This window comes from Cheilinus undulatus, linkage group 21, assembly GCF_018320785.1.
Source record: "Cheilinus undulatus linkage group 21, ASM1832078v1, whole genome shotgun sequence".
In the NCBI taxonomy this organism is placed as follows: Eukaryota; Metazoa; Chordata; class Actinopteri; order Labriformes; family Labridae; genus Cheilinus; species Cheilinus undulatus.
In genome coordinates this window covers 21,952,769-22,024,857 of record NC_054885.1, presented here as the reverse complement: position 1 = coordinate 22,024,857, position 72,089 = coordinate 21,952,769, and the positions used below count along the sequence as shown (strand labels likewise).

Sequence of the window (72,089 nt, the reverse complement as noted above, 5' to 3'; positions counted from 1 at the left end):
GACAGATATTCTGAGCTGATTCAGTCTATTTTACAAGCAGTGTTGAATTTTTTATTTTGTGCTGAAGGTTGTCTGTTCAGAGCTCCTGTGCAAACGCCAAATGGATCCAGAAAATGAAACATATTTGCCTGAATGACTGCTATCACTCAGCCTACCATCAGAGCTCCTAGCCAACTGCAGAGTGCAGCCTGCTGTCGGCTCTCCATCTCCAATTGAAGCCAGAAATTCACAGTACAGTGAAGCATCGTCAGATAAGCCAAAGGACAGTATGCTATTGATCCACGAGGCTGACACCTGTTATCCACTTAGAGTTTCCATACTTTACTCTGTCAGACTGAAGTGTCAATACTCCATCTCTGTCAGATATTATCACTGTGCCATTTCCAGCGTGCAGAGGAGGCAAACTGTTTACCTTTTTTAATGTTAAACTTCCAATACTGATTTTACATCATGCCAAACAGGGATGAGGTGTGAAGCTGTTTTTTTCTGTTAAAGTTGGAGGGAGTTTACATTAACACTTAACTTAACTAGTTATCATCACAGCAAAGTGGCTTTACTTTATGGTTTATTGAAGCTACCTGAGGTAGCTGCCTCTGATGGATTTATTCTTACCTGCTCCTTAAATGCCAGGGCAAGGAGTCTCTTGCTCTATGATTCTGACTGCAGCTTTGCAGTTTTTCATGTAGTCTGCTGTCAATCTCTGTATTAGTGGCACTGACAGTGTGTCATAAATACAAAGGCATCACAGCTAAGTTATATTTTTCCAAATAGGAAATAGCAGGTAAACAGCAACAAGTCATTGTTTTTACCCCCTGCTATTGAAATAAATGGTTAGGTTTGCACTTGGGTCTTAAATTTGTTGATTATCTCACAATCACCTGAAAATAAATTCTCTGTCCATGCATATTTTTCGACTGTCTGTAAACATGCCAGAGTTAGAGTTTCCAGATGCATTCCTTGACCAGATGTTTCATGATGATGCCAACTACACTGAGGAAATCCTTTCTTCCAATGTTCTTCCAATCTCTCTCCGAGTGTTTTTTCAAAGGCTCTGCCCTTTCCCAAACGCTGCCTATGGAGGGTTTTCCAGATGAATCTGTGAAACAAATCCATCTGGCGTGTCAGGTTATTTAACAATGCTTTCAAAGGCACTATCTGCATATGTTTCCACACCTTTTCAAAATTACCTCATAACTGAAGTGCTCAGAGAAAAATAAAATTTTTGAATACAAACACAGGCAGTCAAAGTCATTTTCAGGAAGTGCTCTTTTCACTCATGGTGCAAAAGTGTTGACCGTCAAAAACAACAATAATCCTTCAGAAAGACGAACAAAAGAATCCCAGGAGTGATCTCTGCACAACATTCAACATCTAAACTCACCTGATCACATTTAAACAAATCTAAACACATAGAAAAACTCTGTCCCAGGGCATCATGGGAAAATTCTGCCTGCATATCCCCAGATTTGTATCCGACCAATCTGATCTATCATCACTGCCATGTCTTCAGTTAGCAGTTCATCTACTCCTGATGTTAGAAAAGCCATTTATCTTTAATTTGAGATACCCACAATGCATCAAGAGCATTAGTCATGGATAATGTAGCATTTTGTAGATTTGAAACACAGAATGAAAATGAGTAAAAGTAACGAAGTCAAGCTTAGTTAGGTGGATAAACTTTGGAAGACTGGCTTACATTACCTAAATTATTCTTGTTTAGGAAAAAATTCACAACGTCTTGTATTCTTAACAAAAGTAACTGACTACAAAATTAGATGTATTTATGGATTTTTTATTGTTGATATCACAGACTCAATTAAGTTAAATTTACTTTTGCCCTGATTCATTTTTCTCAGTGTCCAGTGTCTTAAAGTTGGCCTATCAGAGACAGTCAACTACTTTCTTCTGTATTAAAGCTTAATGTTGTGTTCACGCCAATGCGAATGAGCGCCGTATGTGAAATACGCCACCAGGGGATCTCCATGCTGATTGGACTTAGTGGCACATGGGGGGATTTGCCTGAGTTAATATTTTTTTCAAATTTCGCGAATTAGCTAATGAAGTGAAGTGTGTTGAATGGGGTGCAAAGTTGTGTGTTTCGTGCAAATTCTTGCAACAATGTAAATTAGCAGGTTTGGATAGGTAACAGACCTTGATAGAACACCTTGCACATTATGTTGAGCCGTTATGCAGTTATTTGGGAAAACAAACGCCTTCCCATGCAAACTGGCCTTGTTGCATTAATCCTCTAATGATGAGGACGACAACAGCCTGGCATCAATAGAGCAAATATTAACTTGTCTGCAAGAGCTTATGGAAAGTAGAAAACTTTTAAACTCAAAAATAACATCAACTCATTGACAAACTATTCATTTCTTTGTGCTTTCCAGACCAAAAAAAAGTTAAGGAAAGGCATCAATTATCATAGCTTTTACTTGGTGTAATAAGCTGTGTTACATAAGTTACATAACTCAAATGCACAAGTCAATTAGTTTTTTGCTTGAGAGGAAAGTAAACAGTCCAAGACTATCAACTGTGTCATTTTAATAAGGTCAGGATAATTTATTTATAACAAATTAAGAAAAAGCAGTGTATGACTGGCAGTTACTCTAGGCATTGTTTTGTAATAGCGGAGTTTTATGTGCACACCAATTTTGCTGGCTGAAATGTCAGGGTATGACAAAGGTTATTCAGATTTGAATAACTTTAAATTTGATTTTGTTTTATTATTTCCACAACAGAATTGGTGTATTATTCAAGTAATGCAGACTCCAGGGGTGACATCTAATACAGTGGCTATACAAAGTATTCACCCCCTTAAATGTTTAATAATCATGGTCAATATAATTTGGCTTTTTATGACCAAAAAAAAAAAAAACAATATATAAAAAAAATACAAAAAGTGAAAACACATTTTAACAAAATAATGCAGATGAAATAAAAAACATGTCCTGTAAAATAAGTGACCCCCTTTAAAGTGACTGAAGTCCATTCAACTGGTGCTAGTGCCTGAGTGCAGTGAATGTGTCTTAAATGACTGTGGTATAAAGACACCTTTGTCGAGGTCCAGTCACTGGTAAATCAGTATTCCTGGCTACCATTACACCATGAAGACAAAGAACCACTCCAAGCAACTCAGAGAAAATGTTATTGACAAGTAAAAGTCTTGGGTTGGATATAAATACATTTCCAAGGCACTGAACAACTCCCAGAGTTCAGTTAAATCCATCATCAAAAAATGGAGGAAATATGGCACGTGTGTAAATCTGCCTTGATCAGGCCGTCCTCCCAAACTGAGTGACCATGCAGGAAGGAGACTAATGAGAGACACCTTTGACTACTCTGAAGGAGTTACAAGCTTCAGCTGCAAAGATGGGAGAGACTCTGTTAACAACCACTGCTGCCTGGGTTCTTCACCAGTGAAAGCTTTATAGGAGAGTGTCAAAGAGAAAGCCATTGTTAAAGAAAAATCAAATTAAATCTGGACGAGAGTTTGCCAAAAGGCACGTGGGAGACTCCATGGTCAAGTGGGAGAAAGTTATTTGGTCTGATGAGATCAAAATTATTCTTTTTGACCATCACATACCGGAATTCAGACACTGAACATCATTACAAACACACCATCCCCACTGTGAAGCATGGTGGTGGCAGCATCATGCTGTGGGGATGCTTCTCAGCTGCTGGCCTTGGAAGGTAGAAGGTGAAATAAATCTTATTCAGTATGCAAGAGAACTATGGATTGGGGGAACATTTATTTTCCAGCAAGACAATGACCTAAAGCATTTAGCAAAAACTACACACTAATGGTTTAAAGAGGTGAATGTTCTAGAGCGGCAGAGTCAAGAGCATGAGCACTGTCGCAGAGAAAGAAAGTAAAATTGCAGTGTCCAGATGTGCAAGCCTGATTGAGATCCACACAGACCCAGTGCTGTGATTGCAGCCACAAGTCTATCCAATGAACACTGATCTGAAGGGTAAGAATATTTATGCTACACTTTGGCATGAAAGAAATTTTTTTTTGTAGTTTTTGTCATCAAAAAAGCCTAATAATTGATTTAAAAAGTCAATAAAAGGGTAAAACACACAAGTGCGTGAATACTTTTTCTAGGCACTGTATAGCACTGCATTCAGGTTCATTCTGTCCATGAACATCAGGGACTTTGATAGAAAGTGTTCTCTGTTACATCTCTTAGATTTCTATTAAACAGTGTCATGCTCTTTGCTGACAGTGCTAGCAGGTTGTATTGCTGAAATACTTGAGGCATGTTGTCTCGTGGTAGTAACCAGGAAAATTGTTTTTCATACCTCAAACTTGGGTGTCACAGACAAAACAAAAACTGCTCAGGCTTCACATCAAATTCACGACAGCCAAGCTGGTGAGCGTGGACTGTTGACAGCTAACAGGCACCACAGAGCAGCTGTCTCCCAGGTGAACTCATTTCAATTACAGGAGTGGATCTCTCCCAGCTGGATTTCACTCTGTCTCAGCCGTCAACCCCGTAGTGACAAAACGGCTGGACGTGCCACCATCAGAATGCCAAGGAAACACTTTCAAAGCCAGGTAAATGACTATCTCTCTACATCTGTGCCAAAGTCATGCCATGGAAACACTTTCTCACCAGCGTCTCTCCTCAGAGAGCCAATGAACCTGGCAGCCAAAGGCGCCTTGCTGATAGGAATGGAGTGTCTCTATGGTAACAGCAGAGGAAAAGGAACTAGTAAATACAGGTAAATGGGATTCAACAAAGACCCACCCCCGTGTTATATAGTGTTCACCTAAATGCAGCAAAACAGTAGTAGAATCTGCACACAGTTCATGCTGATAAGTGGAACAGTCACAACAGGTCTTGCAACTCTGACACGACCCCTTCATTCAGGTGCAAATAAAACACCTTCTCCAAAATGACTCATGGATAATATATTCATATCCTTTCTTCATTCCTTTCTTGTAATAATTCAGACAAAGGGGGATAAGACACTGTCTCAGGTCAACACAAAGGCAAGGTTCATGATGAGTTCTGTAGCAGTTAGTCAGACGCAGCTTCAAAGTGATGCTTCCAGGATCAATCTGTGCAATTTCACAGCAGCACACCTTTCTAAGGCATTACTTCTTTGTTGTTAAGTACTTTCATCAGTGTCTGTCTGAGCACAAAAACTTACCACTTTAGAGATTTGTCTTGTGTTTCAATTTCAGGTGGAGAAAGAAAAAGATAAAGACAAGGAGCTAATTGATTTTTCCCTCTGCCATTTCACTAAAATCATCCTGACTTGAAAAAACAAACAAAAAAAAAAAACAACAAAAAAACAAGAGAATTACATAAGTGATGACAACGGGTGGAAATCCCACAGCTTCTCAACTCAATTCACTATTCTCCCTTTAAGATACATGTCCAAAACATTTTCCCTCAGCTATCAACAAACCGCTACACTGACTGTTACGTATGATGTTTTGTATATCTGTCTACTGTCTGCTTACTTTAGCAAGTATCATCAGCTGGGTTTCCATTACAATTTTTCGCAAAATAAAAGCAATATTTCTTAAAGTTCGACTACGGATAATTGCGCTTTGAATGTGTTTCCATTGAAGGGAGTTTTGGGCATGAGCCTCGTAATTCTCGTAAAATCTCAGACTCCACTGCAAGTAAGCTGGACACGCAAAACCTGTTGCGTGTTGGTAGGGGGATGATTGCATCTACAGCGATTGCCTTGACAATTTTGAACAAAAGACAAAGGCAGCGGATGATACTACAGAGGCAAAGTCAGTATGTATGGCAAGAGCCAAGGGTATAAGTACGATGTTAAAAAAAAGCCTCAGTCTCCTCTTCTGTCCACACATATCGCGCCATGTTGTCTCAGAATGAACTGGTCATGTGACACCGTATGTTATGTCATGTGACCAGGGGTGGACTGGGACAAAAATTCAGCCCTGGTATTTTCTGTCCAGACCAGCCCACTACATTATCAGCGGACACCACGTAGCAGTCCACAAATCTCGCAGCGTCTTCTCTCATGCGAACTACAAAGGAGAGTCATATTTCTTGATAGCAGTAAATAAATAAAGCATGTAACTATGAACTCAAGGACTTAAACTGAAAGCTATAGCAATCAATCAATCTTTATTCATTATAGTGTCAAACATCAGAAGTCATGTTATGACTAGGTGTGAGACGAGACTAATGGGAAGAACCCTTAGTTAAAGTGTAACTGAGCCCCCAGGTTTTGGCTGAAGTGCCTCTGCACTCAAAGTTCAAAATATGCCCCATTGTGGGCGGGCTGGGAGGAGGAGCTAAGACCTGCCTGTCACTCTCTGCAGACTCCACCTGCACCGCCAACCACAACCCCCTTCCACACACAAACCAAACAAGCACACATTTAGCTAACGCCAAACCCGCTTATCAAGCTAATAATGAGCGACAAATTTCTCACATCACTATTAACATTTGCACAACAGCTGGTGCATTTCTAAAACAATTAGCTAGTACAAACTGCAAAACCTCGTTGATAACCTGCAAAAGCAGGTCACATGCTCAAAATGGAGAGGTCATTTCTCAAAAGCAAGTATTCATGTCAATGAGAGTGTGCGTTTCATAAAAAAGTCCTGACACCATCATTTATGAACAAGATAGTCAAATGGCTTCGTCATGTTTTCATTATGACACTTTACTAGTGTTTCCAATGTAGAAAAAAGTCAGATCTTTGTGACACTACCTGAAAATGCTCAAGACAGCACTATTTGCACAGCCATTTGAAAACTACAGTAAAAGTTACAAATTACTGCATTTAATGAGGTAACTGAGTACAAGACACTGAAAACATACTATTCACATTTCTACTGCATAATGCTCTTTGCAATTTTAATTTCCTCACAGCATTGTGCAAAAGAAAAATACAACCTTTGGATAGAGCTGTACACAAACAATATTATAGTCTATCGGAACCTCTCAATTTCGGCAACATTGTCTGGGGAAAAAAAAAAGGTGATAAAGAAATGTATAAAATTTGCTTGACAGATTTTGACAACTAGTTGAACAGTTTTGTATGTAATGACTCAAGCAACCAAATGAGGACTATTAGTTTTATAGGGAATGACTATTCAGCATTCTTAAGTAAAGTTCATTTTGACTGACATGACATAAGCAAATGATAATGTTACAAAACAGCAGAGAATTGTATGAAAGCAATTAATGCATGCCCAAAAGCATTTGCAATTTGTTAGAGGGAATGACAAACTGCTGCTATGATGTGCACAAATGACTCAATGTTGTGGAGGTTGAATTAACAGTTACGAGACTTTTAATTCTGATCGGAGAAATGCACCAAAACAACTGGGAAAAAAATGTTTTAGAGCTTTAAAATAGCCTGAGCACTTTTGTTGAAACCGCACATTGGACAATTTCTGACGGTAACAATCCTTTCCTATGTAATATGTATACCTTTATAAACATTTTCTGTGCAGCCATTATACTTTCAAGGTGTTTGACCCTTAATAATTCAAAATCATCAGGCAAAAATAATGCTTTAGTCTTTGCATCCAAAACAGTTCATGTTTTTTCCTGTTTTATGTAACTGGATACTTTACTGAATGGTTGTAAATGTATTTTCTCCATTAACAAGAGTAAGAACAGGCTAAATACTACACTCTGTTCTCAAAAAGCTTCATGGGCCACTTTGCAGGTAAAGTATTGCATGAAGAAATGACTGCTTGACTTTATCAATAAAGGTAACATCGCATTCAGTGTAAAAACGTTTTTTCCTTTGTTTGTTTTGGACATGTCTCAAAAATGAAGCCTAGCCAGCCCCAGGCTAACGTTACTTACCATGTCTGCCTCCACTTGTTCATCATCGCCGATCACAGAATTTATCACCACCGGCTCCCGCTGCTGAGTCTGAACCCCCTCCTAGCTCGTCTCCCAGCGCAGCAGCACCCGCTGCTGCTGGGGTGGTGACAACAGCACCAAATAGGTCTGTCAATTTTGCACACTTAGCAGCCTCAACCTCAAGAGATTTTAGCTTTTTGGTTCGCTGTTTCTCAGTGCCACCTGGGCGTTTTTTCTCCCTGTCCGTTTTGATTTTTCTTGGCTAGTTAGCAAAGTTAGCGAACAGGTTGTCCGTCCCGCCCATGAGGTCCCGCCCCAGCCTGGCTCGTGTAGTGATTGACAGCACTCTCAGGGCTCTCTGAGCCTGTCAGCCCATGACTGATTGACAATGACAAACAATGGACCAATAATATGTGTCGATGGCCGCTGGCAACACACTGCTAGCTTTCTGTAGCCAATGATAAGTGGCTCGCAGGCCCAACTGCAGGGAATTTAGAAAATGAAGAAACTTGCACAACCTCACATAGGCCATCTGATAGGCTATGTCAAAAAAAAAAAAAAAAAAAAAAAAAAAAAAGTAGCAGACCGGACTGGCCCACATTTGGTTGACAGCCCATTGGGACGATGCCCGGTATGCCAGATAGCCAGTCCACCCCTGCCTGTGACATGTAAATGAAAAAAAAAGTGTTTCCATAGCACTTTTACTATATATTTCTATATCAAAACGTCTGGAAAAACCTCCTTATGAGAGTTTGAAAATGTTTTTGCGATATTTGAGAGGTTTTTCAAAATTCAGGTGTATCCATTACCATTTTTTCATTGCGCTATTTAGATTGAAAGGTAATGGAAATGCAGCTACAGTGTGATACGATAAAATAACGTGGTGGTACACAACCGTACCATACAATATCATACCAAGCAATACGAATCATATGCTTATGGTATGATGGGATTACGCGTTATTGAAAAGTATGATACATTATTATGTGATTTATTATTATAATACAGTGCATGTTACATGATCCATAATAATCCAAGGATCATGACGGTAAAAGTCCCTTTCAATTATGCTTGGGGGATGGCAGTTCATGGGTAACTCATATTACAATAAGGTTTAGGTACACCATACCAACATTTGGCATCGTACAAAATGATTCAATAAGGTAAGATGCAATGTGCAGTGATGCAATATGTGCTTAACAATATGGTGCAATACAACATCATATGACTGTTATGATACAATTCTCCAAAATACACAATACCGTACGATGACATATGACACCATATGATATTATATGATATGATACATAATGTACTGTACCTTTCCATACGATATGATATAACACACACACACACACACACACACACACATATATATATATATATAGGGTTTTGTCTGTTATGAGGCTGCCAATATTAGATTAGCAAATATTGTGTATAAAACCATGATAAATTAGTTATAAAGTAGTTTATACAAAGTTTTTTAATAAGAAAAGCACAAACCTTTTTTAAGGTTTTATCAGTGAAACGATTAAAATCTATGTTGATTTTTGATGGCAGTGTGTTACTTTTCCTTCCCTCTTGGGTCCTGCGGGGGCTCCGCTTTACTTAGGTATTTGTAGGGAGGCAACGGGGAAAAATTTTGGGGAAAAACTGCCATACCATGTCATGCCATACGATACCGTGCTATACCATACCACATACCATACCATACCAAACCATTCAAAACCATACCATACCATACCATACCATACCATATGACACCATCCCAAAATATGCCATGCCGTGCCATACCATACCATACCACACCATACCAAACCATACCATACCAAACCATACTGTTCCAAACAGTACCATATGACACCATGCTAAACCATGTCATGCCATACCATACCATACCATACCATACCATATGACACCATGCCAAACCATGCCATACCACACCATAACATTCTATACCATACCATATGACACCATCCCAAAATATGCCATGCCATACCATACCACACCATACCATATCATACCATACCACACCATGCCATTCCAAACCATACCATATGACACCATCCCAAACCATGCCATACCATAAAATAACATTCCAAACCACACCATATGACACCATGCCAAACCATACCACACCACACCACACCATGCCATACCAAACCATACCACACCACACCACACCACACCATACCATACCATACCATATCATACCATACCATACCATACTATTCCAAACCGTACTATATGACACAATGCCAAACCATACATACCATACCATACCATTTGATATCATACCATATGACACCATCCAAAACCATGCCATGCCATACCATACCATACCATTCCAAACCATACCATATGACACCATACCACACCATAACATACAATACCATACCATTCCAAAGCATACCAAATGACACCATCCCAAACCATGCCAAACCATGCCATGCCATACCATACCACACACCATACCATACCACACCATACCATACCATATCATACCATATCATACCATACCATACCATACTACACCATACCATACCATAACATACCATACCATCCCAAACCATGCCATGTCATACCATACCATACCATTCCAAACCATACCATATTACACTATGCCATTCCATGCCATACCATACCACATACTATATCATACCATACCATACCATATGACACCATGCCAAACCATGCCATACCATATCACATACCACACCATACCATACCATATCATACCATACCATTACATTACACCTTTGTTCAGTGTATTTAAATGTTAAGACAGTAAAAAACATGACACCACAAACAATTAAAGGTAGTTTTTTTTCACAGTCACGTTGGGATAATTGCAGGCTTTTGCCACAATGATGCATTTATAAATGTGTCAAAAAAAAGATAAAAATACCTCTGTAAAGATAATGTGTAGCATGACAGAGACAAAGTGTATTCACTGAAATTTACGCAGAAACCATCAGTTTCACCTCTTCCCACCTCACCCTTTTACTTTCACTGCTGACTACATCTAATGGTAGACTAAACCAAACAAGTCCATCTGAATTTGACCTCCAAACTTTCAAAGATTTAATTTCAGCGAATGGACCAAAGGTGAAAAATGCTCACATTGAAAGTGAAAGTAATTGGCATTACTATCATTACCTTAGACAGAATCAAGAGTCTCATTAGCAGCCATCATTGTTTTTATGTGACTTGCCCTGAGGGTTACACAGTATTATCTAAATGAATTACTCTGCCACTTCTTTAACTAGCTTTACAGTGTATCGGTTGGATGAAGTGCCCCCATCATTGTGATCTATAGTGACGGTAGGCACCTGCAGATAACACATAATTTATAATCCAGCCACTGAACACACTACATTCAGACATCTATTCCCTAAAGCTCCAAGTGTCTGTGTTGTCAGGGCACATGACAGCCGCTTCGGCTGTGAAATTGATTGCAGGAGAAAATCCCAAGAATTGATGGGTTGTGAGCTTTTGTGAAGTGCGTCTTTCTGCATCACAGCCAGGCAGAAGAAATCGCTGACAGGGATGCACACAATGTAGAATATCTTAAACAATGGCACAAATCCTTGCTTATTATAGCACAAATAATGCAGCCTTTGTCACCCTGAAAACACTCAACTCTAACTGTGGTAAAGCTAAAAAAAAAAATAGCAGCAAGTGAGTCTGTGCAGAAACAATAACCTCATTTCCATAGTTTACACAAAAATATCAATAATGATGCTCCCACATGATTTAATTGATGGAGTTCTTCTGAACAGCATGACTGAATACTAAATCTGTGCAGCATTAACTCAACCCTCTCATCATGTCTGGGGAGGCTGGTTTTTAAGACAGTCTTTTAGAGTAATGACAGCTAATTTACCGAATAATAATAAGAGCTAATGATTAATTAATGAGTAATGGGCTGATAATGATGAGTCTACAGAGGAGTTATGACCTGCACCAGGTCTTCCTGCTACTTCAGCTAAACAGGCGGCTTCTTTAGAATAAGAGGAGAGAGCCGCACAGAGATGAATCTCTTCTGCACTCACTTCTCAGAGCTTCTTTTTATTATGAGGCTGCAGTTTTATGGAGGATAATCAAATGCTCAGGGTTTTATTACCCTTTTTAATCAGTGTCACTATTAAAGCAGGGGCGAATGAGAGGCACAGAATGGTTGTTATGCCATGGGAGGAAAAGATCATTTTGAAGCTATAAGATTGATCCACACAGTGTGAGAGCTCAGCTAGATGTTTTAGAGGGGGTAAATTCACTTAAATCACAAAGTCCTAAATCTGCCTGTCTTCTTATGATGCACAACTTGTGATTTTAGAAAAACACTCACCTTTCAAAGAATTGCTTTCAAGACAGGTCAAACAACAAGAATTACATGCAAACTTTACGCTTTATGTGAATTGATGCTGCTCTGCACCTTTAAGTGTGTTTAGAGGCTTGATGGGCGTGGGGCGTCTCTGTTTTTTAAAATGTTAAGAGCATTTGGTTTCCTAACAACAGAACCAACAGTTAACACAGTTAAAACAAGGTTTTGGTCTGGTTTAGGTAAACACATTTGATTGAAATGGATTCCCAGAATAAGTGTCAGCTTTGTCTGTCTGGCTATGAACAGAGACAAGTTAAGCTATTGAGCAGGGTTGTGTATAAGATAAACAGAAAAGGCAACTTTTCGTCATATTGCTCACAAAGTGCTGCAGTTACAATGTCTTTTCTGTAAAAACTGTTTCAGTTCTGACAGATTGGTTAAGAATCAGACAATTTTCGACAAATTTGAATGAAGTATTCAGTCAAACACTGATATCACCTTGGCATCAAAAGAACTTTGCACTTTTCCCTTGATTTTGATGAATGTAAACCACAAGGAAATCCAGATCAACAGGTGCCAATCATAATGACCAAATAAAGCTGCTGCCTGTTTTGACTTCAATTAATCTAAAGGAAAGATAATTTTTCATGCTGTAAAATAATTTCAAAAAATCCAGTTTACCTGTGTCTGCTGACAGTTTTCCCAGTGTGAAGTGTATATTTGCAGCTGCGTGTGTCAGAGTTGCTGTGGATCAAAGCTGGGCTCGCTGCAGCAGGTCGCACTTTTCTCCTCTGAGACCGTGACGCAGTCAACTTGGCTGAAAACAACGTTTGGATATTTTTCTTATGACAGACGACAGACAAAAGCTCATTTTGGTCGTTGGAAATGCTTTCCTGAGCTCACGCTCCGCCGATGCTCAGCCAAATATGGCCATAGGAAGTGTGACGCTTCTTCACTGCCCTCGACTCCAGTCGGAAATGTCGCACTTAGGAGTTGACCGTCAGGCACAAAGGATGGCTTTAGGGTAACTGTAACAGGGGAAATAGCGAGTTTATAAAGGAAACCCTGACTTATGATGAGTAGGGGCGGGGCTATGATGAAAACATAGCCACAAACTCATCTCATAGATATCAATCATGTAAGACGCAGACTACCCATCGGGGCTTTGCTGATAAAGACTTTTCGGTGGCCTCAAGCATAGTCAACAGGTTCTGTATTTAAATGCACTTCATGAGGAAATGACATCCTTTAACTTTTGTGATTTTTGATAAATATTTTTACTGACTGACTCAGCCCAGACCCAAAAACCAGGGGGACTGAAGACTCACTCTCACTCAACAGCGATGGGACACCTGTGGACTTGGACTTACTGCATTTCTTACAACACGTTTCATATGATGCTGACTAAACCACTTGAACGCAATAGTTGATACAACTAGGGACGATAATGGTAATAAATGACATTATTTATTTATTCATATCCAATGATAGTGGATGAAAAGTACTTCTACAGATTACATCTCTTTTTTGTCGTGTAAAAGTAAAAAAAAAAAAAGGCAACACCTTTACTATTTCGACGTAAAAGTCCACTTTATGGCTTTTTCCTCATTTCAGCAGTGACGTTTTCTCTCTCCTTGCATTTGATGCTTCAAATGCCTCAGGCATTTCATTTAAATGAGAAGTAAGAGTTTACAGTGTTCCCCTGAAGGCATCATTTGACTGTTGCTGAGGGATGTCGCTGAGAAAAATCCTCTCAGTGACGAAGGGAACGGGTACAGCTGCCAGTCAAACAGGGATTCATGTACTTGGACTTTGTTTCACTTTAATGAGCTCCTCCAAGGCTTCACTCTCTGATGTCACTTTAAGGATGTAAACGTGTCAGCAGGCTAAACAAGAAACTAAACCCAGGCTTAACATAGCCTACAAAATAAAAATAACAGAAGTAACAATCACAAAAGAATTCCCTTCATGATCATCTGTTGCATATAAGCATTTACATTAAGTTTTTGCATTAATGTAACAATGCTTCTTGGCAATAATTCTATACTGTTGGAATGGCTGTTTATTTCGCTTTAAAATGGTGCCACATTTGTAAGGAGCGTGCATTTGTGGGATGAGCAGCAGAGCTGACTATGTGGGTTGCGCCCATAAAAATTTAGCCACATCTTCACTGATTGTGCCGACAATCAGGTGCTTATTCTATTTTTATTGAAACACTGTCATGAGACCAATCACACAAATAGCACTATTAGTTTTAAGGTTTTTTGGTGCAATTTTAGACAGTGTGAAGGAGTTTGCCTGCCACCGTTGGTCATAAAAAGCAAGAAGTTTTCCAAATATTGTGTGCCTGGGGTCTTGTGTTTTTGTTGCCTTTGAATTAAAAAAGGTCTCAAAAGCATATGATCTTTAATGGTATCATTTCAAGTTGAAAAATCTGATTCTGTGAGATCTTTCAGCAGTGTTATAATTAAAATATAGTGGAAAAGATTGTAAGAAGCCCTATGAAGGCACACATCCCTTTTGCCGTTGTTCCTCTTGAGGTCCCAACTTTTTTTGATTGTTATCTTTGCATGACAATACACATTTTGTGATAGAAGAAAGTTAGTTTAAATCTTTTTTTGCAAGGGATCTATTCTTTATCATGTGACTAAACAGCATTGCTATGGAGATCTTGTTTGGGGAGGGACAGGACAGCTCGCTTTTGAGGGAAAACGTAAAGTCACAATGTACACAATATGGACAGAAGTATTCAGCTGCACCTGTTAATTATTGAATTTGATGTTTTAATCAGAGCTGTTTCCACAGGTGTATAAAATCAAGCACCTAGCCGTGCAGTCTCTCATCAAAAACATTTGTGATATAGTATGGGTCATTCAGAAGAGCTCAGTGACTTGAAGCATGGCACTCTGATAGATGCCACCTTTGCAATAAGACGATCTGTGAAATTACATCACTGCTGGATATCCACAGCCAACTGTTAGTGATATTACAAAGTGAATGTTTTTAGGAACAATAACTAAAAACTGAAAAAAAAAGTCCCCAACGATCTGCTGATTCAATAGCTGAACTTCCACTTGCATTGATGTAAGTAGTTCCTGTTGCTGTGATGGTCAGGCGGCTGAATACATTTGTCCATATAGAGCATGTTTAGGATTTCCATGACACTCTCTCCCTTTTCACATATACATATTGCTTTACCCTCCATGCATGCACATTCAGTTTTTAAATGCATCCTCCATTAAAGCATCAGACTTGAGTACTACTACATTTGAATCTTAATTTCCTGCTGATTATAAAAGGATTAGGGAGTGATTATAATCTAAATGCTGGATTTCCATCTACTCATCTCCTCCTGGTATTAACACCTGTTTGACAGCATGCTCTGTTGTGTTTTGTCAAACAATATTTTTAAGTAATATTTATGTCACACTCAAAGCAGCATGTGACAAACATTGCTCTAAACCCTCCGTCTAAAAGGACACATCAGGCGTTTTCTCTCATCTGATTGCACATAAGGACACATGAACAGGAGGGCATGCGCTTGGTTGCTTAAAATAGGCACAGGAACATTAATTAGATGCTTGTAGGGGAGAGGTGTTTCTCTCTACGCACAGAAATTATTTCACACATGGCCATTATAAAGGAAGCTGCAGCCTCAAAGCGTATGTCCGACAATCCACCAATGGAACCCTTCATCAGAGTCAAAGCTTGTCAACATCCTGCAATTAAGAGTTTCCCTACCACTGTTTACCTCCTGTAACTTACGCTAGAGCTGAAGCTTTTATTGTGTTTTTCTTTCTAATGTAGGAAATCCCTGAAGTGAAATGGTTGAAAATGAGCTGCCTCACAATGCTCTAATAGGACATTACAACAGCACTTGATCAGGAAAAAATGATGATAATAACAGTATATCCTTTATGTTGATAAAGAGTGGATTATTGCTCATCATGTCTCATTTTTAACATTGTAATTTTCTCAGCAGTCTGCTTAAGAAAGTCCTTTAATTTATCATCTATTGTAAGGGTTTTTCTAAATACAGAATTATTGGAGACTGAGATTAGATTTACATCAGAAACCTGTAAATTACTAATGAAGGAAACAAGAGGTAGACTCCTCTCTGGTTTTGATCTGTTTTGACATCATTTCAAAACGGCAGAAACATTGAACAGAAGGCTTTGCTGTGTTGAGTGATAAGACACATGTGACCCTTGTTTCCATGGACACATCATTAGAGAACTTCCCCATCTGGCCCTGACCGCTTCAAGTGTTGACGGCAAATAACAATTGAAGGCTTTAGTTTCAACCGAGACAAAAGCAAAGACGACTGCAAACTCCATCACTTGATTTGAGTGAACTATAGCCGTGACATAATGAAACCATAACAGGAGACAGGAAACAGCTAAATTTGTTGTGGAGGAAATTGTGTTTATGCTTTTAGATGTCTTATTTCTATTTTTCAATCTATTTTGGATCACCGCTTTGATTGAATTAGGTCTTATAAGACTGAACAGTGCTGAGTGGCTGTACCTTCACATTTCACTCGATTCAACTCAAAGGTCAGACAGACTCACTGTATTAATTAGAGAAACTGCAGCAACTTTATTCAGCTATTCAGACTTCTTCTGTCTTCTTGCTTCTTTCATGTGTAGACATGTTTTATTGAGTACAAAAAGTAACTACATTGCCTCATAAAAACAGGTGCCTAGTTTCAGTTTCTGCAGCATTAACTGCTCAAGTTGAGCATCGATGCTACAACACATTGTGCTGATGCTGTCTTTCCATCAGGAAAATCTTTAAACTTGCAATGCATAATGGAGAAAGCATAATTTTCTGTTGTTTTAATCTAGAGCGAATAATTGCAATGCTCAGAAAAGCAGGGGCATCCAGGTCATTTTCCTCAGTGCAGAGAAGCAGATGCTCTATCCACATTCTGTAAAGCAGCACATGAACATAGAAAAAGAAAAACATGGAGTTTGACATGCATGTACAGCCACCAAGTGGTGAGTAGAGTGTTTGCACTGTGCCTTTAGTTTTTCACACAGTTACTACTACACAGGCTTTTAGTAAGCTCAAAACAACATCTGCATATGGATGCAATTTTGAAACACAACACAAGGCATGGGGAGTTTATCCACAGAGTAGCAGTCATACACAGAGGAATTTAGATTTATGTGAAGCATTCAAAGACAACAGAAATGCAATGAAAAAAATTAGACACAAGATAAGAAAAATTAGAGAAAGTGATATTTAGCAAAAATGAGAGAACAGCAACTTATCCCCTGCAATATTTAAATATTATATTAATGAAAAGATAGCTATCAAATGAATTGAGATAGATATCTAAAAGAAAGCTAAAAGGATAAAATATTGACCCCCCTTGGATTTTTCACTCTTTTCTTCACCGAACACTGCACATCACCACAAACACCATCCCCACTGCACAGGGGTGGCAGCATCATGCTGTGGGGTAGCTTCTCAGCTGCTGGCCTTGGATGGCTTGTAAAGGTTAACATGGAGGGCAATCTTATTCAGTCTGCAAGAGAACTATGGCTTGGGGGCGATTTATTTTCCAGCATGACAATGACTCAAAGCATACAGTGAAAGCTACACAGAAAAGGTTTAAAAACAAATGTTGAATGAATGTTCTGGAGTGGCTAAATCAAAGCCCAGACCTCAATCCAACAGAGAATTTGTGGCTGGACTTGAAAAGGGCTGTTCATGCCTGAACTCCATGAAACCTGACATAGAGCTGTTTTGCAAAGAAAGAAAGTAAAATTTAGTGTCCAGATGTGCAAGTCTGATTGAGATCAATCCACTCAGTGCTGTGATTGCAGCCAAAGGTGCATCTGCTACTGACTTGAAGGGGGTGAATATATATGTAGTCACTTATTTTACATTACCTTTTTTATTTTATTGACTTAAATCTGTAGAAATCAGTTTTCTCTTTGACATTAAAGAATTTTTTTCTAATTTTTGGCTGACTGTCTCGGTCAGCCCTACAGGGGTCTGCTCCCCAGGCAGGATGACTGCCTGACTGACTGGGTGCCTGAGTGAGTGACAAAACTTCCAAAGTCGTACATGCAGAGTTGTGCTATAGGCGGGGTTTAGTTGTACTCAAAGCCATCTTTAATGACTACCTCCACTGCTAGAAATACCTCAGATATACTCATAAGAGTTCTACCTTTTGTATGTACAAATTAAAAAGGGATATTGATGTGTATAGCATAAACCAAAACTGCTGACATACTGTTTTATCAAAACAAAAGTTACAATGTGCAGTCCTGTGTGAAGAATAAATCAACTAGAAGACAAAGTTCATTATGTGAAAAGTTATGCTAAGGAACTTTACCCTTAGCTGTAGAGATCAGCAGGTTTATTATTTCTATGTATACAACTAATGCTGACAAATTTTCAGAGGTGTCAACAGTATTCACATTCATTACTCAAGTAGAAGTATAGATACTAGGGTTTAAAAAGAGTACTGTAGAAGTTGAAGTATCAACTCAAGCTTTTTACTCAAGTAAAAGTATGAAAGTACTGGTTTCAAAAGTACTTAAAGTATAAAAGTAATGTAAAGGGGGAAAAATTCCATTAAGGACAAAAGCTTAGGCCGCACCACAGGGGCCAATTCTATTCTACCATTCCACTCTACCATTCCATTCTATTCTATCATTCCATTCTACCATTCCATTCCGTTCTACTATTCCATTCTACTATTCCGTTCTACTATTCCATTTCATTCTACCATTCCATTCTACCATTCCATTCTGTTCTACTATTCCTTTTTATTCTACCATTCCATTCCATTATACATTCCATTCCGTTGCTTTCCATTCTACCATAGCGCACTACCCCACCTCCCCCAAAAAACATTTTTCTAATGGCCATAATGACTATAATATTGTATTAAAATGTTAATGTTGAAAAATTTGGGATGCACCTGTTTCAGCTGTATTTATGCCCATTGAAAGTGAACGCATTTTAGTACAATGCGAATACATTCAAGAACCATATACAGTATGTGTACTACCAACCTCCTCACTGGTGCTTGGTTGGGACATTTTGCTCCAGTTCTCTTGAGTCTCTGCCATGGACATCTTCGTACTAGGCTACATACGTCTGCTATTTCCTTGCTGGAGTGTGACGTGATTTGTGTCATGTTTGAAGATGTAACGGATCACGTACAAACCAATCTGTCAGAATGGTATTATTTATACCTCTCATCCAACCACAATCAAATTTACTCTATCCGGATGGCCTGATTTATCTGGATAGTTTTTTAGGTTTTTAATTTTAGGTTTTTTTTTTTAACTATGCCAAGCCAGAATGAAAACAAGCTGAAATGAAATAGCAGTAAAGAGGCTATTTTTTAAAATGTAAGGATTAGAAGTAAAAAGTCATCTGAAAAATAATCACTCCAGTAAAATATAGATCCCCAAAATTTCTACTTAAGTAAGGTAACAAAGTGTTTGTACTTAGTTACTTGACACCTTTGCTAAGTTTTGGTTGGGCGATTATGAAAAACATGAGTTTTGCTGCAGAAAAGGAACCCTTTTATTGTAGGTTATATCTGCAAAGTCTGGGAGAAAAGGTAGAATGTATTGATTAATAAATACTGTATCTGGAAAAAGAACATGCAACTTTGTAATTACTTGTATTATACTGAATTGATTTGCTGGAACAGTACAACAGTACCTCTGGCGCTTCATAAACCCACAAGGATTGGAAACTTATTGAGCATGACAAGCACAACAAACAACCCATCGATTAAAAATCAATCTACATGTGTTAACTTATTGCTGTATTCCATCTGTACTGTTGTGCATTCATCAGAATTCAGCTAGATTGTGTGTAAGGTAACTGGAAATAAAGATAAAAGTCGGTCAGATTCTGATTTCGAGTCAGATTCATCATTTTCAGTCTCTTCAAACTGGATTATAAAAAGGAGGAAGCCATTCATAGTGACTCTCTTTTGAGTATGATTATTAACTTTTCTTTTTCCTTTATTGATCCTTTGCTGAGAGTGATGCAGCACAAAAAAGTGTCTGAGGTTTATTGGCAAACAATAAAACTATCAGTGTTACTTGCAGCAAACAGAACACTCCATCAGCATGAACAAGCAGCTAATCAGCTCCCAACAAACAAAGCAGCCGCCACTCAATACAAGCAAAACCTATCATTTCCAGGAAAGTTGTAGTTTAGTTGTTGATGGCTCTTTAGTTCCACTCTTCAGTTAAGTTTTATAAATCCAACAAAAGTACAAAACATGAATGTAGTTGGACACTATAAACTTATTTGGAAAGACTGTTTAAACAGGCCTGTGACAGCATCGCTCTCATTTCTTAATTACGAAGGATTTTCTTTCAGAGTTGGTTGCGGCATTTGTACCAGCTGTGAGCTCCACTGTGGTGAATGTTTCAGAATTAAGATCACTTCTCATCAGTGGCTATAATACAAAGCTTCAAAAATGAGGATTCACAAACCTAAAAACAAGAGATGCAATGAGTCTGAGAAGATGAGTCTTTCATGGTTGTTTGACTTAATGGTCTCACAGAGTTTCCTGCATTAATTCCAGTATATTCTATCATATAGACAGTATCTTTCCATTAGGGCATCAATGTGTTTCACACAGAAGATAAAATTAAGGTGGAAATTTCCTTGTGCAGAGCAGAGGCTACTCCTTTCTTTCGGGACAGTTTCTGGTTCACATGATCAAGTTTCTAGTGAACATTTGAAAATTTCTGATGCCTACAGCGATATATTGTAGTTTTTAGTCTATTAAGTTTTTCGCTGTAAGCATTCAATAGTTTCTAGTATGCATGAGATAGTTTCTGGTGTGGGTAACGGGCTTATTTCTTTATTTTTGGCTGACCGCTGAGGTCAGCCCTGCAGATGGCTCTGTCTGTGTCTGACTGACTGACTGACTGAGTGATGGTACTTTCACTTTCAGAGTCATACTATACAGAGTTGGGTTCGCTTGAACTGAAAGCCCTCCAATGGCTGCCTCCACTGCCAGAAATACCTCAGATATAGCTTTAGCATTGCATCCTTTTTACCAGAACTGAACCACATCTCTGTATGAAATAAACAACCTGAAAAGATTTTCATGTTTTCACTCTTCTGCTGACCTGCTTCTGCATGGATTAGTGATAGGGAGAAAGGGATGCTTGCTGTGTGAATGCCTATACAATGGCCTGCTAGTGGAGCGATCAGCTCAAAATTAGCCACAGCTGCACTTTTGTCAAAAACGGGTCATTTCTTGATAAAGACAAGCGCAACGAACAACACTGAAAGTTTTCTGTGTCTGAAAATGGTGTTGTCACTCTTCTGTCGACCTGCTTTGGCATGAGTATGTGATAGTTCAGGGGGATTTATTGTTGTGAAAGATTGTATACAAGGCCTACTAGTGGAGTAGCTTGGACTTTTGTCTGAACAGGATATCCATCCATCCATTTACTATATCATTGGGGGTTGCCCGGAAGGGGTATGGGTTTCTGATCCTTATGGTTTGCTTCTCCTGTATATCAAGGGCCTGCTGCCGCATTTGCTGTTAGCTTGGATGTCACTGTAGGAATGCCAGAACTGGACCACAATTCTTGTTAACACCAGAGCAGAGAGCCACTAACCTGACACGCCAGATGAAAAATCTCCCACAGACTGTGTTTTGGGAAGGGCAGGGCCTTGAAAAAAAAACTCTGAGGGTAACTTGATAAATGTTCTCTCTGTCATTGTAGGTGTGTACTAAGGAGTAAACATCATAGAGAGCTGCATAATGCTAACCATGGTGACTGCAGACATGTCAGCACATGACTTTTGTTGTTTTTGAAAAAATATAAAGAACTCAGTGCTGTTCTTTGTTCTTCATTTAATAAAGAAATGTTGTCAATTTCTGATAAAACTGACACTATAGCAGCATCCACATTAATCTCTTCCACCATAATTGCACCGGCCTCTTGTCGCTGCTTGCTTATATAACAACTCCACCGTGCCCAAAAGTACTGAACTTGACAACATTTCTTAGTTAAAAGAAGAACAAAGAACAGCAGTGAGTTGTTTTCTTTTCAAAAATGACAAAAGTCATGTACTGACATATCTATAGTTGCCATAGCTTACATCATTCCTTGGTATTTGGTATCACATTTCGAGTTTTTTTCAGATCCTCTGCCCTTTCCCAAACGCTTAGTACTGAAGGTTTCAGGTGTCAGGTTGTATCATTATAAGGCGCCTTTCAGACTTCCCTATTCCAAAAAAAAAAAAAAAAAAAAAGAAATTGAGATTTTCCATTGAACTTCATATTCATTGTATTAAGTACATGATATACTGTTAGAAATGCATGTTGGTCAAGCTCAAACACATTTTATAAATTAACTGCAAGCAGACAATGTACATGCAAACCGCAAACTATGCCCACCCTGTCAGGGAGAAATTCAAAGTAGAAACAATACATTGTAATTAAATAGTGATTATAAAATGTACATTTTCAGAAAGCTATTTAGTCCCTTTGTCAAAAAAAAATTTAGTTAATGGGAAAAATATTTGGATAAATGTGAAATTATGGCAAACTATTTGCTTCTCTATAAAACCTGCGAAAGTTGCACTTTCTGTTCTCAATAAAATCAAACAACAAAGATATCTGGTCAACCTTTCAATCAATACTATTTGGCCCTATTTTTTTATGAAGAAATTACAGGATAAAGGAACTTGTGAAAATAATTTGCTTATTTTCATAAAACATGAAAGGGTGGACATGTTGTGAAATTTCATTGAAATGCCTTATAAATGCAATAAATCTAAAAGAAATCAATGAATGAAAAACATGTCAGAGGTCCTTTTCCCATGTAGGGGGAAACTCAAGTGCAAAGATTTTAAATTCACAAAATCAAAGATTTCAGACTGTTGGTTGGGAGGAGACTGTCCCTCAGCCTATGACAGGAGCTGATATATTTAGCAGTGTCTGTACAGACGATTCTTTGTTTTTATCTTCATCCTGTAGTGAATCAAAGTGAGTGCTGACACAGTCTGTCCTCTCTAGGTATCCAGGTGTGTGTGTGTGTGTGTGTCTACCTGTCTCTATGTTCAGACGGTGATCACTGAGTCTGTACATGGTCAATGTCTTCCTCAGTTTCTTATCAGTCACTGTGCTTAAATAATCTGCTGCAGTGTAGATTTATCATTGTACTGACATGTGTGTAAATGTTGGGTCATTTATAATAAGACCTCAGAGTTTCATTTTTCTGCTATATTTTCATGATAACTAAGTGATTCTGATGAGGACAATAAAAGGCACTTTATAGTGATATTGACTCAGAAACGGGCAAATCCATCTGCTTTTGCAAGGTTAAAGAGCCACACCAAAAGCTTGTCTTGGCAGAGAACATGTTTTGTGTGTCTCCTGTAGTGATGTGTGGGTGGGGGCGTGAGTTAGAGGCTTTGCCTGCCCTGAGGTTGTCATAACATTGGCATATAATAACTAAGGTCATGGCACAACTATATACATAGTTTGTCCAAACATATAGTATAATAACACAGAACAGTCAGTGTTAATGCAACTCCCATAGTGTTTGATTTAACACTTCTTCCAATCTTATATATTTTGCATCAGTTCTGAGTCACATTTACAAATTTTACTGTATCAATATTTAAACTCTCTTGTAGTGTTAACTTTTGAAACTGACATTGCAAGATATCAATTTTACAATCCCTTACAACATGACACGACAACATACACAGTTCAACTTTAGATAACACTAAGGTATGCAGTCTGCTTTTTAACCTTCAATTCTTGGAGAAAAGTACATTTTTCATGTAATTTTTGTGTTCCAAAAAGTTAAGCCCACATTTGTGATATGAGCAAATTAAATCTGAGGATGTGCTGAACACATTACTCCTTCAAATAATACAGGATTGATATATTTTGATCAATCAGTATGTATTTCGCCATAAAATAACCAGATATGTCTGTATTTACACTACATATAAGAAACAGGGTATATGTGCAGTCTTTATTTCCAACTCTCATTCCAGCCCAGCAGGTGGCGCTGATGTAGTTGTAAACCAGCGCACCAGCTGCCAACACAAACATGAAGAACTAGAAGAAGAAGAAGTAAAACGATTTTGCTTTTGGTAGCTTAGCCTGAACGAGGCTCCAATTATTTAACAACTGTGAGGTTCTTAAATTCCGGGCATACTGTTTACCTTCGCTGCTTTCACCTGCAAACCATGGCGGACTACCAGTATCTGCTGTACGAGGAAAGCTCGGCAGAAAAAGACTGTTGCTGTGTCTGTTGCTCTTGTTGTTATTGTAGCTAGCGCTAGCGTTAGCTACAATTAGCTGATACTGCTGTCTTCGCTCTCAGCATAACCGACGTTGATTCATTGCAGCGGGACTGTAAACCGCATAAACAAGGTAACTGTGGAGCAAGTTGCAGACTGGAACAATCGACTCCAGCTATGCTTTTGTTTTACTTTTACGCTCATTACATAAGTGGTCATGACCATTATTTCAGGCAAGGTTGTTACAGACGATAGGCTTACATTAAGAGAGCAGTCAAGTTAAATCTGATCTCTCAGAAGACAGTAAAATGCTACTACCAGCTAAGGTGAGCTAATAAACATGAAGCTGTCTGTGAAAGGTTTGATAACTACATGGCGTTTGTGCTTTCTACATTTTTAAAAATGGAGCAGCAAATAGTAGCCAGGGAGCTGCCTCTGCCACTTCACAACACATCTGTCTGAGTTGTACGGCTGTGAGAGTGAAGTCATGTCTTGCAAAGCCGCAACCAAGGACAAGAAGTCGAGCTTCAGCAAAAAGCTGTTCAGGCGAGGCTCTGTGCGCTCCGTGGGTAGTTTTATGAGCAGAGTCCTGAGGACACTCACGGCTTTATCCCACTTTGGATCTGAAGTGCAAACGGAGGAGGACAAAGATGATGGAGGCTTCTCCAGTTTTAAATCTGGAAGCAAAGATGTGCAGATGGATGATGGGGACCTGGGAGGTTTCCTGTCGGGGGAGAGAGTTCCTGGAGTGTCAGGTCTCAAAAACCACGGGAATACCTGCTTCATGAATGCGATTCTGCAGTGCCTCAGTAACACTGAACTCTTTGCTGAGTATCTCGTCTTGGAGCACTACAAAGATGAGGATCTGGATGAGGACAAACCAAAGACAAATGGGGTACATTTGCAGAAGAGGGCTTCTCTGGGGAAAGGAGAGGTTACAGAGCAGCTGTCAGGACTAGTGCGGGCTCTGTGGACGTTTGAGTATACCCCTCAGCATAGCAGAGATTTCAAGGTAAATCTTCGCATTTACAGATTCTACTTGTGCAATTTGTAGAAAAGTATATTTTGCATGAAATGGATGTTGATGATCTGTCATTTAAGATGGAAATTGGCTGATTTTGTGTTGTCACATTTGTTGTACTCTTGTTGCAGAATGCTGTGTCAAAAAATGCCACCCAGTTTAAAGGGCATGCTCAGCACGATGCTCAAGAGTTTCTTCTGTGGCTGCTGGACAGAGTACACGAGGACCTCAACACAACCAACCCAAGTTGCAGACCTGCTATAAAGGTGAATCTATAGGATGTGTGTTTTTTTAAATGTGCAAAGTTTGCTGGGTCATTCAGGAATGCCAAATTAATGTGATTTAAATAAAGGTGAATTTCTAACTACTCAGCCATACACTTTTTCCTTTATTTATTGTGAGGCTGTTTTGTTACATTGCATTGTAACTCTCATGTGTTCAATTTGTGCTTTCACACTTTCTTTAACTTATTAACAAGCTTCATTCACAGTCCGGCTAAACAAGGCCTGTCTGGTCTTGTTTCTTTGCACCAGTCAATAACAATAGAAGTATATGAGGCCTTTTATAATAGGTTTTAGACCCTGATAAACTGGTATTATTTAATGATGTGTTAATCATACTAATAAACTGTTTGTGTTTGTTCAGCCACCCATTGAAGAAGATGACCAAAGCTTAGAGGGCCCCTCTCCCCCTCTCTCTGCTGGGTCATTTGTACAGGAACTGTTTCAAGCACAGTACAGGTATGCTTTTTTCCAAATGAGGTATTTTTCCCCCAGATTTGGTCACATTAGCTCTGCTTTCTGAAGACAATCCATGTTTCCTCCTCACAGGTCCTCTCTCACCTGTCCACATTGCCAAAAGCAAAGCAATACGTTCGATCCCTTCCTCTGCATCTCTTTACCAATCCCACTGCCACACACACGGTGAGTGCACACTTTGCAGACTTTCATACTCCTTCATGACTAATTTGTTCTGTTTAACTGTGTTTATTCAGAAGTTGCAACCTGTAACTACAGTAAATCAGCTCATTTAAAAGGATTTGAAAGCGTACATTTCTGTAATGTTGTTCTCCCTCTAGTCAAAAAAGGTATGTCGCCTCTTTTTGAAAGTTCAATGGTTGCTTGTTGACAAGTTTATGAGAACCTGAAGCAAAAAAATCACAAAAGAAAGAATGTAGCCTGGTGTGTAAGGAGTGAGTTTGAGGGGAGGGGGGTGCAGGGGGGCGTGGGAAACAGGTGTAGGAAGAACTTCACTTTGAAAATTTGAATCAAAACAACAGCATGCTCAGGGTGTTTTCAGAGAAGAATGACCAAAGAGTATGAATAAGGGTGAAATAAGCTTCACACTAATGCAAACTATAGCTGTTAATAGGACTATCCATTCTTGCATTGTAGAGTGGGGTTTTATTTGTGTTTTTGTTTTCCTAGGCCCTTATATGTGACAGTGGTCTACCAGGGGAAGTACTCTCACTGTATGAGGATCGGAGTTGCTGTTCCCCTCAACAGCACGGTCTATCGCCTCAGAGATGCTGTGTCACGTGAGACAAAGATCCCCATGGACCAGGTGCTATTCCTGTCTCTTATCAGTTCAGGGTCTGACACAGTGAGGCTACGTTACAGTCACACAGTGTTAGCTCAGTGTTCCTGAAGCCACTTCTGCCTGTCACCGCTTGTTTGTCATGGACCTTGAATGTATTTTAAGCAGGCTTAGTTTGAGAAGAAAAACATGAAAGCACCAAAATAAAATTGACACAACTACACAAATCTAAACATTTTTTTTTCTCTTTTTCAGTTTGTGTTGACTGAAATGTACTATGACGGTTTTCATCGCTCATTTTGTGATGATGACGATGATCTTGACATCATTCAAGAAAGTGATTCCATCTTTGCCTTTGAGACACCAGAGACCTTCAAACTGGAAAACATACGCACAAAAAGAGGTACATTTTGTACATTTCTGTTCGGTTTGACATGAAATTAATGAAATGAACTTTCAGAGACTTGTTTTTTTAATCTCTCACAGGAAGTCTTCTGGCAAACTTGAATCATAACAACTTGAAGTATGGGGCAGAAATCAGCAGGACTCCATCTTTTATGCAGGGGGCCATGACCCCCTTAACTGCATCCCCCAATAAAAACCTGGGGCCAGAAAAAATGATCCTTCTGGTGTGTAATAGAGCTTGTACTGGCCACCAGGGGAAGAGGTACAACAATCACACTATTTGATTTCCTGTAATGCTGACTTGTTTTTGCTCATTTTAAATCCCTGTCAGTTTTAACAATAGGATATTGTTGTCACACAAGATATAGACAGTATTCAAAACAAAAGGGGTTTAGAGACTATATGTGTTGTTGAGAGTTTTTCGAAGAAATTCAAAACAGTTATTAAAAGCTACATATGTCACACATTGCTTTAGGTTTGGACTTCCTTTTGTACTGTATATGGAGCGCACTGTGACCTGGGATGCTCTGCAGAAGGAAATCCTGGAGAAAATGCGTCATCTGCTCAGGCCTGGCGTCTACATTCAGGTAGGAAAAAGGATGAAGATCAAACATTTTAAATATAAGCTTACATATATGTATATTTTGTGAACTAAAAGAAGTGACATTTTTGGTGGCATTCCTGATCTGTTCTCATGACCACTTGTTAGTAATCCACATGTACTGATCTCACAGAACAACTGACAGTGGTGTCTCTGTGCAGGTTGGACCTTTCAGTCTTCGAGTGGTTGGCGTTGTTGGTATCACCTACCTCCTTCCTCAGAATGAGAGACCACTGTGTCATCCCACTGTGGATAGGTCAGTTCTGCTGTTTCATTCAATGTCTGATTGTGGAGATTAAACTCTTACAGTCAGAGAGCTTTGCAGATTGTGCACATGCTCAGGCAAATCTCCTGACATAATGCCTGTCAGTGTTGTTTATTTATACAGTTTTATACAGACACTCCAAACTATTTAGACACAGATGTGATTTTTGCATGTATATACCTTTTAGAATGGAGGAAAGACTGGTGAGCCTCTACCGTCAAGATGGATGCAAAGTCTTATTGAGGATGAACTCACTGGTTTAATGAGCCATTACAGATGAATTGCAGCATGATTCACTGAAGCAGTGAGCTTTCACGCAGAAAAGATGGTAACATCACAAGAATGATACTGCCATTGACTCTTCAGACTCTGTGACATTACATGATTTGGTCATCCCATTGGGACACAAAAATACTTCAGCAAGAGGGAACATAATCTCAAAGCACATCAGCATTGTGCATCAAATCAAACTAAAATGTGCTACCTTTGACTCTTGGCTTGGGAAAAATGTCTGGCTCCCGGTAAGAGTTGCATACAGATTTCTAACACTGGCAGCAATATAAAAATAGACTAGCAACAGCAGACCACTCATTTTGACAGCCCTCTGCTGGAAAGGGCTAGAAGGAGGGACCAGGGGTGCTGTTACCAACCTCACAATTAGATGCTTAGTGTAAAAAGACCAATTTGCATGGAAAGTTTTTTTTTTCTCCCACAAATGGCTGCATAATGGCTCAGCATCTCTGCACACTGGTGCGTATTTGCGGTGACTGACCTACAACACAATAGGGGAGCATTAGAGCTGTGCCTTTTGACTTATTTACAAAGTTTTTAGACTGCTAACTTTATTGTCGAGCTTTAACAAAGGGTCATATTCAAACATGTTTACGCAGCACCACCAACTACAAACGACAAACAACAGCAAATAAACCGTGATTTCTAACACCAATGTGTGGCAATATGTGGTGTTATCTTGTTTGATATGAGCATGGAGAAGTGCTTTAAAGGAGGATCAGGGATCATGGAGCAGGTGTATATCACATGCAATTGTGCCAAATAGTTTTCCTTGTGGGTGTTTCAGAGTCTAGTTATTTTCCAGCTTTTATTTTCTCTCAGTTATAAAGTAAAACCAGAGTCATGAGGCCAGTGTAGTTTGTGTCTTTTATTGTATATGTTTGAAAGCCAAGGCCGTCTCCTTTTCGGCACTACAGCAGAGTGAGCTCACGTGTTATACAGTAGAAGTGATGTAATGGCATGTAATGGGGGACAGGGAGGGGGGCAAACTAAAGCTAAAGGGGCAACGATTTTGGAATTTATTGAAAATCTGTACATCTTTTTGATTTTTTTCATGGCACCAGTTTTGAACCAGAACACCTAATAAGTCTTCTGAGAGGCATCAAGGACAATTGGAGCAGTGGTGTGGTGTGCTCATTGAGACAGACACACAGACACGCCGCCAGTTATAGTATTAAGATATAACAGACGATTAAACAACTTTAACTTCTGTACTCCAGTGTCTAAGCTTTCAAATGTTTTATATTTTTGATTTTTTTTTTTTAATTTTTAATTTGTTTTCCTTTTTTGCTGTTTGTTGATGATTTTTAAAAATGTTTATGAACTTAAGGGCAAATGCATCATACAGTTAAAGCCAAGAGTTTAAGCTTCCTAGTGGTTTTTGTTTTGTGCCTCTTTCTGCTACGGAGGCTGAGAAATGAAGATTAGTAAATGTTAAAATTCTGTGCAGTTTCACAGAAAAGCCCCTAGGTTTATGGAGGTACAGAGATTTGGATTGTCTTTCTGTAGGTGGCCTTAAGTCTAAAGGGGGAAATGCTTCTAATTAAACCTCTTTGCATATTGGTGAATGCATATGAAAGGTGTGCATGTGAAATGATTAGATTTCAGGATGTGTGATGGCAAGCATGTGATCTAAAACATGTCAGCTTTTTTGGCTTTAAATGCAAAACAAACCCTCACCATATCTTCATCTTCAGTGGTTAATCTTCGAGAAAAGTCTGTCTGATGTTATAACAGTGCAGCCCTTTGACTGATCACAGAGCAAACTGACAGCTGTGCATGCAGAGTCTGTGTGTCACATGACTGCATGTCAGCTGGATGCCCGAGGCAGACACTGAGTTACGAGGCAGCGTTTCAGTTTGTGTGTTGCTGTTGTCTGCAGTACCTTGTCCAGCTCTGGTTAACGCTGTGGCCACATATCTGGACTGTTAACAGGGCAGATCTGTCCACAGTGTTTACTGTAGAGACTACTCCTCCAGCAAATATCCTGCTGAGTGTTGTGAGTCACAGGCAAAGCAAGATGCTGAGCTTTAGTCTTTAAAGGTCACTGTTACAGAACTGGACTAATCAACATGTGCTACATTTTAGCAGAGTAAGAAAGGGTTGGGGACAAGAAATACAATTGCAACACACTTGTATTTGTAAAGCTGTGAAGAAAGACACCGCTGTTCACTCCTGTGTTAGAGCTGCTGTCAGAGAGATCAGATAGAAATGTAACAAGGAACAGTTTTTTTTGGCAGAAAAGAGACCAAGAGTGTTCAGAAATACACCCCTCAATGGTAAATAGAAACACTAAGATGAACTGGTCTGATTTTCTTTTTCTTTTCAGATTTCTATATTGATCACAAAAGAAACTGCATCACAATTTTGGTTCTTCCTGCAGCCCAAAATAATATTGAAATTGATGATGAGCTTAAATTTTCTGGGGAGATCATATTAGTTTAACTTTCAACCTCTGCATGTGGAAAAACTCACACAGTTTTTGGGGTGAGGTCAAAGTAACATTAGTCACATCCTTCCTACTTGTCATTACATACATGTCTCCTCAGCTGTTGTCCTCTCACAGGCCTCCTGAGGTGACATGTCCAAACATGATTGTGACTGTTATTTAAAATGCCAGTTAAACACGTTTGGCTTATCACCTACACAAGAGTGCAACAGTAAAACAAGTCACAACGATGTTGCTTCAGAGGCTTCATCAGGGCTTTAACTGCCATTTCTGCTTCTGATGAATAGCCAGAATTTTTTTAATTATTGTCTCTGATCTCTGTACTGCTCTGTAGCCCTACTACAGCAGGAATATGTTTCAACGTTTACACCTGCTTTTGGTGATTTTTAAAAATGTATCCTTAAAGGTTATGTTTTACCAACCATTTGTCTAAAGATCAGTCCTTCACACTGACCTTTTTAAAAATATTTTTATGGTGCACATTGATAAGGAAGCACTTTACTTTGTGAGTAAAAGCATTTCCCTCAGCTCTGCTGCGGCATGAATGAAATTCTGTTTGCATAGATGTAATTCATTGTTTCTTACTATTATCCTTTGCATTACAGAGCATATAAGTCTTGTGGACAAGGAGGGCCCCCACATGTGAAGATAGTGGTGGAGTGGGACAAAGAGACCAAGGACTAGTAAGTGAAAAAGACAATAGTTGCTAATGTTCTGTGCTTATTTATCTGCAGCCATGAAAAAACATGCTGTGATGTATATTTTCTCTTATATTTTGTCCTCACTGTCAACTTTTTATCGAAACTATTAAGCTAAGCAGCTGGAAAACTGTTTGTTGGGCAGACACTGAAAAGCATCAATATGATCAAAGTATTTATTCAGATGAACAGTTGGAGCCTCTCACTTTACTACCTTGCCTTACTTTATAAGCCATTTGATGTTTGAATAGTTGTATTTTTATGTGAGCAAGAATTGAGATTATTGAATCAGCTATGAGGTTTTTCTTATAATTTGTAAGGACAGCAGAAGAGATGCATAAATGGACTATAGGGCAGAGGGTCAGAGTCTACCTTTAAAGAGATATGGTGTGGACTCTGTGTGCTCAGGGCTCTGCCAGCTTAGGGCACACTCACATCAGGCCCAGCTGCCCCACACTGTGCTGGGGCACGATTGTTCCCCCTTCCCTAGTCACCCACTACTCTGTTCTCACATTGCCCCAGAACTTAGCATGGATACCTCTAAACGTTAAAGTATGATACACACAGTTCATGAGAAGTGTCGTCTCAGCGCCTGCAATGGCTGAGAAATACCTAAACAACACTGCAGTAACTTCACTCACTTTGTGGACTTACTAATGAGTTGTTTTGGTTAGATACAGGCCTTTGCCATTGTTTAAAATTATTCTCAATAGGAACGGCCAAATCAGTTGTCATCTCAATGGTGCATACCTTCCTGAAGCACACCTCTTCCAACTGGCAAGGAAGTTGGAAGAGGAAAAGTACCAAGCTAGAGCAGTCACACTAGTCAAACAAACTGGACTTCAGGGGTCAAACATGCTTGGGCACAATACAGAAGGATACTGTGAGCATGCCCTTAAAATAGCCAATAGCAAATTAACAGCTATACCATGCATGAAGACATGCCAATTTTATGATCCTAAAGTGCAAAAAGCTAACTGGTCAAGGATGATATAATTTAGATTTGGGGTAAAAATTAAAAGATTTTGATATGATTATGATAAAGGTTTTTCCTTCTTACTTGAATTTTTCACTGATTGCATTTGCATAAATATTGCAATGTAGAAGTCTTCAGATGAGTTTTTTTTAAAGAGAAATAACCTTATTTAAGAATATGTTAGGTTGTATTTCATGTGCACATTTTTGATGTTTGGCTTGATGCAGACGATATAGAGAGTATTGTTAATTATGGAGTCAGACTCAGAGCACTCTGCTGGGCAACCAATAAGATAACACTAATTTTAGTTAACAAAAACATATGCAGAGCTGATATATCTGTAAAGGAACATGGTGGTCTCATAATTTGGCTAAATGATGTATTGGTCAGTCTGTATTAAATGGTCAGTGAGGTCCCGAACCCACATCCCTGTTTAAAGCCATGGAGTGAGATTTTAGGACTTAGATACAGTTCTAGTGAAAAAAAAAAAAAACCTACTGACATCTGCTTTGATACCACAGCAACAGAAACAACATCCTGGCACCCAAAACTGGTTGATTTAGTTATTTTTGATTTCCAACATACAGATTAGAATGAGTCTGAGTAGTTGTTTTCTCTTTCTTTTTTTCTTCAGTGTACAAATTCATGAGAGCTAGTGTTTGTGTTTGTGTGGTGTTGTGTTGCTATCATCAATCCCTTAAAGGAAACAAAAGGACCAGGATATACAGTTGCAAGAAAAAGTATGTGAACCCTTTGGGATTTCTTGGATTTCTGCATAAATTGGTCATCAAATGTGTTCTGATCTTCATCTAAGTCACAACAATAGACAAACACAGTCTGCTTAAACTAATACTGCACAAAAATGATATGTTTTCATGTTTTTATTGAACAAAACATGTAAACATTCACACTGCAGGATGGAAAAAGTATGTGAACCCCTAGGCTAATGATTTTCCAAGAGCTAATTGGAGCCAGGAGTCAGCCAACCTGGAGTCCAATTAATGTGATGAGCTTGGATGTGTTGGTTAAAGCTGCCCTGCCCTATATAAAACACACACCAGTTTTGAATTGTTCTCAAGAAGCATTGCCTGATGTGAACCATGCCTCACACAAAAGATCTCTCAGAAGACCAACGAACAAGAATTGTAGACTTACATGAAGCTGGAAAGGGTTACAAAAGTATCTCTAAAAGCCTTGATGTTCATGTGTTCATGGTAAGACAGACTGTCTACAAATGGAGAAGGTTCAGCACTGTTGCTACTCTCCCTAGGCGTGGTCGTCCTGTAAAGATGACTGCCACAGCACAGCGCAGAATGCTCAATGAGGTGAAGAAGGATCCTAGAGTGTCAGCTAAAGACTTTGAGAAATCTCTGGCACATGCTAACATTTGTGTTGACAAATCTACAATAAGTAAAACATTAAACAAGAATGGAGTTCATGGGAGGACACCACGGAGGAAGCCACTGCTGTCCAAAAAAAAAAAACATTGCTGCATGTTTGAAGTTTGCAAAAGAGCACCTGGATGTTCCACAGCACTACTGGCAAAATATTCTGTGGACAGATGAAATCAAAATTGAGTTGTTTGGAAGGACCACACAACGCTATGTGTGGAGAAAAAAAGGCACAGCACACCAACATCAAAACCTCATCCCAACTGTGAAATATGGTGGAGGGGTCATCATGGTTTGGGAATGCTTTGCTGCCTCAGGGCCTGGATGGGTTGCTGTCATTGACGGAAAAATGAATTCCCAAGTTTATCAAGACATTTTGCAGGAAAACTTAAGACCATCTGTCCACCAACTGAAGCTCAACAGAGGATGAGTGATGCAACAGGACAACGACCCAAAGCATAGAAGTAAATCAATGACAGAATGGCTTCAACAGAAGAAAATACATCTTCTGGAGTGGCCCAGTCACAGTCCTGACTTCAACCCGATTGAGATGCTGTGGCATGACCTCAAGAGAGCGATTCACACCAGACATCCCAAGAATATTGCTGAACTAAAACAGTTTTGTAAAGAGGAATGGTCCAAAATTCCTCCTGACCGTTGTGCAGGTCTGATCTGCAACTACAGGAAATGTTTGGTTGAGGTTATTGCTGCCAAAGGAGGGTCAACCAGTCATCAGCCTAGGGGTTCACATACTTTTTCCACCCTGCAGTGTGAATGTTTACATGTTTTGTTCAATAAAAATATGAAAACATATCATTTTTTTGTGGTATTAGTTTAAGCAGACTGTGTTTGTCTATTGTTGTGACTTAGATGAAGATCAGAACACATTTGATGACCAATTTATGCAGAAATCCAAGAAATCCCAAAGGGTTCATATACTTTTTCTTGCAACTGTATTTTTTCTCTATTCTCAGCACTCTATTTAAACCAGAAATGAACATTAATGTGTGCATTTTAATCAGGTGCTAGAAGGATGTCTTACTGACCGGTGAATTGAACAGTTTGTGGTGCAGTTTGCGACAGCAGACAGGAGACACACAGCAGACAGGGAGGAGTGCCACTTTGGCAGCAATCAAACAAAATACTGAACCATCTTGCATGCTGTGCAGAGAGTTTGATGAGTGTCTAAGCTCTGTAGAGGGAAACCACTGTGAAGCAATCAGAAATAAACCCTTTTCCCCCTCTATATCACTGCTCTGTTTGTAATGAGTTGCCTCCTCTCTCTTTTAATCTTAATGTTGATTGGCCCCCACTGCCCTCTCTGTCATTTTTAGCAGCTTTGGGTTGACAATGTGACTGCATATCAGTGTTTTTCCTGTAACTTTTACACTTCGTAGTACTCTCAAACCTAAAAATAACAGATATTATGATGCTTAAATGCAAGTGGTATTAAAAAGTATTACAAAAGGAACAAAAAGTATCAAATTATGGGGCATTTAGGCAACCTCTGCTTTAACTAATGTGACAGGATATAGAGCAACATTTTCCTGCTGTCACAGAAATGTAGCTGTTAGAGCTCAGTTTTGAAGACAAGAAAACATTTCATTGTTTTTTTATTATACAGGAGTTCTGAAGAATGTCAAGTTAAGCAGCTCATCAAAGTTTACAAGAGCTATGCTCTTGTCTACATCAAACTAACTCCTTGGTTCCCAAACTACCTGGGGTCTCTTCAGCATAAAAAAATGCCTAATCTACTTACAAATGTGCTTAAATGAAAAGGTTATCGTTTTTAGCTGTGTAAACACCAGTCTGAAGTTCTGCCCACACAGTCCATGGCATGTCTGCTCTTATTCCCTCACTTACACTAATTACTGTGTTGTTGAGCATACACACGCTATCCTGGTCTAATGGAAGTCACAACAAGCTGATGACAGATTTTTGTACACGAGAAAGAACATTTTAAGTCTGAAACTCGTTTTACATTTTTTTTTTCTTACTGTCTTGTGGTTTTCAAGTGTTTGTGAGAATGTTCTTAAAATTTGATTTGATAAACATTCCCTCTTGATCTCCTGATCCTCACATTACTTTCATGTTGCCTGAATGAAACACTTTGCCTCATGTTCCCACAGTCTATTTGGGCACACGGAGGAGGAGTACATTCCTGATGCTGAGAGTGTGTATCTGCACAGAGAACAACATCATCAGCCACAGGCCTGCACACTCGCTCAGTGCTTCCACCTCTACACCAAGGAGGAGCAGGTAACAGTTTGAATTAATACACATTCACAGAGACCATTTCTGCTCTGTCAGTAGTTTGACATTGGAAAATAAATCATAGCGCTGCCTTGGAATATGGCGGTGGTCAGTATATTTTAAGTGGAACCTCACATTTGTCTCCTCCCCACTGGTTTATTATTCTTCCCCTCAAGTTCAAAAGGCCTTTCCCTCTGTGTGTTTCACTCTGAGTTTCCCTCCTCATGCTATGTTTGGAATAAACTAGAAAATTCTCAGCACAGACCGACATGAGCACTGTGGTTTGACTTGCATGTGATTTCTCTGGAGTAGAATAAAGAAAAGGGAGAGACGGTTCAGAGCCTCTTCCCATGCAAGGCCCCTTTTCTAAGCGATGTGGTTGAGGCTTGTCCTTGATGGCTGCTGCCCCGGCTGTATGTGTGATTTCGTGTGCGTGTGTATTTTAGCTGGCTCCAGACGATGCCTGGCGCTGTCCCCACTGCAAGCAGCTGCAGCAAGGCCGCATCAAGCTCAGCCTGTGGACGCTTCCGGATGTGCTCATACTGCATCTCAAGAGGTTCAGACAGGTACATCAGCTCCAACAAACCCTGGTCAAGGTTTTTCCTTTGAGGTTGTTTAAAGTTGTTGTATTTACTTCATCTTATTTTTTTACACTGTTGTCTGCTGATAGCTTAAACAAGACTTTTCAAACTTAAGTCTTTGGCCTTTAACAACAGAGACTGTGTGTAGGCACCTGTATTAAAAAAATGGGATGTCACAATACCTCACAACGTGATTAAAAGTCACAACAAATATGAACAATTTGAATAATTAAGACAAAATATGCATTACAGTACTCTATTTTAACAAGTGTAGAGTGCTGTGTCCTGTAGAAAAGAATTACACAATTAAGCAAGTGACGATTTTGAAGTTGAAAGTGGGTTTTGTCTCATAGAGAGAGTGTAGACGCAAGGTAAATAGAACATGGGAAGCACAAAGCATGTAGATATTGCAGGACACTGATGAACAACTTAAATAGCACAATTAACATGACTCAGCGTGAGACATGATGCTAGGAAGCGCAAGACACCAAAACACATTAATATCACACAGCAGGAAGTGGGATTGGGACCCTGCTTGCTTCAAAAGAGTGCCAGAACCAGAGAGATGACTGTGTGCATTCATGTTTTAAGGATTTGGCTGATGATTAATTAGTTAAAGACAGTTGAAACGGCTCATGAATGTGAATAAAAAGGTGGCACAGCCCTTTAAAAGCTATCTGTACTTAAGTGCTTTAAATTCTCCTTTGTGCATGCATGATTTTTTTTTAATTGGCATTTGTTTTCAAACCCTGTGAAATCAAAATAAGTATTTAAAATTGTATCTCTGTGAAATCAGTGCCTCTTTTTAAAAAACTGAACTAACTAGAGATTTTCAGTAACTAAATCCGCTGTAATTGCCCCTCTGAGCCCGGTGTCATTGTATATGAAAAGAAGAGACACGTGTTATTCAAACTTAGAGAACCCTTGAACCATAAATTGTAGCCACTTGCTTGTTTTTTCCTCTGAAAGCCCTGTGTTGTGTCCTCTAATGATGCTATCCAGACCTTCTTAGCTCCTACAGAACATTTTCTAGCAAGCCTGGACCTTGGCTGACTTTCCGGGGTCTTTAAAGATTAAATCCACCCCAGTAACTCTGATATTTAACGTCTTTTTATCCTTTTCTAATCTATATTTTGATTGTTCCTGCAGTTAGCGTCTAATGCTGTTGCCATATTGTCTGGTTGTATCCCAGAATGCATTGTGATGGGCTGTAAAGCTGGGTGTACACTGTGCGATTTCAACCGTACGACGGTCATGGTAGAATGTCAACTCACACTGTGTGACTGAATCGTTTACGACTTACGACCATCGCGCACAACCTGAGTGCTCATACTGTGTGACTGAGGTGGGGACGGACTGTGACAGAAACCCACGTAGTTTCCTTTTTAAAAAGTCTCACATCTCAGGGAGAAGTGTCTCCATTCATTTTCCCTCTCTCCCTCCTCTATCTCTCCCTCTCTCTCTCTCTCTCTCTTCCTCTCCCGCTACCTCTCTCTCTATCCCACACACACAAACATCATCCCCTCTGTGTCAGCTACAGGTCTGTAGATAGGAATATTTCCTGCTCATCTATTTCCTTTATCATAACGGGGGGTGCATCAGAAAGTAATTCTAGCCATTGTCATGGTAATTTAGGACGTTGTCTTAAAGTTTACAGAGGAAAACAATCCCCCAAAGTTGTTTATTCAAATCGTATGGTCGTGCAATGGGCTGTGGTCGGTCGTTGTATGCCCCTGTACACAGCACGAGAAACGACACCCGATCCGACTGAGATTAGCACGACTCCAAATTCATGGCTGAATCGCAGGAAAATTGCACAGTGTACACCCGGCTTAACAACCAATGGCAGGCTGTTCCATTATGCTTTGCTGAACAGCGCAGAAACTGAAACTGTAGTAGAGGGCCTGAATGACTCATAATAGAGAAAGAGACACAGAGAGGCTGTGAAATAGCACTATAGTATAATAAAGTTTAGGGCTTGACTGTGCACCACAGGGTTTATGTTTTACTAGCCTTTTAAAAATAGCTAAGGTCTCAGAGCGTTAACATCAATGACATTTCTTTTCTAAAAAAATTTGCCAAATTGTAGGAAATTGTGATAAAGTTGCAGTATGATGCCAGTATCATCTAACATGTTGTGTTTAGAGTTTGTTCAATTCATGAGCATAATGGAGAGAGAGAGAGAGCCTGTGATGATGACCTCAGTGTCACTGTTGTTTTAATATTTACCAGTAAAACTCACAATAATTGTAAGGAATACAACTGTATGTGTCACAGAGAGGCTTTACATTGTGATTCTATTTGTTGAACCATGTTCTGAGTTCACTGAAGGGTACAGTCGCTCTTGAAAGATTACAACAGAATTGGATTGGTACTCTTTATTAGCTGATAGCCACTGCTCTTGTATAAGAATCGTATCAGGAAAGAAAAAAATGGTATTGGAACATCTCTAATGTGCGATGTGCAGTTACCTCAAGACTACTTACCCACTGACGCCCAGTAACCCCTGGTTAATAGAACCCAATGATCTGATATCAGTATCGACATCAGGACGGAAAGAAAGGGTTTTGGAACATCTCTAATTGTATCCTGAGTTGAGTGACATCCCTTCATAATTTCTAAAGAAAACCAGAGTACTCTGAATTTGAAGAGAGAGCAGTTAAGTTAGTCTTAAGTAATGGTTGTAGCTGGTATGTCCTTTCCAAAGAACAAATCTTTAATCCTACCAAGCATCTTAATGGTTGTAGTTCATAGATAAGTGGCATTCCAGTGATGCTCATCAGTTAATTTATTGTTTTGTGTTCAGGAGGGTGACCGCAGAGTGAAGATGCAAAACATGGTAAGGTTCCCACTGATGGGCATGGACATGGCACCTCATGTGGTGAAAAGAAGCCAGAGCAGCTGGAGCTTACCTTCTCATTGGTCACCATGGAGACGACCATACGGCCTCGGTCGAAACCCTGACGACTACCTGTACGACCTGTATGCTGTGTGCAACCACCATGGGAACATGCATGGAGGCCATTACACTGGTAACGCTACAAACATTTGTGATAGTCAGAGTTTGTGTGTTTTCATTGCCCATTTTGATCCATTCTTCTCTTTTCTTCACTCTGACAGCTTACTGTAAGAACTCCATCGATGGTCAGTGGTACTGCTTTGATGACAGCGAGGTTTCACCAATAGCTGATGATGATGTGTGTCAGCAGACGGCCTACATACTATTCTACCAGCGGAGGACAGCCATTCCCTCCTGGTCTGCCAATAGTTCTGTTGCTGGTCAGTATGACACCACAAAACTACTGCACAAACAAAGTTAATTATTGATTAATAAAATATCAATACAGTATTTCACCACAAAATATCTTGATACATTTCAGTGTATTAGTAATTTCTAACACCTCTAGTGGTTGGGGGAGAAGATATTGGACATGAGAGTTTAGCTGATACTTTTTAACATTTTGTAGGATTTTCACAAACACAAAGGAGCCTTGCAGTGAGGCTTTTGCCAAGTGTAATACTAGCAACACATAGTCTGTAAAAGTTAGTACTGCTAACATCTCAAAGAAAGCGTTAATTTGCATTTTACAAAATCAAATACTCATTGCATTTTCTTGACTGTGATGTTACATTTTTCTCTTACAGTCTGCTCAAAACATGCACATAACTGTGTCACCAATGTAGGCGGATAGAAATTAAAGCTGGGGTCTTAGAATATAGTGAGAGGGTCTTGGAAAAGGTCTTAAAAGTATTAAGTATAATGTCAAATAAACCCTATGTTATGAAGCATACTCATAGTACACTTGTATGAATTTAATTTGCATGCACACATCATTTATCTTTATATTTGTTTCATGAATTCAGAACTATGCTCTATACTTTTTTACACAGTTGGTTTTTCTGCCATTTTTCTCAGGCTCCACTAGTTCCTCCCTGTGTGACCACTGGATCAACAGGTTACCTGGCAGTCGGCCTGCTAGTTTGGCCTCTGGAGCCTCATCTAGACGGACATCTCTGGCATCCCTCGCTGAGTCCGTGGAGTTTCCAGGAGAACGCAGTGAAGATGATGGTGAGACCTAATTTATCATGTTGTGGTTTTCTGCTGCCTGGTATATTTTCATTTTACACACATGCCCTGTAGCTGTCATATTCGTAACGTAGAGAGTTTCAGAAGTTTGGAGAAGGATGTTGAATTTAAAGTTAGCTGATGCAAAAGTGATGTCTTCGTCACATGCGGCTTCACTTTTTAACCAGTAATATAGTAAACTTATGCAGCAAATCATCAGTTGAATGCTCCCAGTTAAAGCTTTTAAAGTCATCACTGAAATGATTCTATAGACCTTGAAAAAGGGAGATTAATACAAAGATGGAGTTACTTATTATGTGTCACATCTGACTTTGAAATAGAAGAAAACCAGTTTTGACGCTGCCCTGAGCTGTGGGAAACCTCACATAACACAGATGTTGGCTCTGGCTGCTGCTTGTGGTTAATATAAATGCAGGATCTGTTAAACCATGCAAAATACAAGCTTAGAGTTCTTCCCAAATATGTTGGAAAGTTGCAACTGCAATTTTCACAGATCTCATAATGGCTCATACTTTCAAAATTATACATACAGCAACAAATAAATCCAAGTATTTGTTCTCTTACTCATTAAATGTATCCAGACAGGCAAGTTAGGATTTTTTTTCTCACTACCATTAAAACGTAGCTGCTGAATGTGCAAAAATAAGATTTATTTGTAAAATATTTGCCTGTTTTCAGGAGGATTTTCTGTCCGGCCATTTGTGAGGAGTATTCAGCGTCAGAGCTTGTCCTCCAGGTCATCCATTGCGAGTCCTTTAGCCTTCAGCGACAGCGGAATAAAACCTTCCTGGTCTCTCTCTGCAAAGCTGCAGATGAGATCCAACTCTCCCTCCCGGTTCTCCCTCGACTCCCGATGTTCTCCTCCTCTGGAAAGGATTGGCGAAGCCTGTGATGATAAAGTGTCCACGTCCTGTTTCGGCAGCTACAGCAGACATGAACGCTACTTTGGCAGCAGGACCCCCCTGTCCATGATGGAGAGCAACTTCAGTGAGCCAGACAACAGTAAAAGGTTCTTGGACATGATGTACTGCAGGGCTCCCACTCCAGTGGACAAGAGGAGCGCCAAAAATGAGGCTACAGAAAACAACAACCAGATCACAGCTATAGACCAAAACATTCTACCATCCCAAGGTACTCCCTCCAAAGAACAGAAGCGCAAGAGCAGCATTGGTGGATTTTCTTCAAAGGCGGAAAGCTCCACAAAGAGTTCTAGCAAAGTGGAGCAAGAAAAAGCTTCCAAAAAACGTTTGTGCTCAACCCAAAAGACCTCCAGCTCTGAGATGTCTTCCGGTACACCTGTGAAAGGCAAAAAGGTCAGCAATACCAGAGAAAAGAGTGTAAATGCCAAGAAAAGCCCAAGTACACCCAGTGGAACCCCCTCCAAAACAAAGGAGACAGCTAAACCTCTGGAGGCGACACCACAACATAAGCAGTGTGTCCGCTCCACACCTCAGTCTTCAGCGTCTCCCTCGCCAACTACAAAAAAGAACCCCAGCGTTGCTGACAAAACGACGGCAAGCAGTCGGAAAAAGATGGTTGAGAGGAGCTACAGCAGAGATTCTATGCACACAAGCCCCCTGGTGGACAGTCTCAGGGGCTCGATCGCTCGCTCTTCGCTGTCAAAAAGTGGAGAGAGCAACCGCACAGAGAGGAGATTTGTGAGGAGCTCCAGCAGCAGCTCTTCTGTCACCAGCCTGCGCTCCCCCAGCGTCTCCACCAGGGACCTGCAACGTAGCAGCAAAACTGAGGAAAAGGGGTTGTCTTTCTTCAAAAGTGCCCTCCGACAAAGGGAAAGCCGCCGGTCGGCTGATTTAGGGAAAAGTTCCTTACTCGCCAAGAAGACCTCAGAGAGGACAAATAAGCAGAATGGACAAGCCAAGGACTTGGGTGATGATGGAAAGATGGGAGACGCAGTGTCTTCAAAGACATCACCAGAGACTCGTGCAAGTGAGACAAAATCAGAGAAAAAGGAGTCTTCCAAGCCCCCCAGCTCCCTCAGCCGCACTCTGTTAAACGTCGGCAGATCCAAGTCTTCCATTTCTGAAGTAAGTCTCAAGTCTCCCACAAATGGGAAGAAGCCTCTAGAAAGGATGGCATCATCCCAAAAGCTGTCATCAAGCATGCAATCTCCTGCACGTACAACACAGAGGCCTCAATGATACATCCATGCTAGTAACAATGAGAATCGAACATAATGCAGCTATTTTCTTTGTGCCTAAGTTTCAGTGAGCACCCCATGTATTTGTAAAGAGACAATTTTGATGTTAGAGTTTTGTGCCATGGAGTCTTTGAGCTCTGAATATTGGCAGCCAGCTTTGAGTTCTTTTTATTTAACTGTGAAATAGACCGCCCTGTACATCATCGTCATATTTAGGTGCCAAACAGTTGCCTGGTTTTCTGCCAAAACTAGTTTTAAAGACATGCAGATTGTTTCTGATTAGAGCATTACAAAAAGACTTTGATAGGGGGGCAGGGTGATTGCTTGACACAGAAGTTGTCAGGCATGGAAGATTAATCAGCATCCATATGCATTCACAACCACTTTGATGCGTGTACTCGAGGAATATATGACAGCTGACAGAATTATTTTTTTGAATCTTGAAATCCCATTATCTTCAGAAAAAGGCTTTTCTGATGTTTGCATCGCTTCAAAGAGTGAGTTTAGTCTGCTTAAATATGCAGCATCTTAAACATTCAGTGACATAAGCAGGGCTGTAGAAAGCTGGCTGTCTGCATAAGCATTTTAATCTCAATGATGGAAACAAAACTTTAAAATCAAAATGATTTCTCTGGACAAATACTGTAACTGAGCTACTATGCTCCTCCAACGCACACATGTAGAAGAGTTTCATTCCGAAATAATAATGGCTGAGCGTTGGTGGTAATTTTCATTGATTGTCTTAAGTAAATCTTACGATCTGATTTTGAAACCCTTCTCCTTACACTTCAGTTGAAGGGGTATTATTAGAGCTTTTTATCCTACAATGCATAGACCACATGTAGAGCTAAATAATTCCTTGTCTTGTGAGCATGTAGATTTATATTTTGCTGAAAACACAAACAAGATGATGTAAATCTCATTAACCAAACAGAACTACAGTGGTGATGGCAGGCCCTGGACCAAAACTGAAAAGGAGTCAAAATAAGAGAGAATTAGAATCGCTACACAAACTATTACAAGTACTTTAAACTTTATTTTTCTTAAATGATAGTACTTTTTGGATAGAAATGTATTTTATCAAATGCTTATTAAGATTAACTCCTTTTTTCTTGGGGGGGGGGGGAGTTTTGGAATGAAACCCTTTAAAATCAAAGAATAGAAATACATAAATCTATATAGATGTGTCTGTACAGATATTGGTAAAGTATATGGTATATAACTCATCTTTTCTTTTCCATGAGCAAGAAAAAAATGATCTTAAGCGCCTTTCAGTACTTCCAATACTGTACATGGAAACAAGTAATTGCCTTTGGCAACATTGTAGTCTACTACTGTATGCATCACTGAGTAGGAATGTTGTATGGTTTGCACTTTGTATAGATAAAGTAGTTTTTCTTTTAGCCAGAACATTCATAACTATATAAATATACACTAACTTAACTATGTAATTATGTCATTTTGAATATGTTCATGGTTTTAGACCTATTGTAAAGTGGTGTGAACAGGCCTTAGACTTGAAATGGTAAAAGGGTACATTCATCTCAATGTTTCAGGGGTCTTTAAAAATAAAAAGGCCCTCTCACTTCACCTGGTGCTGTAACTGAGCGATGCTCCTCTGTCAACAATTCTACAATGACTTCTAATGCTGATTAATACTGTTCAAAACTGTGACCACACTCTTCACTGAATCACAAACCTGTTGGCAGCATTTCTCCAAACCTGTGGTACCTCATCGGAGAACCATTTTTTTCTTCATCAGGCTGAAAGCGAATATCTTCAGAATAATGAGCCATTTAACTAATCCTAGACTACATTTATTAAAGTTGTCCAATTATGACTATAAAGGCCAGATTTTCTGCATGGTGTAGGCAAGGCAGAGGCAGCTGTCAGGATGCTCGCTGGTCTTGTTTTAAATCATTCTGCTTTATTAACAGCTGCTATAGTCATACATTAGATACCAGCATAGTGTTTGTTTTTAATGAGTGAATGTTATGCTTTTAAATCCAAACATTAGTAAGTTTTTTCTTCTCAACATTTTCTCTCTCAGCAGTTTCTCTGTAGCATCTACCAGGTGTACATTTCTCAGATGGTTTTCAAAGGAAATACCACCATAAATCGAGTTTGTTATGTGTTGTTTTATTGGCCAGAGAAGGCTTTGAGCAAATCAGCAGCCTTTCTTTCAAACCCACGTTTCAGAACCTAAAAGGAAAACCAGTTTTGTCACATTTTCTAGTGGAAAGCATGATGAATGACAATCCAAGTAGCGACATATCCAAAGAAAAAAGAACAGAGCAAAACATAAATTATGTTGTTTTTTTAGTCTGAAGTAAAGTTACGCAAACTCTTAACCCCTTTTTCTTCAGAACGTCAAACCAGAGCCTGAAATCTGACATTTAGAGGAGAAAATGTTTATAACAGCTCATAAAATATTGCAGAAGCTCTAGACAGACATGCTTCTGTAAAATTTATTCTGCACTCTCTGGTAATAAGTAAATTTAGGTTGATCTTGACTTAACTCATTTTAAAATCACTACATGAATGAAGAAAACAGAGAAATTCTTTTGATGCTTATCCACTTGTAGCTTCTGTAAAAACCTGAGTCTAACTTAGGATGACTTTATCTGCATGCTTCTTAGTAACATCACACATTTGGAGAAAAAAAGTATATCATGCAGTTGGTAGCGATGTAAGAGTATCTGGCAATAAAAATAAGGGGAATCTGAATGTGCCAAAAATATATATCGCAATATGCTTTTTAACCAGCTGAGAATGCTGTCTGCTCATTACTTGTCTTGTTTAACATCAGTACTGTGATCTCATGTCTCAGTTATGTGACATGTAGCTGTACAGGTTGAGTGGACTGTGACATCCCTACTGCCTACTTATCCCATGGAGGAGCTGGTAAGCTCTCTGCAGGACTCTCCCAACATTACACAGAAAAAAATGGCTCTACTGCTCAAGCCTTGTCTGACCATAAAAAATAACATACTGCTGTTTAAAAAGTGGTGGTTTTCCTTTAGCTGCTCTTTTCTACCTTTCATTGTTATCTATCAGGAACCTATGCATGGCACTTTGGATCAAAGCAGGACAATTTTATCTCATTTCAGCTTTCACTGTCTTGTTTGCCTGTCTTAAATGCAGCATTTACACTAAAGTGGTAAGTCCACACATTTGAGCATTACATGTTTGTCTCTTCATCCACTCAGAGTGGCGTTTTTCTGTCATGTAGCCTAAATGGAGTCTAGCAGTAGGAGGTGTGAGTCAGAGTAGTTGTACAACATCTCTTTGTATACAGCTAAACTTTTATGTACAGATAACAGAAGTCTTATTCTGCCCATTTCCTCTCCTTTTCTTTATTTTTAGTTTCACTCATTCGTAACAGCTGTATATATGGCAAGCACATCGCCTACATTACATGGTTCATTCAGTTGCTCACTCATGGACTAGTGGACTAGTCCTAGGCAAAGCTAATTGTAGCACAATAATCAGTTTATGATATTCATCAATTAGACTTTAAATCATACAAAAAAATCCGACATGGCTGACTCATTGATGACCAAACAAGTACTGTATTCATTGCGAGATGTGTAAGTGTATGTTTGTCCAATTAATCCAAATAAGTAACCTGTTTAAACAAGATGTCAAATCAATGCAAACAGTCAAAGATAATGAATCACCATCTATACTGAATAGATTTTGCTTGCTTGCTTTCTTCACTGCAGTCACAGCTGTTTTCTTTTTTCAATGTACAGAGCTAAGAAAGATTAAGGAATGCAGTATTGCATGTAAACTCAAATGCATGTGTTTCATTAACTATGCAAGCCTGTGTGGCTGTGTAATATCAAAAGCAGAGCATGGCTCATATATTCCATTGCTTAATTTTTGCACACATTCCAACATTTAGACATTGTTAAATACAGAGTATTTCATCTGTACAGTTAACAGAACTTCACCTTAACTTATGCTTCTATTAAAATGTATCACATGCCATTTCTGCTTTCAGCATTTTACCATTTAATGTGTAAGTTTGGCATTATTTTTTCTTATTTTATGATTGAAATCAGCTGATCTGTGCACTCTGGGTGCTCCTGCCAAACTTGGTAGGTAACTGTAATTTTTTTGGATGAGATGTTTAATATTTACACCAGCACAGACAACACTTTAAATGTCATAATATGTGGTTCCTAATAGCCTCACATATGTGTATGTATGGATGGATGGATGTTGTGAAAAAGCTTTCCATTAACTCTCTGTAGTTTGTGAACCCATGCTGAAATGTTGTCAGCTGCATCCAAGATGTGGTTGGTCTCTAAAATAAAGGCAATGCAAATAAATAAATGCTATATATCAAGTACAGCTAAATGCAATAAGGATAGTACATTTGTAGTTTTATATTACAAGTGACAAAATGGCATTAAACGTAAATGTTCAGTTGGTACTTTTTTATACCACATCAGTTATTTTAACCATTTATGTTTTTTTTTTTTTTTAATTCAAAACAATTTGTTAGCAAACTAAAGGCACCACTATTTGTTTCATATAATATTATTTACATGAGTACAGGTCTGCTGCAGAAGTTAAGATTAAATAACTCTGCATCGAGTTCTTTTACTTTTGAAGTCAAAGAAAGCTCAGCTCTCTACTTAGTTAAGAACTTATCTTCAACATTTCCATGCAGGCGTTTTACCACTCAATCAGGGTTTTAATAACCACTCAAACCCAACAAAAATAACTGCAGTTTAGACAGATTCCTTTGCTTTTGGTGCCCCCTGTGGACGAAGTTTTCTGTTGTAATTTGCTTATTTTTTAATAATCTTTCCTGCTCTCCTTTAACAGACAAACATCACTTTCTGTGAATCTTTGCTGTTAAAAAATGTAAATTCCTTCTCCTCACTGGAGCTTTAATGTACTCTTCCCAAAAGAGTTTCTTGTCACTTTGTTTTAGTGCAGATAAATCTGAGACTTACAGGATATTTTCCACGTTAACACTACAAACTAAGATGTTTCAGACGCCTTATGCCAAAATAATTATATTAAAAGTGCAGATTTTTCTTTGACGATACCAAGAAGCTGTACAATGAATGAATGTCATTAGTCATATTTACAATCTCTCAAGCTACACTACAGTGCTAACTGACTAGCATGCCTCCCCTTGGAACTTTTTTATGTTTAATTCATAATTTTCTCAAACATTTGTAAAGTGTTTTGTAAAATACTGTATGTTGCATTCATTAAGAGTCTTACTGAATCCATGTTATACGAGGTTCACAAGGTGACATCTGCATAGCCTAATGGCCTAATGTTTTTATTTCTTTTTTATTTTTCTACATGGAAGCCTTTATTCCAGCGTTTGCCTCTTTTGTCTTTCGTGTTTTCAAAGATGTTTTGACATTCAGTAGTTTCATATAAATTCCGTTGACTGTGTCAAAGTCTTCTATGTTAATTTATTTCTTTTTTTTTTATTATCCTGTATGCACTTTTTATGTTTCTTTTTTATTTCTCTAAAAGGACAAATGTGTATATACTTTGTTGTTTTACCCATGCAAGTTTAAAAAGAAAAATGATTAAAAACGTTGCAACAGTTCTGTTTCAAGTATTTTGGTGTTTCATGGCATTTTGTGTTGTGTGGCTGTGTTCATACACTAGAGGGAGCCTTACTCTAACAAATTCTCCCTCTGCTTGATTCCATACCACAAGTGGATCCTCTGATTTAGTGGTTTATAGGCATCATAAAAAAAACTTAAGTAACATTTAAGTCACATGAAGTTTTATTATCATTTCAAACATGCGGTTGCAGGACATGAGGTCTGTTTCAGATCTGCAGACTGTTTTTATAGCCGGGCAAAAGTTTTGATTTCTCTCAGTCACTAGTTGCATTGTGGCAGTTTTAAACACTGTTTCATCTTAATGTTCGAAGATTTACCTTTCATCCCCTTTAGATCCTGTGTGGGACGGGCAGGCAAGTGTATGAGCACACAAATCTCCTGCTCATTGTCTCGCCGCTGCAGACACTGTGTATTATCTGAGACCTCAAGGCTGTGCAGTACATGAGCGGCTCTAAATTTCTGGGCAGGATTATTTTTTTCAAGCTTTTCCTGGCTGCAGAGTTTGCAGGGATGTGCAGATGCAAGCACATCTGAGCTCAGTGTTTACTCAAAGAGGAGGTTACACTTTTTTAATGAAGCTTTTCTGGTCTTAGTAAATGTTCGCATTATCAGAAGAATTACAAGTCATCCTCTTGGCTGGATGAAAATTAAATTTTGCCCTGAATTAACATCTTTTCCTTAATACAGTTGTGTGGAACTAAGAGTTTGTGGCAGTTTTGGTAACTCTTGTATACAAAGTTGTACTTTTCGTTTCCTATCTTAAATTTTGTTTAAAAGATCCTGCTTAAAAGGTCAATGTAAAACCCTCTTTGAATATTGCCCCAAGCAACTTCCTCTTAAAAAATGGAGCCATTATTGAAGTGAAAAACAACAAATTGCAGTTTCTCAATTGAAAGCTCCAGAATTCTCATGAACACTCACATTCAAAAGTCCTGTTTTACAGCAGAAATAAACATGTTTACTGCCTGGTAAAAAAATCCACCCTGGTATTAATAGTCCATACAGGTACACACTGTACTAGGAATGATATTTTTCTTAAACTAACATGTCTTCAATATATTAACGTTAACAGTCAACGCAGATGCATAAATGGGGTCAGGCTTACAGGCCACACGTAGCTGTTAGAAAGCTAACCTGTACATTATACAATTTCTGTTACCTGTCAGTGGGGTGTTGAGCTAACGGTGCCCTTTTTAGTCAGTGCTTGTGTTTCCATAGCACGCACCACAATTCATCCCATGCATGCCAGAAGTGATACTTTACTCAAGATACGTGCCTGGTTCATTTTTGACAGAGTTGCCTCCAGCACACGTCAAGCAGAACAAAACAGATCTGCAAAATAAATCGGATACAGAAACGTTTAAAGCATTATTGTTAAGTAAAACACCATGTAGACTACCAACTGCATATTCTGTCTCTGTGCTAACAATACTTCAAAACAGCAAGAATATGCACAGAAATGGAGCCATGCTCAAAAAAGGGCACATGCCGTCAGACAGAACAAAACCATTTCGCAGATGGCTCCAGGCAACACAGATGAGTTTTAGAGATTGAGCCCTGCCACCTCTTACCCTCTGAATAAGCTGGCACTTTTTACACAGCTTTTCTCTCCCAATATGTGAAATTCATCAGTGGAAGTTAAATGTTGGTTTATGTTTAGTACCTACACCATATGGAGTTCAGTTTTTAATGAAAAACACCTCAATTCAAAAGAACTTAGTGGGCAACAGAGGCTGGCAGAACATGCACTCTGTTGGATTGCTACATGGACGTATTCAGTGGGACCGTACTCTTAGCCTGTTTCTAGGCTGACTGAGAGTTCGTATGAAAATGTCCTTTCCAACATGGCGACTACAGGAACTGGGATTGCATCTCAGAAACCAATACTTATCTGAGGACCATACAGCCAGGAGACGGCTCATCTCCTTGTGACCACTGCTGCTTTACTTTTACATTCATTTTAATGGGTTTTTTTGTTTGTTTTGTTTACTCCAACGCCAAGAGTGCACAAAACACAACTCTTTAAAAAAGGCGCTCATTTGCACATTGCGCATCCAAGTCCCGCTCCTAGGCACAGAAGTAAGGATGCAGGCCTTGACCTAAATTGGTTCTTTCCCCTAGACCAGCAGTGAGTATGTTCCATGCTAGACCCAGTTCTTCAGGGCCCAAAGCCAGCTCTTTTGCTGGTGCTAAGTTACGCATTAACTCTGAACTCACCCTAGGGAAAAAAAGTAAGGAAAATAGTAATGCAGAGTGTAAGTGATGTTACTGAGACTTTCTCACTTCATACGCAAATTTGCATACATCAATCTATTAACTGTACCTTTAATCGCTGTGGTAACATTCCTCACCTCATGCATATTTGCACTATTAATCTATTAACTGAAAACTTAAATCACTGTGGTAACATTCCTCACTTTATATGTGTATTTGCACAATTAATCTACTTACTGTACAAATGACTAATTTCATCTATATTCTGCACTTAAATGCTGTAAGTAATTAATCTATTCACAGTGATCTCTCACTTATCTACCTCATGTAAAGCTGCCCTCATCCTTGCATATGTTATACTTCAGATCTTGTTTAGTCAGCATTCTTGCACCCATTGCACCTTACATATATGAATCTTAATACTGATGTGTTTTATGTTTTATTTGTCTATTTTTGTATATAACTTTATTTCCTGTACGCTGAGAGCAAAGCTATCCAGAATCAAATTAACTGTTGAGAAAGTATGCTTGGCCAATAAAGCTAATTCTGATTCTTACAAAAAAAGAAAAGAAAAAAAGCTCTTTTCGGTCATTTGCTTTTGAAGGTCATAATAACACATGATTTTAGTCTATTGAATAGCTACAAAAAATCTCCCCACAGAAGCTTTTACTAGTTTCCAAAACTATGACACCTTGGTAATTCATGACATTTCAAAGTCCTACTATCAAAAAATGTGGTAGTTGAAAGTGGAATGATAAGAAAGATTGCCGGATTAATACGACAGTAGCATACGCATGTCTGTTATTTGAAAAATCTCTGCACTGTATTTACTTTCTCTTTAAAAAATGTGGTTCAGAAATGAGAAATAAAACCTGAGAAGTAGAGTGGAGAATGAGTGGCACAAATGGAAACCCTTCACTATGAGTACTGTAAAACTGACTGGCAAGAGTGCATTTGCCAAACTCCTTTTCACTACAGTTATATAAAGGGTCTTCTGATCAAATCATTTATTATGCAATGAGTTGTCTTTGTGAAATTGGATTAGGAATGATGACTAACCTTTCTAGTTATTACAGATCAGCCTAACACAGGAGTTACTGATGATAGACAACATCCTTATGTAGTAATTAAAAAGCAAGGTTCTCAATTAAAGTTGCTGCTAGACTATTGTTGTCTCCAGCAAAAACCAACCAGTGGTCCACAAGAATTTCAGCCATTTAGAACAACTACCGGTCATTTGCTTTAAATAGCCATGTGTGAACAATAACCTGCAATTTAAGGCAAAAACACATATAAGAACAGAAACACTGTGATACAGCTTCAAGTCTACGCTAAAATGGGACTGGAGACACATTTTTATTTGTGAGTCTGACCCAAGACCAAGACAGTAGAAACCGTGCCTCACGTTAAACTGGAGTTCTTGTTATGCTGTTGTTACAAGTTGCTTAGTATAAATTACTCATGACCAGACCTTGGAAATGACTGCAGAAAAGACATTCTTCTGTTTGTCTTTGTGTAATTTGTTTAAACAAACATAATGAAAAATGTGAGCTGTTCCTTGCACACATGCAGCGAGTTGCATAACATATGCCTAAATTTAACACATAAACAACAACAGCACTTTGCTTCACATTAGCAACACTAGCTCTAAGTTAGCCTGCTACCATAACATGGTAGTTTACAACAGCTAAATAACATCCTCCAAACAAATGAAGTGTTTTGATAACTAGGCACCACATTAAAACTCTTCATTACAAATGAAAATTGAGTCTTACCATTAATTGTCCCATAGAAGTCCTCATGAACTGATGATCTCAACTGTAACCTCTGTTAAAACAGTCACATTCAACTGTAGTGGGTCTTGGAGCAGTCCTGAAGAAAGACAAAAGCGTCCACTGTCCTCTCTAATTGCTGTCAACCCAAACGATTCACGCCTTTCTGCATGATTCTGTTTTGAATACAGTTCCACTTCATCTGAGAAGTGGTCATAAGTAGATTTAACCACTCATCAAAGTCCACTACAACTCTCTGCTCGGTCCAGGTCTGTCCTTGTCCTGGTGACTGCATATGTGGTTATGCTGCTCAGTTATCTATAGTTCCCTTTGTTTCAGCTTCTTCATTACCTGCAGTGATGACTAATTTAAATTTCTTCCACACCCCCAATGACTTTATTTGGTAATTTGCATATTTCTCAGCTGGACATTTTGGTAGTTAATATTCGTATTCGCCAGACCTCTGCCTGTGAACCTGGTAAATGTTGGCTAATAGAAACTCAAGAAACTCGAACATTGTCATGTCAAGGATGCCCATATACAATGAAGCTCTGGCATGGACCGTGCATTTGCTAAATTTCTTGAATTCCTTGTCCATTACATGGAATAGCATTAAATATAGATATTATGCATACAACTTCTTGAAATACTCACATATTTGTTTCGACGATTAACCAGATTTTAAATCAGGGAAGCAGGGAAGCTTCACGCTCAAAACCTGTTGCGTGTTGGTACGGTTTTGGTTACATCTATGGCGGTTGCCTTGATAATTTTGAACAAAAGACGAAGGCAACGGATGGTAGTTCAGAGGTAAAGTCCGTATGTATGGCAAAAGCCACGCATAAGGTTAGAAGTATGATGTTAAGAAAAGTCTTGTCTCTTTGTCTGTCTATGCGTACCACGCCATGTTGTCTCGGAGTGACTGATCACGTGACACCATACGTCATGTCCCGTGACTTGTAAATGCGGAAAAAGTGTTTCCATTGCACTTTTGCGATATGTTTCTATATCGAAATGCCTGAAAAACCTCCTCATGAAAGCGTAAAAACTTTTTAGCGATATTTTAGTTGGTTTTTTTTTTTAATTCAGGTGTTTCCATTACCAGTTTTTTATTGCGATATTTCAATTTTGCGCATTTCCAAGTGTAATGGAAACCCAGCTAATGTCTTCTATTTAAATATTCCATGTTTTCTGTCTTATCAGTAAACAATAGTAACAAAAAGTTCATATATTTTTAGAATGTTCTCTCTTTTCTGTTCATTTAGTTCTTTAAATATGTCTTTTATTTCAATGTTTCTTCTGTTGAGAGACTGGATATGCACAGATTTGTAACATCCCTAAATTAAAATGTTACTGTCACAGTTCATATTTATTTCTTTTCTATTATCCTCCTTACAAGTCTCCCACACCTCCCTAGTGCCCCTTGATTACTCATTGGGTGATGGACCCCCTCTTTGAAAAGCACTAGTCTAAAGTAGAAGAGGCATGACTGCCTGCCCATCATCTCCCATCACTCAGACATTTAAAGATAATTTGCTCTTTTAAAGCATCCTTTAAACCACAAACTTTGAGGTATTTTAGTGCCACTCTGTCTGGGTCGATTTGATTGGCATCAGCTTGTTGGCTGAGCTCCACCTCTTGAATCATTTGAAACATCCAGTTGGGCATAAAATGCCACTCACTCTCATTCTCCAGCGCTTTCAAAACACAGTCAAAGCAGCTTCTGGCTCCTCTCTCATGATAATGTCAGTCCCCACGCGGTACAGTGGAGTTACTTTAGCAATTCGCCTGTGGTTTTATCTCCTTTGTCCCCTCTTTTGACTCCACCCCAGAGAGTGCAGAGAAAATCGATAATTATTGATCTCGGGAGGCAGGAGGAGGCGGTTGGAATTCAAGGGAAGAACAAGGCAAAGACAGAGACAGAGAGGTGTGAGCAGAAAGAAGCGAGACCCTTAGCATAATATGCATGTGCTTGCACGGTTAAAGGTCACCAGCATGGGCCTGTCTCTATGGCAGAACATTATGAAACGTGTAGGCCTAAAACATAAGGAAACAAGTGTAGATTGCTGGGGTCACCTACAGCCCAAGGTTGTTTTTAATTATTTACTTGAAGGCACTCTTCCTCTAGCAAGACGACTGTGTCGGACATAGTACAAAACAACAAGATTTGTTTGTTTTTTGGCATATTCTAAGGCAAGAAATATTGTATCAACACTAAATCTGTTGTTATACCTGCTGCCGCTGCTATCAGCATTCATTTGTCATGTACCCTCTTGTAGCAGCCAATTAGCCGCCTGTTTCCTACCATCCACAGCCAAACTTAATTTCACATTCATTTTCCCACCGCTTGTTTGTTATGCCTCCTTTTTTCCATGAGATCACTCAATCAAACCTTCACAAGCTAACGTTCAAAGCAGGACAAGACAGAAACAGACTCCCTCTACACAGAGGGAGGGTGTGTTTGATTTCTATTCTTCCCAGGGTCCAGGGGTCAGTGCGGTTGACAGCCCGGAGATTGACAGTTGAGATCTTTCCCTGGGCAGAGCTGCTTGTCGGACAGAACGAGCAGTGATCCACGGCACCAGCAGAGCGGGATTTGGAGGTGGAGAGGCTGCAGATGTGGCGTATCCATCAGTGAAGTGTGAGTGTGTGGTCTGTTGGCTGAGGGCTGTGCCTCCCCTATCGTCAGGACTCCTCAGTACCTGCAGACTTGGACGTGGGGATCCATCACCGGCATGGGACGGGTGGAATTTCACAGCAAAAAGGGCTGTTTCTTGTTTGCTTTATTGATTTTTTATTATTCCCTGCCATCATTTCCTTTCCCTCTTTATCTTGTGTTTCAGACAAAGCAAATACACCGAGATTAGCACTGAGAGAAATCGTCACTCTTTCTGATTTTGATCAGAGCCGTCCAAACGGTGAGTTGATTTTAATATAGATGTGCACACACGTGGACATCCAATCAAAATGTTGTCATGGTGTTGCACAGATTTTTCTTTTCTTATGAAAATAACACATTTATAAACAAGACTGATTTGTTCAATACCACAATAGAGATTCTGGAAGTTGATCCCTGGGGTCATGCTCCACCGTAAGTGGTGATTTGTTTTCAATGCAGAGTTTCTTAGTATTCAGAGGATCTGAGGATTCTGGAGGATCATTTGTTTCACCATTTTAAAAGAATACACCAAGCAGTGGGGCACTTATAGTCTGTTTAAAGTTATAAAGCACTGCAAATTAATGGTCTGACAAAAGATAATTAAAAAAAAAACGCTTATGCTAATTCTTATTCTGTCCACATACAGTACAGCAAAGCTAGCTAGGCTAACCAAGCTTATTTTCTTGACATGTTATCACATTCATACCTCAAGTTTAATTTGAACGATAGCTAGTCCATATGGTCGTCTTAATATACAGGGAGAAGTCCAAAACCTATTTTGTTTTATCCTTCTTTTCAGAGCACCAGACTGCCAGCATCACACACAGCACTTCTGTTGTTTTGCAGTTGCAGCACTGAGTCTGTATGGATAGGTCTCAATCAGGCTTGCACACCTGGACACTGCAATTTAACTCCATTCTTCTTTGCAAAACTGCTCAAGTTCTGTCAGGTTAACCTTTACAAGCCATCTAAGGCCAGCAGCTGAGAAGCATCCCACAGCATGATGCTGCCACCCCTGTGCAGTTGGTGTGTTTGGGGTGATGTGCAGTGTTCGGTGTCAGCGTCTTGTCTGATGGCCAAAAAGCACCCTTTTGGTCTCATCAGACCAATAACTTTCTTCCACTTGACCATGGAGTCTCCCAAATGCCTTTTGGCAAACTCTAGTTGCTTTCTCTTTGCCACTCTCCCATAAAGCTTTGACTGGTGAAGAACCCAAGCAACATTAATTGCATGTAGAGTCTCTCCTACCACAGCTGCTGAAGCTTGTAACTCTGTCAGAGTAACCATAGGTGTCTTGGTGGCCTCTCTCACTAGTGTCCTTCTTGCATGGTCACTCAGTTTGTGAGGACGGCCTGATCTAGGCAGATTTACGCATGTGCCATATTCCTTCCATTTCTTGATGATGGATTAATTTGAACTCAGGGTGAAGTCTGGCATCTTAGAAATGTTTTTTGTATCCATCCCCTGACTTATACTATTCAGTAACCGCTTCTCTGAGTTGCTTGAGGTGTTCTTTTGTCTTCATGGTGTAATGGTAGCCAGGAATACTGATGAACCAGTGACTGGAGCTTCTAGACACAGATGTCTTTTCACTACAATTGCTTTTACACTGCATATTTTTGTTTAATTGACATTACTTTGTAGAGATCTGTTTTCACTTTGACATTATAGAGTTATTTTTGTCAAAAACGCCAAATTGTATTGACCATGATTGAACTATAACATCAATGAAAGCGTAAAACATCCAAGGGGGTAAATACTTTTTGTGGGTGTCTAATGTGTTTCGTTTTGCATTTATCTATCATAACACTCAGCAGCAACCCCTTTTTCAGCATTCTGAAAGACTCAGGGCTTTTGAGAAAACATATGGGGCTTAAGCCCTGTAAGCCACCCCTTTGCTCTGCCTCAGACTCAGAGGGATCTTTGAGGTTTTATCTTGTGTCCTTTGGTTAGCGGAGAGGATGGGATATGTATTCTGTGGCGCACCACTGTAAGCCCGAATGAGTTGAATTTACTTAAAAAATTTGAGGAAACTGGTTGCCCTAAAAAATGTAAGTAATTTATAATGAAAACTTGAGTGAATTTAACTTAAGTTTTTAAGTACAACAAACTAAATGCCAAGTTGATTGAACTCAAAATCTTTTGCAAAGCAAATTGCTTTGCATAATTATTACACTTACTAGTTTAAGCCCATTGCATGAAATCACAAGTTGATTTAACTTAAAATCTCAGATAATACTCTCTGTATAAGTTTTTTGAAGTTATCATTTCACCAAAGGTGGACTAACTGTGCAACCATTTACAACTAGAAGAGCACTCGATGAGTGCAGACCTCCACCATTAGCCCTATCGCCAAATAATGAAGAATACTTTAAAAAGTTCCTGGATCTATCCCCATGTGCCCCACACCACTGCATTTACCAATTACTCCCTCCGCAGTGGGGTGGAAACATGGTGAGACAAGACGTTGACTTTGCCACGGGTAGACTGTCATGGTGAAAGCATTGTCTACCGGTGCCAACAGATGCACTGACAGTCTCACCCATGGTCTCACAGGACGACTGGAAGTCATGGCAGAGGGTGAATATTCCTCTATTCCTCCCAGCATTGTGAGTATTCTCACTACAATTCACTGTCTTTCTCTCTGTTATGCTCCGACTCATCTCCCCGACCGGGCGCATGTCTTTCAAACTCTATAAACTCCAAAACTTTGAATAGAAACACACCCAAAGTGCTGCTGGGATTGAAGTTACTCATGTCTGCCATCTCCTGGTGTAAAGTGGTAACAGCGCAGACCTCCACCATTAGCCCTATCTCCTAATAGTAAAGAATCCTGGATCCAGTTGGTGATCCGGATCAGTCCCAAAATCTAATCAGTTCTTCCTTATGCCATTTCTGACATTTCCTTAAAATTTCATCAAAATCCATCATTAACTTTTTGAGTTATGTTGCTAAGTAACAAACTAACAAACAGACCCACCCAATCACATAACCTCCTTGGCCGAGGTAATAATGACTGTTAGTGACCCACTGAACCTGTAGTTGATATTTCATCAATGTCAGTGTGCAATCCCACATTCACAAACATTAATACCATCAACGCTGCCCCCCATGGTGCATTTTATCTATTTATTTTATTTAACCTTTATTGAACCACGAGAAAGCATCTTTGAGATTAAAATCTCTTTTTCAAAAGTGTTCTGGCCAAGACAGCAGCAGCAAACAGAGTGCATAATGGTTTAGTGTCCAACAGCATTCTGGGAAAACTGCAGGTTTGTCTGCAGGCATTTTACAGTGCAAGATGTTTAGAACCAAGAGAGGGAAAAACTGGTCTTCTTAGCTTCTGTCTTAGATGCTTGAACAAGGAAATTGTACAATTTTGTTTCAAACAAGCCAAGACAAGTTTGAATTCAACCAGCTAATCAGAATTGAACACCTTGAAGCATTTGATATTATAAGTAAACCCAAAGTTTAAGTGTAAAAAAAGAAAAAGTTTATTTAAGTTTATTCAACTCAGAACAACAAGTACACTCTACAGTCACATTATAAAAGTAGAATACACCAAAATGACGTAAGTAATGCAAAAAACTTCGTTTTTTAAAGTAATATTTACTTAAATTTTTTGATCACAAAAAACATTTGGGTTAACAGTGCACTAGCCAGCTTCTTTCTGTGCATGCCTTGGCTCTAAGGGGTGTCACCAGTGACCGTCACAGGAATAATTTGGCTCTAACAGAAGAAGACGGAGTTGCATTGCTCATAATTGCTGTGTATATGTGACACAAATACTCATATATTCAGACTTTTTGAGATAAAAACCAAATCATACTGCTCTGAATCAAGAAAAAACACTTAATGATTGCTATTTTGTGCACTGCTGGTTTAGCAAAATTACATAATTGACTTAAAAGGGTTTAAAACGGTTAAGTTTTACAGAAGAACATTGAACCACTTCTGGAATAAGTAAGCAAAGGACCCAAAAATTAGACCCAGTGGAAGGTAAACAGGGATAATGAGTGTAGAAGCTTACTACACCTGGTGTTTTACCACTGAAGAAGCTGAAATCATTTTGTTGTAATTTCCAACCATCAGTCATTTAATCACCTGGATGGTTTCAACTTAAAAGAAACTTGCCAGTCAAATATAAAATATTCCAGTTTACATATCGTATAAGAGAGTAATTGAACCCTTTTTTAATGCTGTTGTAAGCTTATAGTCACATTCTGAAAGAGGCCCACATATTACGGGATTAATATGGGATAGAAAAAGAGAACCTCTGCAGGAACCTTTATACTAAGCTTTTCTAAGAGAACAAAAGCCTTGAAGGATCCATATTTTAAGCTCCAGCGCTCATGAATTCTCTTTATCATGATACATGGTTTCATGAGTGCAGCAGCTAATACGAATATGAAGCCAGATGCCCACATAAGCTGTTCCACCATTTTTTATTTATGAATGAATATTCTCCAACTGCACTAATACGTCTCTTGGCTTAAGGAAATGGCCTAATGTATTTGTTAGGCTTGGTCTTGGATTCTTTATTACCTGTCAGATCTCTAAAAGTAACACTTTATCATTTGGTTTTATTTCTTTTTTCTTTAACTTCCCTCCCTCCTAACACAGAATCCTCTGGAATATGAAAAGCCAAAGCTGACAAGGGATGAATGTTGAGCCTGTGGGAGCAAAAAGATTCACATAAATGTTTTTTATTATGAGTACCTGCATATAAAAACTGAAATAGAGATTTGATGATACACATAAAAGAGCACTGGTTTTATTTCAAAGGCAGTAGGGATGTGTGGATGGTTAGTATTTAAAATGTTGTTTGTGTTTGCTGAGACAACAGTAGACTTGAATTTGTTTACACTCCCTAAATTTTAGGATACTTTAGTTCAATAGTTTTATTCTTCAGTAAACTTTATTAATGTCCATGACTTCTGAAATGTAATATTTGTTTTTTGAATTGTGGAAATTATTTTCTGTGAAAAGACACAGTAATTCGAGCCCTTATGGCCTGTCATGTCTTCGTTTTATAACTGATTTGATTCAGTGTGATTTTGCATGGATACCTCAGTTTGGCCAGCAGGAGGCAGTGTGGCGCTGTGCTTCTCCCATGGACACTCTTTGCTAGCTGACATTTGTTGTTTCTGTCCTGCTAAGTGAGGCTGAACTTAAAAAAGGAACCATTGCCTGTTAGTAAGGTTTGAAAACTTGTATAAATGAACAAAAAAGTTGTTTAACACTAGAAACAAGCTACAAAACATTGCTAAGGTAGTCAGAGTATGTAAAACAACTTTCAATGTACAATAAGGGGGTCTGTTTTAAGGCCTGTCTTTTCCACGTGATTGAACTCTTAAAGGTCACATATTTTACCCTTTTAAGACAAGTTTATTTTTGTCTCAGAGGTCCCCTAAAACATGCCTGTGAAGTTTGTTCCTAAAATAAACTCCAGTATTGGATTTTTGCATGCCTAAAATACCCTCTGTTTCAGTCCTTCTCAGAACGAGCTGTTTCTGTGTCCGTGACTTTAAATGTTACTGAGATGTCTGACTCCGCCTCTGACCACGCCCCTCTCTGGAAATGGATGTGGCTCAATGTCTGTGGTTCTCCTTATCCTTCAGCTAAGGGAGGATCAGAAGAGGAGGGCGGAACTTTCTTCCAAGTGGGGAGGGCCAACTGAATCTGGGGGCGGTGCTAACTCCCCACATGACATCATGAGGGGAAAATCTGAGAATGGCTTGTTCCACCACACATTTTCTTAAAGGTGGAGAAATAGGGGAGGATTTTTCTGATTTTTGGGGGGGATTGTGGACAGGCCAGGGGCACATAGTTTTGTTAGAAAAGCCTGAAAACACGTTTTTTTTGGCATACAATACAGCAGTGCGTCTCTCAGTAATAAGATTTCCTCAAAGGATTCTCTTGTGGAATCCTTATTGTCCTCAGATCTCCCTCTTCTCTTCTCAATCCTCCCTTGACCAAGCAGCAAGGGGCTTTGTGAATTACTTTCTACTTTCTGGAATTACTTCTGGTTCTACTGAGTATAAAAAACAAGGAAATGCCATTTAAGAGACAGGGCCAGTTAAGGGGCATTCTCATACCTTTGTATATCCTTTTCTTTTTTCGGTTTTGCAAAAATACATTTTTTCATTTTCTGGTCTCCAGATCAGCACTGAATAAACTGCTGTCAAAAAATCACTAAACTTTACCATGTGTAAATCCTTAACCACCAAGCCACCCTTACAAATGTACTCACACTTTAAAATAATCATGAGCTTCTTCTAATCTATAAAAATATAAGCTCAGTTATAGCTGCCTTTTGGGAGTCAGTTTCTCCTCATTGACACATAGCTTAAGTAATCTTGACAGCTAGCCTTGCAAGGAGCAAGCTAGCACTGCAAAGAGTTACCATGGCAACACCAAAGACGGACTGATAAAACTGAACGCTCCCTCAAATGAGCGAGACTTTTCAAAATAAGCCAGGCTTTTTTCTTTATCCTCATTGATGGAAAACCCTTCTCGTTGCAGCCGAAGCAGCTGCTTCTTTTCATCCAGTGCTTTGTCTCTCCTACACTCCTGTTGTCTTTCTGTTAGATCAGCAAAGGTTGCTGGAGAATTTATACACTCACCAAGAGGGGCAGCAGACCTTTGAGCTCTTAAAGATTAAATGTTGCCTAGCTTTAGGCGAGAAGGAGGATTTAAAACTTTAATCTAGATTTTGTAGGAGGAATTGACAAGTTTTCTGCATCAATTTGGACCAAATGTGCTAGATTTGTGCAATGCTGCAGTGAAAAGAAGCTACTCAGTAAACATTATAAGTTTACTGTTCAAAATTATGCAGAAAAGGTTAAAGGAGACTGTTGAGTTTTCACTGCAGTTTCTGTTTGCCATAAATGGTCTATGAAACATTTATTTTATCCTAATTATGATTTTTTTTTTTTTTTGTCTAACAGCTGGTAGCTTTCTTTAATATGATGTAGGACAGGATTATATGAGCGTTTTGCTTCAGCTTATGCCTGTTCAGTCACTTCTTGATAGATGGCCTTTGACTTTGTTCTGTCTGTACTGTTTACCACTATTGTATTTGATATAATGATGGTAAAAACAATCACTACTACTACAACTAGAACCCCAGCAGATTCCTGGCATTGGTGCTGGATTCTAGGCTGATACCATATACAGAACTGTGCAGAACTTTTACCAGTCTTCTACCAGTCTCCCCTATTCTTGCTGGAGTCAGGTCTAGAAGAAAGGTTTGAAACAAGACTAGGTAGATCGATTTTTGTTTGAGTGTGTAATTGTGCTGTCCCTTATGTCTGTGGGTTGACAATTGATGGATCCCAAAAGTTTATAACATAAAGCCCTGTCAGCAGGAGACAGCTAACCTGACACGGCAGACTGACTCAGATCCATTACATGAATATACACTATATTGCCAAAAGTATTCACTCACTCATCCAAATAATTGAAATCAGGTGTTCCAATCACTTCCATGGCCACAGGTGTATAAAATCAAGCACCTAGGCATACAGACTGCTTCTACAAACATTTGTGAAGAAATGGGTCGCTCTCAGGAGCTCAGTGAATTCCAGTGTGGTACTGTGATAGGATGCCACCTATGCAACAAGTCCAGTTGTGAAATTTCCTCGCAGTGGTGTAAAGCATGCTGCCACTGGACTCTAGAGCATTAGAGACGCGTTCTCTGGAGTGACGAGTCGCACTTCTCCATCTGGCAATCTGATGGATGGGTCTGGGTTTGGTGGTTGCCAAGAGAACAATACTTGTCTGACTGCATTGTGCCAAGTGTAAAGTTTGGTAGAGGGGGGATTATGGTGTGGGGTTGTTTTTCGGGAGCTGGGCTTGGCCCCTTAGTTCCAGTGAAAGGAACTCTGAATGCTTCAGCATACCAAGAGATTTTGGACAATTCCATGCTCCCAACTTTGTGGGAACGGTTTGGGGATGGCCCCTTCCTGTTCCAACATGACTGTGCACCAGTGCACAAAGCAAGGTCCATAAACACATGGATGAGAGAGTTTGGTGTGGATGAACTTGACCAGCCTGCTCAGAGTCCTGACTTTAATCCAAGGAGGATAAACAGAGAAGCATGGTAAGTTAGCAGAGAGTTAGCTGCGTTCAGATGGATAACGAGAAACAGCGCTGGATCGGCAGTGTTGAGCAGTCGTTCAACTTTGAAAAGGAAGAGGTCAAACTCACGCGGTATTATTTAAAATATGCTGCAAGATGACTCCGAGATTACGGCGGCAGTAACACAACACCTCGCTAAAGACATGAGCCCAATGTTGTTGAAAAGCCAGGAATTAAAAATCTCATGAACATACTCCACCCAAAATACGTGATTTGTTTGAGCATTTTGCTGAAAACTCCCTGCAAGAGTCGTACATGTCAGAGAGAAGACGGCCTAGCAGCGGACAAATGTGATCCACTTCTCCATAACTACAGAGCCTTAGCTCAGCCTAACTGTTCAAAACACTGACAACGAGGAGTTAAAATGTTCCTGCCTCCAGACAAGCTTTTGTCCCTCATGATTACACAGGATAGTTTTTTGAATAAGGTCTAAATATGCTCTCATGTTAAGAACTTGTCAGAAACCGCTCCAGCATTCATCAGCACAGATAACGGACTAATACTATCACAGCTGTGAGCCTGAATGGTGGACTAGACTGCACGGTTTTGGCCTTTGGCTGAATGCAGGATTGGTGAGTTTTGTGTAGGTTTGCTTCAGCCTTAATGAGGAAAATTACAATTTTATAATCAGCAAGAGTAAACATAACACAGAAAACATTTCAAGACTTTCCATACATTATAAAAGACCAAGAATTTCATGCTTTATGTGTGTTTGATTAAACAGTAAAAGACTGAACGAAGTCCTTTTCAAAATAAAACAGCTAAATTTGACTTTATATTGATTTTACCCTTTCTGCATATAATTTTGTTAAAAATCCAATAGAACAGCCTATTTTAATCACTAAAATAGTGTCATTTAGGGCTGAATTAAACATACAGCTGCTGAGAGGCCATTTCAAAATATTGCGATATATATTGTGTATCAGGATAGAGCAAAAATATATCGGGATATATTTGCTCTAGTACTGCCTCTTACTCCTGATTGGTCCTGTCACTTTTTTAAAGGGCCCAATTTGTTCAGATGGGAGCTTTCCAAGATAGATTCACCACTGAGAAACACAGAAGCGGGTGAATCCATCTGCTTGCAAGGTTAAGCCTTCAGAGAGCTTTCAGTACAACTAAATCCCGCCCATAACACAAATCTTTATGTATGGCTCTATTTACCACAGAGGAGGCAGCCATTATCAACGATTTCCAGTACAAGCAAACCTAACTCTGTATGGTATGACTCTGACTGTGAAAGTAGCATCACTCAGTCAGTCAGTCAGTCAGACACAGACGGAGCCATCTATAGGACTGACCTCAGTGGTCAACCATAAACATGATGACCGGATAATACGGGTGTGTAAATACCAGGTAAAAGTATTTCTCCAGTCATAATAAGGGATTTAAACCCAAGCTTTTATTTATGACCCTGCTGTGAGTGCAGTGCTGTCCTTAAACACAATCCAGGAACCTAAGAGGGAGTAAATTGGCACCTTCACACAGTTTGAGGGGGATGTGTCTTTACTTTCCTGCGGTGCTGCGTTTGTGTACTTGAAGATGAAGGATCTGTTCAGAACTTCTTCAATCTACATAAACGCCTCTGCTGAATTCTCTTTGTTGGTTTATTATGGACAAATATTGGAACAAAGTGCCTCCTTTGAGCAAAGATATACTTCTTTATGCTGTCCCCTTACATTCTTGAAATCTCTTAAAAACCCACAAGGGTGAACTTAGAAGAACTTCACTGACTGTCTTTGCTTTAAACTTTATATAACATCTCCCTAGTGAATGATTTTTCACAAATGAGCTTTTCACATTGTATTTCAGACTTTTCACAATGAGTCAAATTTCCCTGTCACCTAATGGCCTTGTGTCATATTCATGGCAAGTTTTAAAAAATTCCCTGCTCTGCTAATTAACTGCTGGAAGAGGCCCTATCACATTCCCCAGACTCTCCTTTCCACCAATGAGCACAACAGCAGAATGAATTATAGATCATCCTATATACTCTGAAGAATAATATGAGCGCTCTGGTGCAGTGTTCATTCTGGTGACCATTTAAAGGCACTTTTAAGCTGTTTTCAGTGCCCACAGAAACTGACTAATGAGAGTACTCACAGTGCTGTAATGAGCCAGCCAAGCGTTGGCTTTAACCAGAGCAACACCCTGAACCAGAGCCCTGCTGCTGCTGCATGCGTGTCTGTTTGTTGTCTATCAAGCTCTCCTTCAATTCCCAGCAGTCTCTGGCTGTCCTTCCAAGCAGCCTTTCTTCAGTGATAAGCACCACCGTTGCTTGTTAATTCTGATTTTTTTTTAAATGCAAATCACAGCTTTAATTTAGAGAGAATTTCTTGCGAAATAGATCTTAAGAGGGAAAATGCATGATTAAAAGGTCCATGCTTTCAGTTTAAAACAAACATGAATGACATGAAACAGAATTTCAGATTGGGGATTTCTTTATATTATGAAAGATTTTTTTTTTTTAAATTTCATCTCTGCTGATAAGTTATGTATTACCTCTCATTCTACAGATTCCTGACCTCAATATGACAGCTTTTATCTTCTCCACAGAGCCGCAGTGTCCTAAAGAGTTCATTTAGCTGTTGAGATGAGATGAAGCCCTTAAGTGCAGGGAAATATTCACTGCAGTTAGCTTCTTATAAAGTAACAAATGTCAGCAGTGACTTTGAGGCAAGCAGTTTAAGTCAGCCTCTATAATTATGATGTAAGGAAACACCTTAATGAATAAAATATAAAACTGTGCCCTGAGTATGTAAACCCAAGGCAACTTATGAGGGTCTTAAAACTCTTATTTTCATACATATTTAAAGAGGGCTAAAATAAAGGCACAAGAAAAGAAAACAGAGCAAATGAACCCCACAAAAGTCTTTACATGTTATGCAGAAGCAATTTACAGCAATTTATTGTGGCTACAATCCAGCAGCCTCCTCCAGCACCTCTTTTATTTTCATAGAAGATCCAGTGATGGTAATGAATCATAGTTAAGAACATACTGCAGTGCAAGCTCGCAGTTTATCAAACGGTCAGCAGCTCATTGCTTTTGATCCTCGGGAACGTCATTGTAATAGATTACAGACCACCAAGTTGATAGTTCCCCAACCAGTCCTTCAACGTTTTTTTTTTCAGACTTCTACACGGGGGGCTCGGAGGCAAAACAACAACAAGCACCCTCTCGTCAGAATGACCTTGCCTCATGTTATCCTTGTGCGTGTTGAGTTTCTGTGGCTGAAGGCAGCAATTTAATCATCACATTCTTTTGTCTCTGGACCAGGTCTGCGCTGACATCCGGGGTGAAGGACGAGATATGTTTGGAGAGAGTTATCAGCTCCAACACAGAAGCAGAGCATTTTCAGTTTCCCTCCACGATGTCATTTATCAGCAGATGATTGATACTTATATCTGGAGCTGACACGAGGTCATTCTTCTTAATTCTGCTCAACATCCGTCATTAACGCTGGAGCTGGGAGTCAGGACGGGGTTATGTTGTTGATTAGTGAGCACAATCAGTATGGGTGAGATTTGTGTCACTGACAGCGCTCGAAAATATTGACAGCAGGTAGGGAAAATTGTTAAGTTACTCTAATAGAATGACTAAAAATGGGATTGTATCGACTTAAGATCATAAGGTGTAAACTCCTAAAATATGACTCTGGATTCATAAACCTCAGGATGAAGGAAAATTATGGGGAATGCAAAAGTACGAAAGGAAAAGTCTCTGATTTTATAACAGTGTTGTTTCAGCTGCCAGCCCCTCTATGTCAGTGTTTTGAAAATCTCAGTAATGGCGGTAAATTGTTCTTGGTCGTCCCATTTAGGTGCTTGTTTGAGCAATCCTCACTTATGGCACTCAAAGCAGGGCAGATTGGGTTTTTTTTGTCTCTTGTGTGCAATTTAACCCAAACTGCAAGCTTACGCCTAGATGTTTTTGGTCCTTACATTGATAGTAGCCTCATTTTGGATGGAGCTGGTGTTAGATGTGAGCTCTAACTTCAAACTGAGTGTTTTCTCATTTGTGCTATTTTGATATTCTTATTATGCTACTTTATTTGATCTCCTGAGACCTGAGCTTTCATTTGTCACACATGTGGACAAAATTGTTGGTACCAATCTGTTCAAGAAAAAAAAAAAGCTGACAAAAGTAATAAATAATAAAAAAATGAAAATTAACCAATGAAAATCAAACATCGTTTTTGAATTGTAGTTCAACAGAATCATTAAAATTAAGTAAGAAAACTGGCATAGCCAGGAGAACAATTTGGCCATAAACTAAGGTGTGTTGAGTACTTAGCATCGCTGGTGTCTTAAAACTTGTTATCAGTCAGTCTGCCTGTTGGTGTCACAGTGTTTACCACACTGAACACGGATCTCGGTAAGCTAAGAAGAGTTGCCCGAGGTTAGAAAGAAAAGTGTAGACCAGTGGTTCTCAACTGGTTTGGTCCTGGGACCCACCATCAACTCCTCAAGAAGAAATATGACCCAAATTTTTAAAGGTTTTCTTGTCAATTAGATGTATTTAATAGAAAATAATAGCACTTGGGCCTAAGACAGCACAAAAGGTATAACAAAACAATGAAATAGGACAAAACAAGCATGTTTTATAGAGTTTCATAGACAATTTGAGGCAATTGTTTTCCCAGGCACACATCCGCGACCCACTGAAAAAGGCTTTGTGACCCACTTTTGGGTCCCGACCCACAAGTTGAGAACCACTGGTATAGACAATCATCCTAAAGTTAAATTCTATAAGACCATCTCCAAGCAGCATGATGTTCCCGTGACTACGTGTGCATATAATATTCAAAAGTTTAAGGTCCAGGGGACCGTAGCCTCCTTTGACGTGGCCGCAAGAGAAAAATTGATGACAAATTGAAGAGATGGATGATACGAAAAGCCCAAAACAATATCCAGAGAGATTAGAGGTGAACCCAAAGGTCAAGGTACATTAGTGTCAGAATGCAGTTTGAACCAAAGTGTGCTTAATAGAAGACGACCAAAGAAGAGTCCACTGTTAAAAGCAAATTATAAAAAATTGAGACTGGAATTTGCCAAAATACATATTGACAAGCCACATAGCTTCAGAATGTCCTTTGGACAGATGAGAAAAAACCAGAGCTTTTTGGCAAGTCACATTGGCTCTATGTTCACAAATGCAAAAATGTAGAATTCTATATCTACTGTGAAACATTGAGGAGGCTTGTTTATGTTCTGGGGCTGCGTTGCTGCATCTGGCACAGGGTTTCTTGAATATGGGCAAGGTACAACGAAATCTCAAGACAATCAAGACCATCAAGGCATTCAGGAGGAAAGTGGCCGACCAGTGTCAGAAAGCTTGGTCTCAGTTGCAGTTCATGGGTCCTCCAACAGGATAATGACCCAAAATGGCCTGGAAAATGTTTCCCAGAAAAATGAAAATCAAAGAATAATAATTTATACTGCACGCAATTTCCAAAATCTGCTCAAGCTGTATTCCTTTAATTTTAGCACCAGTTAAAAAGTCCCAAATGTGAGAATATGAGTACTTGCTGTATAGGGGTGTCAAAGCTTGTTACTGTTGATGAAATGTGTCCAGTTTGCAGCCAGATCAAACTACAAACGTTACCAAGCAAAAATGAACAAGTTTAAATAATAATATGTGAAGAGTTTTGGTACCTGACCAGTTTTGTGTTGAGAATGGCTGTAGAGCTTTTTAATTAGAATGGCAGCCATCTTGAATGGACATATATGATTGTAATGTGCTTTTGTGATCACAACATGGCAGACAAAGTTTCCATGAATAAGGCTAAATGATTTAAGTTTGGCAAAATTAAGAGTAATGCTGGAACCCAAAAAATAATGCCATTAGACAGGAATGCTGGGACATAGGAGGTTGAATTAAAATTTTCCTGTTGTACTATTATTGCAAAAATTGTGATGACGTCACTTTGGATAAAAGTGTCTGCTAAATGACATTGTAAGCTATGGGCTTGGTTTTGTCGTACTGCAAGCCTGTAAACGTAGCGTAATGACAATATAGGTTTGGAAGCAAAAAATACCAGTTAGGACTTTTTAGGGAGGAAAGTTGGTCCTATCATTAGAAAATGTCTATATACATCAGATACAATCCCTGCACTTCACAAGAAAGTGTTTTTGGTGAAGAGGTGATTAATATGATTTATCATTTAGTCCTAAAGACCTACTACATGTCTAGCCAGATGAAGGGAGACAAGAGTCTGAAAGGGTCATGTACTGAACTAGGAGGCTAGTTATGTATCTATAACAGCTTTTCTCCCTTGTTTTGTCATAAACATGCTTTTAATTGAGACCATGATGTACTATTGCCCAAAAAAATCTTGTGGTTTAAGAGATTAAGCAATGTTGTGTTGTCCACAAACAAGCCTGTTCTATGAAAAGATTCATTCTATAAACTCCAGGAGCTAGCCCCTGTTTGAGAAAGACCTTCAAAACTGGTACCAGATAAAAGCTGTTTGGGAGCCAAGAGATCAACTTCTGTTACTGATCTCAGCCAAATGGTCCAGATCTCTAAAGAGAGACAGACTTACCATCAACTTGAGTAAGGCTGGACTGACATCAGCTGTGGCAAGATCAGGGTTTTCCATGTCGAACCATGACAAAAGGCCTTTGCACACTGAGTCTGTTTTTTGGTCTGAATTTTTTGCACATGTAAAAAGAAAATCAAGCTTGTGTTGTTCCAAACATGTATGCACACTGACCCCGAAACCTTTGTCAGGCATTTTAACAGGTCTCCTAGGTAGTTGCAGTCAGTCGTATATTAGGTTGAATCCGGTCTTGTTTACTTTTGTGCCTGAATGTTTCACTACTTTCGGGACACAAAAGTAGCTCAAGATTGTTTCCACATTTTGAATGGTTGGCAAAGTCATAAACAGCATGCAATTTTGGCATTTTGATGACCCTTCTCTATGCAGAAATTCCTCACTTCCTGCCCCCAATCTGGATTTCATTACTGTGACATATCATTTGTAAACAGCCATGTATGGTGTGCTGCTCAGATGGATTTGAAATATAATCTACTCCATGGATATGTGAAACAGTCTGTCTGGCATGTCAGATTATAAATCTGCATTAATAGTTGCAATTTTTGATTGCAGTAACTGATTAATTGCGAATTAGTAATACAATCCTTTGTACCCCTTTTACAAACTGACATATTTGCTTGATTTTGGCATATTCTTGGGATGTCAGGTCACAGGTGTGAGCGTGATCAGCATATGGTACATTTCCACGGTCAGCGTTTCAATTTGGCTGTGGACCTTGGAGCTTTTTCAAAAGCTCTGTTTGAGTGAAGAGCTTCTGCCTCTTTGGAGTATGATTTTTGGACCTTTATTTACAATAGGTGTACAGTTAATGGTTTGATATGCTTTAATATAACTATTTTCACTCTTATGTCCATGAGCTTTCCCAAATATCTTAGATTAAATCTTGTAAAAGAAACAATTTCCTACAACACAATCAACAAAGCACAGAGGTGGGCATTATTTCCTTTGATGAAAAGCTGTTGGACCATTTTGTCAAACATTTGCACAGATATTGTTCAAACCCAGGCGTTCTTATTTCTAAATAGTCGTCATGATGATGACCATCTGAGCAATCTTCCTGCAAAACTGAATGTATTAAAATTTAGTGTCACATTCAACCATGTGTGAAACAGTTATCAGCCTGTTGCAGCCACCAGCTGTCCATCATCCATCCTCAGTGAGAGATCTAACAGGGAGAAAATGCACCACAGATCTGAAGACTCAGCACAAAAGGCTGCATGTTGAACAGTGGCATTCATACGTTACATAACACACCTGGTGCAACACTTGCTGTCCCCACTCAACTCTCTCAGCATGAATCTTCCTGTGCTGATGCTCACAGCTGGAGATGGTGTGACTGAGCTCGTCCACAGTGGTAGAAGCTTTTCCTTTAATATAGAGAGGGATTTGATGTCAATTCTGCCGAGTCATAAAGAAAGGGCTGCAATTGTGTACCTTGTACAGGATAAAAATCAAAATAGCCTTTTTTTAAATTATTTTTTGAAGTGTACAAGTTAAACTTGTAAACTAAATTTAGGTGACAATTTATTGAGTTGAAAAATGAAGCAGCTTTGCCTATGTGAGCTTTAGCACTTCAGCTAAACACCTGGGAGAGCAAAGAATGACGGCATTTTAAAGATTTAAATTTACTTTCAGTAAAAGCATAAGACCCTGGTTCATGTTATGCAGTTCTCTATGGAGTTTACTCCTCGGTAGCAGCTACGTCATGCATTTTGCTGCTCTGATTGGCCCGTAAAGATGTGACGGACATAACATTCTTCCAATCACCCTCCCAGTTTTTTTTTCAAAGCCTCTGCCCTTTCCCAAACACTGTGTATGAGTGGTTTACCAGATGGATGTGTGAAACAAATCATCGGGTGTGTCAGGTTAACTTTTAGTTTAGTCAGTTAATGTTGCTGAAAATAATGGATGTACTTTATCAATCTTCTTAGTGTGCATATAATTAAATTTGAGGTGGACTCTCACATCTGCAGCTACTGGAGCAGTGGCATCTCAGCTGGCCTTTTA

At 39.2% G+C, this 72,089-nt stretch overlaps 1 protein-coding gene across 1 annotated transcript; it reads left to right on the top strand.

The window, feature by feature from the left end:
- Positions 1-24,246: 24,246 nt before the first annotated feature.
- Positions 24,247-48,667, top strand: usp31 (ubiquitin specific peptidase 31). Its single transcript, XM_041777692.1, has 16 exons — positions 24,247-25,426; positions 25,567-25,701; positions 26,081-26,175; positions 26,266-26,358; positions 26,863-26,998; positions 27,227-27,374; positions 27,458-27,638; positions 27,852-27,963; positions 28,139-28,233; positions 31,588-31,665; positions 36,177-36,306; positions 36,747-36,866; positions 39,688-39,913; positions 40,002-40,160; positions 40,798-40,950; positions 41,647-48,667. Exons 1-16 carry the CDS (start codon positions 24,902-24,904, stop codon positions 43,125-43,127), a joined length of 3,867 nt encoding a protein of 1,288 aa, XP_041633626.1. The 5' UTR covers positions 24,247-24,901; the 3' UTR covers positions 43,128-48,667.
- Positions 48,668-72,089: the final 23,422 nt, after the last annotated feature.

Excerpts from the sequence above, each read along its gene's own strand:
- usp31 (XM_041777692.1), top strand. The coding sequence starts at position 24,902 with ATGTCTTGCAAAGCCGCAACCAAGGACAAGAAGTCGAGCTTCAGCAAA. Across the intron at positions 26,359-26,862 it reads ATCCCACTGCCACACACACG|GCCCTTATATGTGACAGTGG; the intron begins GTGAGTGCACAC and ends TTGTTTTCCTAG. Across the intron at positions 27,964-28,138 it reads GGCCTGGCGTCTACATTCAG|GTTGGACCTTTCAGTCTTCG; the intron begins GTAGGAAAAAGG and ends GTCTCTGTGCAG.